Source organism: Parambassis ranga, chromosome 24 (assembly GCF_900634625.1).
Source record: "Parambassis ranga chromosome 24, fParRan2.1, whole genome shotgun sequence".
Taxonomy (NCBI): domain Eukaryota; kingdom Metazoa; phylum Chordata; class Actinopteri; family Ambassidae; genus Parambassis; species Parambassis ranga.
The window spans coordinates 4094104-4164580 of NC_041043.1; the positions used below are offsets into that span (position 1 = coordinate 4094104).

The 70477-nt window shown below is 42.9% G+C and overlaps 5 protein-coding genes and 1 non-coding gene across 8 annotated transcripts; 2 read left to right on the top strand and 4 right to left on the bottom strand.

Annotated features, from left to right (window-relative positions):
- Window positions 1-1633: 1633 nt before the first annotated feature.
- On the bottom strand, window positions 1634-4085 carry sod2 (superoxide dismutase 2, mitochondrial). The gene is made up of 5 exons (XM_028397113.1): window positions 3936-4085; window positions 3001-3200; window positions 2753-2869; window positions 2262-2441; window positions 1634-2144 (listed from the first exon to the last, which is right to left on the bottom strand). Exons 1-5 carry the CDS (start codon window positions 4049-4051, stop codon window positions 1999-2001), a joined length of 759 nt encoding a protein of 252 aa, XP_028252914.1. The 5' UTR covers window positions 4052-4085; the 3' UTR covers window positions 1634-1998.
- Window positions 4086-4673: 588 nt separating this feature from the next.
- Window positions 4674-11032, top strand: wtap (WT1 associated protein). Of its 2 annotated transcripts, XM_028397687.1 has the most exons (8): window positions 4674-4875; window positions 5430-5467; window positions 5590-5645; window positions 5737-5795; window positions 5935-6062; window positions 7121-7299; window positions 9579-9733; window positions 9849-11032. In XM_028397687.1, exons 2-8 carry the CDS (start codon window positions 5438-5440, stop codon window positions 10499-10501), a joined length of 1260 nt encoding a protein of 419 aa, XP_028253488.1. In that variant the 5' UTR covers window positions 4674-4875; window positions 5430-5437; the 3' UTR covers window positions 10502-11032. The 2 variants fall into 2 exon arrangements, 1 of the variants encoding a protein (XP_028253488.1); XR_003669620.1 differs by lacking the exon at window positions 9849-11032 and having other exon boundaries at window positions 4678-4875; window positions 7121-8047; window positions 9579-9712.
- Window positions 11033-11418: 386 nt separating this feature from the next.
- Window positions 11419-15307, top strand: acat2 (acetyl-CoA acetyltransferase 2). The gene is made up of 9 exons (XM_028397450.1): window positions 11419-11559; window positions 12314-12448; window positions 12540-12721; window positions 12805-12922; window positions 13010-13153; window positions 13238-13360; window positions 13472-13626; window positions 13713-13823; window positions 14502-15307. The coding sequence occupies exons 1-9, from the start codon at window positions 11511-11513 to the stop codon at window positions 14670-14672; spliced, it is 1188 nt and encodes a 395-aa protein (XP_028253251.1). The 5' UTR covers window positions 11419-11510; the 3' UTR covers window positions 14673-15307.
- Window positions 15308-15356: 49 nt separating this feature from the next.
- Window positions 15357-19912, bottom strand: tcp1 (t-complex 1). Its single transcript, XM_028397449.1, has 12 exons — window positions 19628-19912; window positions 19082-19167; window positions 18866-18994; window positions 18445-18542; window positions 18218-18328; window positions 17914-18095; window positions 17459-17585; window positions 16968-17143; window positions 16765-16888; window positions 16151-16343; window positions 15894-16057; window positions 15357-15773 (listed from the first exon to the last, which is right to left on the bottom strand). The coding sequence occupies exons 1-12, from the start codon at window positions 19698-19700 to the stop codon at window positions 15560-15562; spliced, it is 1677 nt and encodes a 558-aa protein (XP_028253250.1). The 5' UTR covers window positions 19701-19912; the 3' UTR covers window positions 15357-15559.
- Window positions 19253-19390, bottom strand: LOC114429292 (small nucleolar RNA SNORA29). Its single transcript, XR_003669665.1, has one exon. It is a non-coding gene; the product is annotated as a small nucleolar RNA SNORA29 (small nucleolar RNA).
- Window positions 19913-20665: 753 nt separating the features above from the next.
- On the bottom strand, window positions 20666-53106 carry LOC114428574 (pleckstrin homology domain-containing family G member 1). Of its 2 annotated transcripts, none has more exons than XM_028397119.1 (17): window positions 46614-46623; window positions 38391-38962; window positions 34764-34864; window positions 33988-34057; window positions 30364-30410; window positions 28745-28895; window positions 28312-28443; window positions 27361-27543; window positions 27184-27279; window positions 26756-26842; window positions 26383-26416; window positions 26179-26271; window positions 26029-26090; window positions 25736-25927; window positions 25504-25623; window positions 23594-25415; window positions 20666-23481 (listed from the first exon to the last, which is right to left on the bottom strand). In XM_028397119.1, exons 1-17 carry the CDS (start codon window positions 46621-46623, stop codon window positions 22490-22492), a joined length of 4764 nt encoding a protein of 1587 aa, XP_028252920.1. In that variant the 3' UTR covers window positions 20666-22489. The 2 variants fall into 2 exon arrangements, with proteins under 2 accessions (XP_028252920.1, XP_028252921.1); XM_028397120.1 differs by lacking the exon at window positions 46614-46623 and adding an exon at window positions 52931-53106 and having other exon boundaries at window positions 22490-23481.
- Between the last annotated feature and the right edge of the window lie 17371 nt (window positions 53107-70477).

Sequence of the window (70477 nt, forward strand, 5' to 3'; positions counted from 1 at the left end):
CCAAGGCGCAAAACAAAGCCACACTGGGTGAGGAAACCACACCAGCAGCTGAGCCTGTAGTTAAAGAAAGCTAATCAAAACAGTGCCATTTTCACAGCTGTCCAAAATCTGATCAATATGCACATCTGGGATATCTACTTATGTCCTCATGTCTGCAATAAACAAGATTTTTTGCACAATTATAGAAAAAAAAGCCCTGGATTCAAAAAAAAGGTTTTAAAAGTTAAACTCAGTGACTGAGACATTTGCCCAATATTTTCCTCTCTTCCTTTCCAGAGGTTAAAGAAACTCTAGCCTGAGTAAGTTCCATCATTTTTATGAGTTGTAGATGAGGGAAACACTTTTTGGCACACCCAAACTTTTACAGAGCAAAAGTAGGCCACATTCAGACCAGTCATCATCTTATAAATTGGGAGACTTCTGTTTTTGAAGGATGTCAGTGCCACATACATTACTGTGCTTTGACTAATTTGAAGCCATTCTTGGTTTTTCAGTCTAGAATTGTAATATCGTATACAAGTCCCAAATGGCCTATAGATTTGAGTAAGCAATCATTGTCTGTGTAACAGCAGAGTTGCACTATGCCAATATCTAATAACTCACTGATGTATTTGCACTGAGTTCAAATGACTTGTTCACTTTTATTGATTCATTCAGTAGCTTTAGATAGTCTTAACCACAATGACTGCTGATTACTAAATCTAGTTTCAAGACTACAGTGTGCTTGAACTTACAGCTACAACAACAAAAAACAGCTCACCTCTACATATCACATATCACATATTTCCCCACAGTCATTCCTAATCACTGACAGGGAGACAGGAGACACTTGGAAGATGCATAATGAAGCAGCTGGAAAGCATTTGAATAGATGCTTGATATCATGTTGAAGGTGAGCTCCTTTTGTTGAACACAAAAACTCAAAAAAATCACAATGATCAGTGACCTTTAAAGTCTACTCCAAGATGTGTGGCCATAGAGGTTAACTTCAAATATGTCCAAATGTGAATCACTGCCACATGTTTCCCACATTTAACAGTTAACACACCTGATGTTTCAGTTTCTGAAAAATAAACCACCTGGAGCCAGGGCAGAAAATATTATGCAACGCTGCCCTCTTTTGGTGATACAATAGATAACTAGACAAAGCAGATAAGTACTAAGTCTGAGTCTATATTCCAGTTTGACAGGTTCATGAAGTTCAACTTATCTTGATTACAGTGCTGGACAGACAACACAAGTGTTTGGACACCTTATTAAGTAGATCTGACCTCAACAGGAAGAATGCGGCTTCTCAGCAAGCCCTATTTTCCTACTCACATTTAAAACCTCTGAACTGAAGCCATACTGGCTGAGCTTTAAGCAAAATAATTAGGCAAAACAAATGTTGATAACGTCATTTCTCACTATGTGAGATGAAAGCTGAAAATTGTTGCCAGAAAGCCGTTTAAAGTGGACTAGTTTATCAGGATGCATGCATTCCTCACCAAATATGGCATAAAGAAAAGTAGTAAACAACAAAATGCCTCTGAAAAACTGTTTCATGACTGGTGATAAACACGGTAACCTTGGATATAGACTATTTTTATAGTTTAAAGTCTTTTATATAGAAACTAAATAATGACACATCAACTTTTTACAATTGAAATCCTACAATTTTATTATATTATACATCAAAAACATTGATTCATATCATTGTCCGATTTTAATTTGACTTAATCTGACAAACACACAGCTCACCGAGTATGAACTTTGGTTATGTGACACCACCAGTATTTGGGTGTAAATAGCAAAAGCCAACTTTGATGATAAGGTAACCATTAATTGTGTATTTTGTAAGAAACTCTGGTAGTTGGGAGCAGACCTAAGACAAGCATTTGCAAATAACCTTTATATTTGCTTAAATGTTTGTACATCAGACATAAATAATGTAAGTTATTTGCAACTACTGTTTAATCCAGGTCTTGTTTAATGGGGTTTGTTATGGTGCATTAGGTTTTACTTTTTGGCAGTCTGAAGACGCTCGCTCACGTTCTCCCAGTTGATTACATTCCAGATTGCTTTAACATAGTCGGGCCGCACATTCTTGTACTGAAGATAGTAGGCATGTTCCCATACATCAATACCGAGGAGAGGTATGAGACCTGAGGGTTAGACACAGGAGAAACAATGCTCTGATGGCTGTTTCACAAGTGGCAAATGCTAAGGCACCGAATGGTACACTGTAGAAGGTTTAAGCTCTAAAGCTGTAATTAACTGACCTGTTGTTCCCTGCAGTGGATCCTGGTTAGCACAAGCAGCTATACGAAGTCTTCCATTCTCCTTGTCATAACCCAACCATCCCCAGCCAGAGCCCTGCACTGCTATCGTAGCAGCAGACATCTTCTCCTTCATTTTCTGGAGAGAGCCAAAGTCGCGTTTGATGGCCTCCATTAGCTCTCCTGCGAGATGACAAGAAGTTTGCTTATTGAAGGGATTAACTGTTAATTTGCCAAAGCACCATATGTACATTTAACTTTATTGTACCTTGAAAGTTTCAACTACTAGGGGTCATAAAAACTAAAAACAAACTAGGCCACCAGCAGATTTGTGTCTCATTAGGTCAAACATGGTAGAAACCGGTGCCTGCTACTTACAAAGCATGTTTGTGGCTTACTAATAAGTTTAGTTCAATATCCATGGCTCTCTGACCCAGTATGACCACAGTGTACAACAAAATTTAATAATAGTTATTGTTTTTAATGTGCCTCACCCTGTGGTTCTCCTCCACCATTTGGAGAAAGGTTTGTCCAGAAGATGGTGTGGTTAATATGGCCTCCTCCATTAAACTTTAACGCAGGCTGAAGGGCAACCTGTGTAGTCACATCTCCTAAAACATAAATTTACATACATGCAGCTGGATCAGTGTCCATCACACTGGTATGCAAAGATTACAAAAACATTAAACCCATGTGCCTTCTTTAACAATCTGATGACAACTTCATGCTGGTGAGTTTGTACCCTTTGCCAGCGCCTCCTGATATTTCTCCTCTGTAACGTTCAGGTTGTTGACATATGTTGCGTGATGCTTGCTGTGGTGCAGCTGCATGATCTCTGCACTGATGTGGGGTTCCAGAGCTCCATAGTCATACGTCAGGTCAGGAAGTGTGTGCTTCTGCCTTGATGCAACTACCTGGGCTTGGCTGAGGCTTGCGGCACATCTAGAAAACAAACAAAACATTGTGAACTTCTTACTGCATTTACTGTATCTGCTACAGTCTGTGGTTAACTAATGAAGCTGCTTGGAGGAGCACCGGAACGTCTTTAAGAAAAAAACTCTACAAGTCCAGTTGCCTCGCTCCAACCTTTTGAATGAAAATGACCTGACTGATAATCTTCACTAGAAAAGGGCATTTCCTGAAAATGCAAGTTTGATTGCTGCAGCTGAAGCATTGCTTTGAATGCTGATGTGAAGGATTGCTCTGAATTGCCTAGCAACGGCAATCAAACTAATAAGAAGAAGAAGAAAGAGGGTGAAGAAGAAAGATGGTGAAGAACAATAGTTTGAATGCCTAGCAACGCCAGTCAAACGAATAAGAAGAAGATAGAAGGAAGAGAGTGAAGGACAAGAGTTTGATTGCCTAATTAACGTGGCTAACTGGGACACTGACACCAAGTCTCTAAGCCCAAGTGTCTCCAAATATCACAGCATTTTGTTTACAACTTTACATTGAGGCCCATGAATGGGCTTCCTAACTAAACAAAGTAAACACAATCCTTTATTTTGGTGCGCCACAAGCTAACCTAGCAGAGCTGCTAAACTAAGTTAGCATGTCGGCTAGCTAAAAGCTAGCTCTCAACCAACACCTGTTTCAAGTTCAAGAATAGCTGCTGCCAGGTGGAATCGACTGTCCTGCAAACACTGGCTCAAAACGGTGAGCTGACAGCATTCTTACCTGCGTATTTGGCCCACTCTACACAGCATGTTCATGATTGTGGTCAGTGGGATGACAGAACACAGTAGACACGCTGGTAACTGGCTGCCCTTGAAATGTGCAGGCGACCGTACCATTATCGCCAAAGATAGGGGTGTTCACAATGGTGTGCAAGAATTATATAAACCAAAACTGAAATTAGGGTTATAATAACGCGTGTAATAAATGATTAACTAAAATATACATGTGTCATTATAGTATATATCATTATTATTATTACACTATATAACTATATAATGAGCTATACTAATACGCTATAAAATTAATTTAGCTATAGCAAATGCAAGTATTCTATAAAAGCAAGCAACACACAATTTTGAATAAATAATTATTATATATTATTATATATAATTATAAAGACAAGTAAGGAGTCACGTGAACCTTTTCGCTTCATCAGAGGTAAGCCAGAGATCGTCTATATTAATGCAAATGAATTACTCAAACGAAATGTTGGATTATTTTTTCTTTGGGGGGGGGGGGTAGTTATACGTGTGACAAATAGTCAAATCCTATATAACCAAAATAATTAACAGATTTGACAGATTTATAAAATTAATGTTTCCAAAGCAATCACTATTTACGAGCACCAAGCAGTGTCAAATAGATGTTTTCTCACCATCTTATACATCGTGGCCACATTTTTAGTATCCGGAAATCACTGCGGAGTGAGATATCGAGTTGTCTTACCCATCTCTGGTCTGCAGCAAGGCGAGTGCAGCGCAGCAGCTAGTTCAGAGCCATTCTGATCCGCTGTTCACGAGGAAGAAGATGATGTCGACCACGCTGAAGAGGGATCACTACATATAAATTCACAGCACATTTGAACGTAGTTATCGTTTTTCGTCTCGTACAGACGCGCTCAAGCGCAGAGGTTCCAGAAACACCGAAAAAAACAGGACTGGTAAGTGTTTGATGACCGAAGGCCTGATCCCCGCAGCCGAGAGCCCGCTACTCTCAGGAAAAGGAGCGCAAGGGAGGGAGTCATTTCCTTCACCGCCATTTTGTGATAACAAGGAACCGAAAACAGAGCCAAGAATTGCCTGCTGCGGGACTGGACACAAAAGAAGACTGTTTAGCTTAACGCTGTAGTTGCATAGTTTCAATGTATTTGTCTAACGGGCCCTAAATGTTATCAGCAGCGGAAAGTTAACCTGGGGTAGCTTATTTCCATTCCTCGCTGTCCATCGCTGCTGCCAGCCACACCAGCTAACATTTGGCTCGACAACCGGTACTAATGTTAACTTTGAATTGGTCGACCACGTAGTTGGTCTTTACACAGCGCAGTATGTTAATGCTAATCCACAGGTTTTCTGTGATTTTAGGTAACACTGTCATATTTTGTTGTGTGCGTGCAGCAGGCAGTGTGCGCGTCATAGCTTAAAAGATGATGCAGTCGCTTTAGCACAGGACACAGAAGCTGCAAGTACTGACGAGTCTCTGTCATATTACTTCTAGATATCACAATGACCAACGAGGAGCCTCTGCCTAAGAAGGTGAGCGTCTGTTACATATCGATATTATTGATCATGAGTATGCCCCCCTTCCCCGCCCCCCTGCTTAAATGTAGCCGTGTATTTGTTTATCTGACCAGTTCTTGGTTTTTCTTCTCTCTCAGGTTCGCCTCAGTGAATCTGACATGAAGACCCTGACGAGGGAAGAGTTGTGTACAAGGTACAATACAGCTCCAGTTATTGATCAGTTGAGTGGATGGGAAATTGTATATCTCTAGGTAGAGCTGCTAACACATACATGTTCTTCCTAGATGGAAACAACATGAAGCATATGTCCAGGTCCTGGAGGCAAAATATGCAGAGCTCTGTTGTAAGTAAATCTGTTATGTAAATGTAACCAAATTTGGCCACACTTTTCCTTTGGCACTATCTCTGTATCACGTATTTGCGTGTATATTGGGAAGCTTCTTGTGTTACATTTGTTTTTCTGTCCCTATTTTCCTTTATAGCCAATGATGTACCAGGGCTGAAGGAGTCTGAGGAGAAGCTCAAGCACCAGCAGCAGGAGTCTGCACGCAGGGAGAACATCTTGGTCATGCGACTTGCCACAAAGGAGCAGGAAATGCAAGAGTGCACAGTATGTGTCTTCTTTCTCAAATTAAGTAGTTTAAATACATTTTTTGTTGCTCATGGCGTGTCTTAGAGCAAGTCAATCTATTTTTTTTGTTTGCTGATGCACTTTTATCAGTTATTCCCTGAATGAGTGCTGCAGACTCCTTGCCCTCAGTTTTTGCTAATTGCTAAATTGATTGGCAGGTTATATATGTTATAGTTTTATCAATTGCTATTTATTGTAGTATGAAACTGCAAACATAATTAGCAGCTTTTATATCAAATGTTTTGTGCATGATTAGACATTAGGTAGCTGTGTATCACAGCTGTAATCCTCTGTTTTCCATTGGCAAATTGATTTACTCAATTCCAGCAAGGTTCAAGGCAGGGTTGCCATTCAGGATTACTGTAAAGTAGACTAAAGGTAAATTATGTCAAGCATGGCATCCTTTGCTTGAACTGACTGACAGCTCAGTGGATCAACCAGTGGCTTTATGGCAGCACATGCCATTCTTGGAGCACAGCTGAGGAGAGCTCAGCACCCACTGCTAGGTAGAAGTTGCAAAGGTTTTAAAGTTAAGCTACTGTCTAAACTTTAAACCATAAGGTTCTTTTATTTATGCAGTCTATGATGATAAATGCTGAGCTGTCTAATTTAGATTTTTAAGTAAATGTATTCCAAAGCACTTGCAAGGACACATGAGGTCATAATACCTTTGACTTTGGCAGGTCATGTTTGTTTTGTAGTTGTATACTGTCAATGTAAACGAACACAAATAACAGTTGCAGTCATTTTACAGTTTCTTAAAATTAGAGTGTTTTGTCTCTACATAATCAGTTTTTTTTTAAATAATAAAAATTTAGTGATCTTTGATAAACTCAGTATTTATTTGTCAAAGGTAGTAGCTCAGTGTGACTCAATTTATATATAAAAAAAACACATCTTATGGATTTATGTTCTCCAGAAATAGGTGAGTTTTTTTAGGTTAAATGCTAATGTGACAGCTGGAGGGTGTTATAAGTATTGACTGTAAAGGCTTTCCTCTATATCTGCACCACTAAGACATTTGTTATATCCTACAGACCCAGATCCAGTACCTCAAGCAAGTCCAGCAGCCGAGTGCGGCCCAACTGAGGTCATCCATGGTGGACCCAGCCATCAACTTGTTTTTCCTCAAAATGAAGGCTGAACTGGAACAGACTAAAGACAAACTGGAGCAGGCCCAAAATGAACTGAGTGCCTGGAAATTTACACCTGATAGGTAAAGACAATCAAAATAACTCCCCCTCAAAAAAGTCAAGACTTCCTCACGCCCCCCACCCTCACTCTCACTGCAGGCATGCAGGAACAATGGTGGGGGGAAGGCTGACAAATGCTGTACTCACCACGAGACTCAGACTTTACAGAAAGCCAGTCACTGCAATACAAAACTGTTTTTGTACTCTTGCACTGTGCCAGCTACATATCACATAACCTAAAGAGAAAAGACAGTATGGTCAGGTGACACTTGTGTTTCAGCTCTCTCCCCTCGTAACCCCACACCGTCCGAGGGCCCGAAGGAGTCCGGACTGTTCCTGAAGAGGTGGTCTCACACTTCCCGACATGGATATGCCCTCCCCACCCCCTGAGCTCAAAACAGACAGTTCACATTTTAAATAGGGGGGTTATGGTGGAGGTTGAGTCAGGCAGGGAATGTCCCTAGCCTAAAACCGCTATTGAACATTTTAAAGACAATTCCCATACTTTTCTTTATAAAGACATTTAACTGTGGATTACACCACACAGATACCTGCTAGTCTGCCTGAAAGACGTAAAGACTCTTTGGACAGTCTAGATACAGTGCAGTAACATGAGGACAGTTCTAAGATTTAAAAGTAAGACTTTGCGGGGAAGAGCCACTAGAACTGACTTTAAGACTGTGAGCGGAGCCAAATCTTCGGTCCACAAAGGACTATGGTTGAGGCGTGAGGGTCCGGTCGCCCGTGTCTTTGAACATGGGCCTACACACGGTAGAGTGTATTTACATGTTTTAATTTGTGACATGTTTATTTTTATTGGTATTTAATTTGATCCTTTTCCTGTTTCTCTGAAACAAACACTTACTGCAGTGTGTGGGAACCAAGAAGCATGATTGGCTTTTATTTTATATTCTTGTGTTTAAAAAAAAAAAAAAAAAAAACGAAAAGAAAAACATTTTAATGGCTTAAACTTTCCTTTTGATTTCTCAGATACGTAAACACACTGCTGTAGGTTAGCAGTCATGTTTTCAAGGTGTGAATGCAAATGTCTTTAGTAAAGTAACAAGTCATGTTATGAGTTAATGAGAATGTATTTATTGTACTTCTGTGTATTTTTGTGATTGACCACACAATCTCTCCATCAGACACACCCGTAGCTGACTAGTCTTTCTCATCTGTGTAGCACAGACCTTTAGGCACTGTTTATACATCCAGTTCCTCATGCTGTCTGTTTGTTTCTCTTGTCTCCAGAACAGATTCATATTGTCTCACATTAAAGTGAGACTGACAATCTATCAAGCAGTGTATACTCAAGAAACCTAATCACATTTCTTCTAGCACTAAAGAAATGAATGGTTAATGGTTACTGCTAATGGAGAAGTAAAGCATGTAAAGCATAATTATAGTTATGACAGCAATTAAGAATAACATGTCTTCTTTATCTGTTTTCAGGTCTTATTTAAAAGTGCATGATTGCTGAGCTTAGCTTATTTCAGGCCTATGTCTTCCATAGGAATTTAAAGGCTACACAGATGGCAGTTACATTTTAAATGGTTTCAAATGTGTCCGTGTTTGCACATCTTAATTATTTATTTCACATACTACTAATGTCAAATTAACAGGTGTGCTGGACTGTCGCAGTATTTTTTGTAACCTGTTGGAAGGTTGAGAAAGCAGCGCATTGAGCTATTTGATTTTACTGTTGAAACGTTTGCTTTGTATTTCACCTGGTTCTGCAGCGCACATTTGCTTTTTGCTATTATAGTTAAGGGTTGGTTTGTTATTTGTAGTTTTACTCCAATATCACACTGTTCCATTTTTTTATTCTGCCTGTGCTTCACACCCAGCGATGTAGCAAGAGTAGTTGAAATTTTAAATTTGGTTGTGATGGAATTGCTGACTTTTGGTGAATGAAGTTAGGCACATGAGCTCCAAAGAAATATCAGTCTTGGTAGCCTGTTTCAGCTTCAGTTTTAGCCGCAGTGAGGACCACATATTTACAATACATATTTATTGATTTAATTGATTTGAAGGGGGGAAAAACAGCAATTGTTTTGAATACTAAAAATGCTATTTGTATGGCATGGAACTGTGTTGGTTGGTACGTGGTAATTTGTGAGTTGGAGTCTGTTAGATTAGTACCTTGTGCTGTGATGAGAGTCATGGAGGGAGCAGGTCGAAGACTTTCTGTTGATTCATGTTAATGTGGAAGTGGGTCAGGCAGTGAAATGATTCAACAGCATCTCTTTGTTGCGTTTTTCTCCTGGTTCACTGTGTGATGTGAGAATTGTTTCCCTTACAGCCAAACGGGGAAGAAACTGATGGCCAAGTGTCGAATGCTGATTCAGGAAAATCAGGAGTTGGGTCGGCAGCTTTCCCAGGGACGCATCGCCCAGCTGGAGGCTGAGCTGGCCCTACAGAAGAAGTACAGCGAGGAGCTCAAGACCAGCCAAGATGGTAAGAAAATAAAAAATGTCTAGATCTCTGCCTGGCAAATGCGTTGTATATGTACATCATTGTGATGGATTTTGTTTTTAACTTAGTTTTTTTCCTTCTGAAATGTCGATTCCAGAATTGAATGACTTTATTATCCAGCTAGACGAGGAGGTGGAGGGGATGCAGAGCACCATCCTTGTCCTCCAACAGCAGTTAAAAGACACACGTCAGCAGCTCTCTCAGGGGGCTTTGGCTGGAGCAGGACCCAGTAGGACTTCACCCTCTGCCTCAGGCTCATCAGCAGAACCATCCGCTCAGCCCGAGCAGGCCAGTGCGTCCTCTGAACCAATGGGCAAAGACTACGGGAGAGTCTCCAATGGTCCAAGCAATGGCAACTCATCCCAGAGGAGTGAGACCACTACACCCAGCCTGTACCGGGAGGTTAGCAGCACTGAGGAAGACTTTCCCATGTCCCCCATGGTTTCAAGCCCAGGTGAAGCTGAGACCAAACTCTCCAACCACTCTGAGGAGGCACCAGGGGGTCAGAGTGCTGCTGGCAGAGTAGGAGGTCCTGGGGGTTTCGCGAGCCAGCTAAGTGCAGGGTATGAGAGTGTGGACTCCCCAACAGGCAGCGAGACATCATTGACTCAACACTCGAATGATACAGACTCGACCACGGACCCCCACGAGGACAAGGCTGCCCTGGTGACCAAGGGCACCAGGACTGCAGGGTCACGGCACACTCAGAATGGGCTAGACTCTGGCGCGAGTGACAGCGCTGTTTTGTAATGTACTTTGACATGTCCTGTCTTTTTTCTTTTCTACAGTAAACAAACAAGGTAACAAATGCATTGTCTGTAACACAGCACTGCTGTCCAAGATATTTTGTTTTCACTCCCCCCTGCCTATCGTGTGTCACATTTGTGTTGCTAAACGGGGATGTAACAGAAATGGGTTAATGTTAGACTTAAATTGCGTGGATGTATGATTTAAACAAAAAAACTGTTTCATTATGATGTTTATTTGAGCACGTGTATGCTGTTCTTGTTTGCGCTCTTGGCACTAAAATTGGGCATCTGGTGTTGTAACTCATTGTCAAAAGTCAGTAAAATTACAGAATTACAGTAGCTTTGCAATATTCAAAAAGGTTGTTCAGATGTTGGCCTGTTTTTTTTAATAATGCAATTTTAATTTTTCATTGACAAATTCTGTTCCAGATTCTGTTCACTTGTGAGTAGATCATATTCGATGTTCATATTATTCTGACTTCAGTCCTTTTCATGTACTGACCAAATACCAATAAAGATTTTTAATACTATATAGTGAAACCCATCATTATTAGACATCATTTAATTAGCTGAGGAGCCTTACTGTCAGTTTACTTGATAATAGTCTGCTGTGGTTGGAGAAAACATGAAAAATAAATGTAAACTACTGTCCAACAATTGATTGACATGAAATAACATCACTTATAAGTAGAGGGTTGGATTTTATCATAATGTGTATCAAAGTGTGTGATTTCCAGTCAAAGTGGTAAGTAAGTGTAAATTGATAAAACATTAAAAATAATAATATTCCAAATTGGGTAATTTCAAGTTAATTCAATTAATTCAGTTCTGTGCAGTGGTTTTGTGAGTGTAAAGTTATACTCCCAAACAGGAGGTGGCGCTATGATTTCCACCATTCACACTTGCATATACAGCCAACAGCGCAGTGTCAACAGAGCACAGAGGCAGGGTGGACAGACAGGAACAGAAATCAGAAGCAAGGACTTCTCTCTAGACATTCATCTATCAAAATGAACAACGAACCTGTTGTAATCGTTTCTGCTGCACGGACACCTATTGGTAATGTCAAATAGCTCTTAACTAGCATACACATTCATTTAAAGTTAGTTGCTGAGATGCTTACTAGCGTGTTGCCTACAAATTAGCTGTGCTAAAAACAAGTTGTCTTAGCAGTTGTTCCGTGTTTCAATCGAAGTATTTATAGTCGTGCATTTATGTTTCATGGCGTGTTTGTCGTTTTTAATTTAGCAAAGTGGTTTGATATCCTTAAATTAAACATGCGGAGCCTTGCAGAGCTGATTGGTTCGCTCCTGTGTCCGGAGTCTTCTTCAAACGCTGATTGGCTGACTCGTCATAGTGCCACACAGCACGAGCCTCCTACCATTGGCTACCTACCCTGTGTGTCTAGGACATCATTACTCTAATGTCATTTGGTAGCAGGACCCTTATTGTATCATTAAAGAGACAAAAAGGAACTTCCTTTCAATTTACATTCCCATTTCGCACTGACATTTAGTGTCTGTAATTATTGCTTCAACAAAGTTTTATTTAACTTTGATTCAGTTGCACCAGTTTTGCATTATCTTGTCCTAGAATTTATAAATAATATATTTATAAAAATATACAAATAAATAAAACACCAACACTGACTGACAAACATCATGCCAGGAACATAAAACCAATATGCTGAAATGTTTTATTTCTAAAATCTGTGTCGAGGCAAAATGTGTGTGTAGACACGTGTTGACATGCATGCATGGTGCAATAGTGGAAAGTCCACTAATCATACTATAATTTCCTATTTTTTACAAAGGGTCCCTGAATGGTGTTCTGTCAACTGTGCCTCTGCATGACCTGTGCTCAGTAGTGATCAAGGACGTTCTGAAGCGAGCTGGAGTGAACCCAGAAGAGGTATCAGAGGTTATCATGGGACATGTACTAACAGCAGGTAAACAGATCTGGAAATCACCAAGGAAAAAAGTAGTGAATGATGGGCAAAAGCAGTTTTCATTGCATTGTTTTTTTTTTCGGTCATTTAGGCTGTGGACAGAACCCAGCACGTCAGGCCAGTGTTGGGGCTGGCATCCCCTACCCCATCCCAGCCTGGAGCTGCCAGATGGTGTGTGGCTCTGGGCTGAAGGCGGTCTGTCTGGGAGCTCAGTCCATCCAGGTGGGAGATTCCACAGTGGTGGTAGCAGGAGGCATGGAGAGCATGAGCAGGGTGGGTAGTGAAATGAGAAGGATATTTAATAAGCAAAGTATCAGAGAATTTAGGGTTTAATCATTGATTCTTTGTCTGCTTAGGCTCCTCACACACTGCAAATCAGAGCAGGGGTGAAAATGGGCGATGCCTCTCTGCAGGACTCTATGGTGACTGACGGACTGACAGACGCCTTCCACGGCTACCACATGGGAATCACAGGTGTGGGTTTATGTGATATACTGGCTAAGCAGCAGGTTGCACTGTTTATTTATATAGTTTTTATGAGTCTGTATCTCTTTTTATCAGCTGAGAATGTGGCAAAGCAGTGGGGCATTAGTCGAGAGGAGCAGGACCGATTTGCTGTGCAGTCTCAGAACAAAACGGAGGCAGCGCAGAAAGCAGGATATTTCAATCAGGAGATTGTTCCCATTGTGGTGCCATCCAGAAAAGGTAAGAAGTTTTCCATCATTTATTCAATTCTTCTATTCATTAGCCTCTCTGCAACTGGTGCCAAAATATTTGTCTTGCCTTCAGGTCCAGTGGAGGTAAAGGTGGACGAGTTTCCTCGAAACGGCAGCAACATGGACAGCATGTCCAAACTCAAACCCTGCTTCATCAAGGACAGCAGTGGCACCGTCACTGCTGGAAATGCTTCAGGTGTCACAGTTGTTTTTGAACCCAGAAATGTACTGAAATGGTGATTTAGCTCAGGACAGATGTCTGAAGCGGAATGTAGGGATATATAAATCTGTTCTTATATTTTTGCAGGTATTAATGATGGAGCAGCAGCTACTCTTCTAATGCGTGAGTCAGAGGCTGTGAAGCGTGGCATTAAACCTATGGCCAGGATTGTATCGTGGGCTCAAGCTGGCCTTGACCCTTCTATCATGGGAACTGGGCCAATACCAGCCATCAGGAAAGCGGTGAGAAGTCAGCAGTAATAAAATGGAACAATGTCTTAATGTCTGTATTTTATGTATGTTTTTTTCTTTTATTTGCTCTCTTTCAGATTGAGAAAGCCAGCTGGCAGCTGGACCAAGTCGACTTATTTGAGATTAACGAAGCATTCGCAGCGCAGTCTGTAGCTGTGGTCAAAGAGCTTGGCCTGAATGAAGCCAAGGTAATTCCTTAACTTAATATTTTTAAATCCCATTAATAAATTAGGCAAAAAATAAAAGATGCTGAGAAGTGTGTTTTAAGCAAGCGGCAACCTTCGGGGCTCAAAGTTGAAGCCCATGCGGAAGTGTCAAAACTTGTAATTCACGCCGCAACTGCTGGGGGCTGGCTCCAAAAGCGAGTAATTTCCCATAGACTCCCATGTTAAAATGGCCGACTTCACAGCAGAAAAAAACATGTTTACATCCTGGTACAAAAAAAACACTCTGGTCTCAGATGATAGGTTCTCTTCTAGTGTCAATTGTAGGGGGGGTGAATTTTTTTACAACTCACTCGTTTCAATGGTATTCTGACTTAAAATTACGCATAATTATGGGCGTTGCCACTTGAGTGACAGACAGTTGACGTATCACAACGTGAGTTTCCTGCTTCCACGATCGCCCGCCCCCCTTTTTGTCCATATTTGGAGTTTTGGCGTTTTGGAGTTTTGGCGGACGTGACACTGCCAACCTGGTGGCGGTCATCAACGTCCTGGAACCTCCCACCGAGCCTCAGAACGGCTCTTGAGAAAAACGGGTGACGTCACGGAAGCTCTGTCCATAGTTTTTACTGTCAATGGTTTTAAGTCTGTCTCATTGCTGGTTCAGGCTTCTCAAAGGTTCTTGTGCTCCTGTCTCCTCAGGTCAATGTGAGTGGCGGTGCCATTTCTCTGGGCCATCCCATTGGTATGTCTGGCTGCAGGATTTTGGTGACCCTGCTGCACGCACTCCAGAGGACCGGGGGACATAAGGGAGTGGCATCCCTCTGTATTGGAGGAGGGATGGGTATAGCCATGTGTGTGGAAAGGGTGTGATATGAATACCTAAAGCTTCTCAACACATTGTACGTGATTTTTTTTTTAATAAGGGATAATGAAACGTATTGTTTACACCGTAGGGTTACAAATTAAGTTTACTTGGCTTCTATATGATGCAAAATGAGTACACGTAATCCTATTCAGTACTATCCTGCCACTCTCACTGTGAACCTTCCTCAGGTGTTAGCTTGTGACTACTAGATCTTAAATGTCTTATCAGTACAAGTAGTATGCTAACATATAACTGCTAATTTAAAGTCCTTTAAAAGCAGTCGATTCCTGAAAAAGTGCAGCAAACTACAGTATTTGCAAGGCTTTCAGTACCCAGCATGAATACGCTTTGGAAGTCATGGTAGCATCTTTTGGTAGAGCTTAAAAACATAATGTCATTCATTGATAAATGTACCAAACATTTAAAAAGCTTACACTACATTCCAGTATCCTCCACATGTGGAATAAATGGACCCTTTCCTCCAAACCATACAAACAGCAGGCCTTGAAACGCAGCTAAGTGCCATAAGGTTGGGTATGCTGGGCTTTGTTAACCTAGTGCTTCCTGTATATGGGCATGTTTGCAAACTTTTTTCTGTCATCTAACTGTTGGACATGTCAATAAAGAATTATGGACCATAGAGTCATTTAAAACTGACAAAGGGCTATACAATAACCACAACTCTCCACTTTGAATTAGCAAATCAACAGTCATTTACAACCATTGGAGCTTTATTAGTTGTGTCCAAAAAAACAATCACTTACAGTTCCTCTGAGAGGGAGTGGGAGAACAGTAAACAGGCAAAGTGCACAGCCTACACTAAAGCGACAGCCATGAAGAGCTCCACATGTATAAATACGCTGAACCTATCTGGACCAATCACAGCTTTTTTTTAACCTTGCAAAGATCCAGACTTCACGGCGTCCTCGTATGAAGACCCACCCTCCTTCTGCTCTGGGAACAGTTTGATGAGGTCATCAATACGAAGAATGGTGATGGCAGCCTCAGTGGCAAATTTGAGGCTCTTTGTCTTAACCATGGTGGGCTCATAGACACCAGCCTGGCGGTTGTCTCTGGGTTTTCCGTTCACCAAATCCAGACCAATCCTAAAAACAATCAAAAGTTTAGACAACGTACCTGAAACTGTGCAAATGAAGCATCAGTCTTAATGTACTGCTCCAGCTTAAAGATCCAGAACATAACTGCATGTCCAAGGCAAGACTCACCACTTGAGATTCTTGCGTTCAGGGTTAACTTGAGCCTCATTGTGGAAAGCCCGAAGCTTGGCCACCAGGTCAGTGGAGTCCTGTGCTGCGTTCACAGACAGAGTCTTGGGGATGACAAGGAGCGACCGAGCAAACTCAGCAATGGCAAGCTGCTCTCTGGAGCCCTAAAGACATAAAACAAGTGATAAAATTTCAGTTTGGACTTTGTACATTTAAAAAAAGATACCCTAATAACATTTTTTTGCATGCAAACTCACCATGCTTGTAGCATAGTTCTCGAGGTAAATGGACAGAGCTGCCTCCACAGCACCACCTCCAGGCACTACAGACTTGGACTCCAGCACCCTCTTTACCACACAGAGTGCATCATGCAGCGAACGCTCCATCTCATCACACATGAAGTCATTAGCTCCACGCAGAATGATGGAAGATGATGTGCGTGCTTTGGTACTGCAAGGATCAGAAATGTACAAGAATACAAATCACTCCAAGACACTGACACCAGTTATATTGTTTCCCTCGATACAATCAATCTAAGCAAAATTTGTCATGAAAGACAACTGCAGACACTTATGTCTAAGTGGACAACATATGTCTAGGATTGATCGACTTTAAAATGTAGATGCGACATCAAGCCATACACATTTTTCTAGCAACATTAAAGCTACAAATCCACAACATGACAACCATCACTTTCCATTCTAATTTCCAGAAACATAGATACCGACTGCTGAGGCCAATATGTTTCAAAGCAAACACAGATGCTGCAGTGCCACAGAACGGTCACATTTACTTCATCATATGCACCCACCCAATCTGACTCAGCAGCATTTTACATCTTCTACAACACTTAAATAGTTGCAGCTCTTACTTTTTGACCAAGATGAGCTCGTCGTCACAGACACGCTCCTGCACAACCTCCTCAGCTTGGCCAAGCATAGTGGCTTCAAATGATTCCTCTCCTTCCAGATTGGTCAGGGAAGGGCAGACGGTGGCTACAACAGGACAAAGACAAGGTCAAATACAAACACTTTTGTAGATGAAGAAAACATTAAAACACGCCGATACACCTACCTCCTGTTGCCTTGGCAATGCGTTTGAGATCCCTCTTGAGGACCCTTCTAACTGCCATGGCTCCTGCGTCAACAAAGTACTTCAGACACATGTCATCAATGCCACCAGTGGTCAGTACAACATTGGCACCCGCTGACAAAATCTTCTGGATCCTCTCCTTGGTTATATCAGATTCCCTGGAGCCAAACAAAATATAAATGTATGTCTCTACAAAGGCCCACAACACATCACCACATCCCAGATTCAGCAGACAAAACCATCACAAAGCTAATCAAACACACATTTTGCAGTGTGACTACAAAGGCATGTCCAGTCCACAGTAGTGGTCCTGCAGCTCACAGAGACGCTGCAGCCTTGACTTGGGGCTGTTTGTTTTCTCCCACGCGTATCACTGTGTAGCTAATGATTGAGCACCACAGCAAATTTAAATGGGATTGTTCATAATGTGAATCTAAAGTAAGCAAAACTGAGAGAAACCGTCCACAACAAACCTTTGTCTTATTTGGTCAAGCTTCTCTGGATCATTGATAATAACTTGTACTCCCATCTTCATTTTGGTCTTCTGCAGGCTGAAGTCCAGGCAAGCAATCTTGGCATTAGCAACACGCTTCACCATGCCTTTGGACAAACACATTATACAGTCAACTTTGGAAATTACCACGGGGCAATAAAAATCCCCACACCATTTTGTACAACAGTTACAACATGACTCTACTGTCTGGCCAAAAGAAGTGCCACAGTGTACAAAACTGCTGCAACAGCATATCCTTCAAGGCCAGTTTGCTGTCTCCCACGCGTATCACTACATATACCACAGCACAAGACATAGCAGCAAATTTAAATGGGAGGTGATCATCAGCAATTACATACATTACATACAATGCTCTGCACAGCTAAGTTGTACATCTGGGCGATTTGTGAATTTTTAGCTTTGTGACAAACTTACCTTGCGAACCGACTGTGCAGTTCAGGGCATATCCATTGACCAAGAAACTCTCTTTCTGGCTGCGGCCGTGGGCTTTCAGTATGTTAACAGAGTTGATGGGATACTTGGCCACTCCCTTGCTGTCCACAAACTTCACAGCCATGGCAGCATCCACCACCATGTTAGCGAAGAAGTCTGCATCACTGAAGAGTTTGAGTTAAAGCAAATATTTTAAAAATAAAATATTGTATACACATAAAATGTAAACAGCATCGATCACAAATTGTAACTACTTCTTGTCAACTCATATACACATCAAGGATACACTCCAATGATTTTAGAAGACATGGATGTCTTGGCTGCATTGATCAGGCACTCTCTGCCTAGGTCATCTGTTCCGATGGTGAGATTCTCATTAATGTATCGCACTGCTTCTCTATGGGATAAAGACAAAACACGTGCAACGATCAGGGAAATGGAGCAGATTCAGAGTAACAATTGTCCACTACTGAATGATACGTAAATAGCTGTTCTGTGGTTACATTGCCTTACTTGCAAGCCAGACGATATCCACTGATGACTGATGTAGGGTGAATCTTCTGCTTCACCAGCTCATCTGCGCTCTTCAGTAACTCGGCAGCAAGAATGACCTGAGACAAAGGAACAGAAACTACAACATAAGACAGAAGCATGCCACAAGTTCCATTAAAACCAACAAGACAAGTTAAAGCAGTAGATTAGAGGATGTACCATCATTTCATTAGGAGTGGCAGAAATGAAGCTGCTCAACCCCTTCAGATACTGAAGGACATTTATTTATCCTGTTAGCATAGCCATACACCTGTAGTAAGAGGCAGATGCACAGTACTAAAACAGGACATTGCACATCACTTTCAGAATCTCTGTATTAAGGCTAACTTCATTCTGTCTGCAGGCTGACTAAGAGTTACTGGTAGGGGTTGACCCTACTCACCACAGACGTTGTTCCATCCCCGACCTCCTTGTCCTGCAGGTCAGCCAGTTCACACAGGACTTTAGCAGCTGGGTGCTCCACTTCCAGCAGCTTAAGGATGGTTGCTCCATCGTTGGTGATGGTCACGTCCTATCAAAACGGTCATGATACAACACCTGTGAGCAACTGAAACATTTATAGGTACAGATGCATGAAAATGTTAAATTTGATGCACACCCCAATATCGTCAACCAACATCTTGTCGAGTCCAACGGGTCCGAGGGAGCTCTTGACGATGTTAGCAATGGATGATGCGGCCATAACTGCAGACATAAATGAGACGCTGTAATAATCAAGGACAAAATAACATGCACTCACAAGTCTATTCTAACTTATAACACTTCAGTTATTCACATATTCTGTCATCTTATTTAGTGTGGCGCACAGTCAGCTGACCACACCTTCAGACCGTGACAGTGTTTTTATATCCCATCAGCATAGCCGTCTATTCATTGAAATGCGAATGGACGGGACTGACATGGGATTGCAGACTGTATGACGTGCATCTAGTGTTAGAGAACGCACTGATAAAATGTGAAACTTTATTGACTTCATTTATTTATAAAAAGGCTAGAGACCGTACATAAAGCTAGCTAGCATTAGCACGTGTCGCACGTGTGGTGCAAGCAGTGACTTGATCCTCTTTCCTGTCGTTCGCTGGAAACACAAAGATAAAACACGAAGTTTAGCCAAAACATTAAGTAAAGCAGCACGAAAACTCACCATTTTGAGTGCGAACCGATTCGCCAGATGTTCTGTGGCCGAGCACGTTTAACGGACCTTCTAATAGCGACATTTTGGACCACCACACAACCAAGAAGAAAGGAAACGGCGCGGTGCACTCTGGGTAAACCGGTGTTAACCAGAAGGTTCGAGAAGACGTAATGTTCAAAGGTTACGGCTTTGACAGTGTAACCTCAATTTATGATGCAGTGGAGCTCAACTTTAAATGCCGATTACACTTCATGACTATCAATTACGTTTCAAGGAGGAAACTATGGTTTTCTAACAGGCTTTCATATAAACAGCATTTCCCAGCATGCACCACAACCGCTCCCAAACTGCCACTGTATTCTTCTTCGTGGCTTTGAGAGTGTATAATGGCTGTTAGTGCGCCCCCAGCTGTAATTCATAATGTATGACGGAAAAACTGTGAAAGTAACGAGAATATACACTGTACGAATACTTTTCAGCTTGTTTCCTTCATTTTTGTAATTTTGTTGTCTATTGACATAGTCAGTGTTTTTTTTCATATCTTTGAAGATAAAGTGGTAGCTCTATAGATTAATTAAAGATTATTAGAGATTAATCTCAATTTCTGACATACAATTATGAACCCTCCCATACCATATACAAGACATTAAAGATTGACTTTGTCAGTTGGTTTAGATTACACAAAACAATAAATGGTCTCAGCTTCCGAAAATGAGGATTTGGTGTTTTTTCTGTCTCAGATGACAGTAAATTTGAAAATTATAAGCTTGCTTTTGCTCTCTGTGATTATTATTCATATTTTCCAGTATACAGTATATACCATACTATATAGGAAACAATGAAATTAGATACTTGCATGGGATTTGCTGTATGGGATTTTTACATGTATTAGGGTGTAATATAAGCAGTAAATCTTACTTAAAATAAAGGATCTGGATTCCACCCTGATTTTTATAAGAAAGCTACTGTGGTATGCTGATTAATGCTCATTAAGTGTCACTTATTGGTGGTGACATTTTTTGAATGGTAACCACAACAACACGGTGATGAGTTTAATCTGAATTTATTATCTCCAATACATTGTTTTGTTGAGCAATGACAACTAGGCAGTTTAAAAAAAATACAGTACACTTAACTTAAACATCAAAGCTTTATAAAGCATACCTAGGGCATACAAGAATAACTTTCCTAAAATGTACATCTTTACAAAGTGTTTACAAATAAAAAAGAGAGACAGACAGACAGAAAAGTGCAAAAAAAAGGAGTCAATGAAGACCAAAAATCCCCACCAGTGAAACAGAGGACAAAAATATAAACATAAAAACATACTTCATATTCCTAATGTGGGTTTGGTTAACATCTCCTGATATGAACAGTAGGTCGTGATGTTGTGCTGTTTTCACATGATTGTGTGGCTTGTTATTGAAACGTTTAAGCAGTGCGTGATAGAAAAACTACCATTCTCTGATAATATTCACAGTATTCCAATTTTTGTTTGAGGACCTAAATGATAATAAAACCATCTTTTAATAAATATACTTTCATTTATAACCGGGCTGTTGTAGTAATAGTGACAAGGGGCAGTAACTTAGGGATGCTTTTAAATAAATATTAACTTAATTGCCTCAAGGGGAAAGAAAATGATTGTGTTGTATGAACCGTGATGAAGAATGTGATATCAGTAGTGTGAGAGTTGGGAGCCTCCCATGATGTAAACAATGCAAACAAACAGACTATCCATTAAAAAATAAAATAAAATACAACAAATGTACACCAAATAATACAGTACTGTAGTCTTTAAGCTAACTTGCCTTAATTCCCTCCTTTGTGGTCCCTCTTAAAATGAAAATAAAAACATGTTGAAATGTTTGCTGTACATGACGGATGCCCCCAGACTATTACAAAAAACCTCTGATTCACAGATTCAAAATAAATATCCTACAGTTTCTTATAGATTATCTAAAATATCAGCATCTTCTTTAGATTTTTTTAAAGCACAATACCCTACTGGTGACATTGACTGTAGGTAGAGTCACTTACAATAACTTCAAACAGACTTATAAGTCTAGTTACCTATTGGATCTTGTAATAGAGTTTTCTTTACAGTTGCATCCTTTTTATTGCATTTATTGCTAAATTAAAAAGCTCCTAATAGAGATAAACTAGCCTGAGTAGCACATCCGCAACTTTGACCTGTTATCTGTAAGGCTGCTTGTTCAGAACTGTTTAATAGTGTATAAGCACAATTTAAAAGCACTAACCAAGAGTGTGGTTCACCTCTCCAGGTTAAGATTAACTAGAGTTGATAATGCAGTTAAAATAACCTTAAGAACAAAGTTAAAAGAGCAAGTTTGTTATTGAAGAGGTACAGTCACGTTTGTTCTTTGACGTAAAAAGCTGAGCACACAAAGGATCCTATTTCAGTCAGTAACAGATATTCTGAGCGTATTCTGTGTTTATTGGCACAAGCCCCCTTGAATCATGAGGCTCACACATGAAGCAGTGAAGGAGTTGCTTTGAGTATTACAATCTGTTCAGTCACACTGAATGCCAGCTGAGAACTTTGCTTCGATGGCATCTTGCAGACTTTCCCAGCAGCTCTGTGGAAGTGCTAAGGCAGCTCACATGCAGGCTCTGATGTGGCATTAATAGTAACCTATTATGTCTTACCTTGAAGCCCTGTAACAGCAAGTATTCACATGTCATTAGAAATATGGCTGCAACCAAACACCAAACTGCTTCTGCTCTACAGTATGTTGAGAGATGTGTTATATTTAAGAAGTAATAACAAAGCAGTAGTGTCCCCTTTGTTGCTATATGGTGATATGGTGGTCCATATATATAGATATGTATATGTGGCTTCTAGTTGCCTCAGGCAAAGCTGCTGGAGCTCAGACACTGAAACTTCTCCCTCAGAGACTGGACGATGGTGGATTGGCTCTGCTGCGGCTCACTCCACAGGTATTTTGTCAGCTGCTCACGATCCAGAGACCTCATCGGGTCACAGGAGCGGACTGGGGTACACGGCAGACTCTGAGACTGGACAAGACCCCGATTCTGACCGGAGAAGACTGCAGAGCTGCCGTTTCTCTGTGCCAACCTGTCCTGCTCGTGTTCACATTCATCTTCAGAGCGAATCTCCACGTAGTCATCGTCATCTTCCCCATTGTCCTTAAAGTTAGCCAGGTAGTTCTGGGTGGCAGTAAGTATGTTCAGTGCAGAGGCCCTATTCAGGACCACTACCTGTTGGCCATCGTGTAAAGTGAGGTCTGACTGTCCCTGGGTTGACCGCTCTGGTAAGCTACTCTGCCGACCAACCCGCCCCAGACTGGGGCCGTGAAGTTTTTCTGTAGACTGAACCACGGAGGGTCCATTACATCTGAGTCCAGACTGCTCATGCGGCTGGCTGGCCAGACAGCTGACTGACTGACAGTGACTGGATGGGGAAGACTTTGAGGGCAAAGATGGAGCGTTAAAGGAAGGATGTCTCTTAATTGAACTGTACACATGCTCCTCTTTCTCGCTCGGTGCCGACATGCACGAGCTCCATCTTTGTGTGGGCGGAGGCGTTGGAGAGGGAGGGATGGTTTTGAGTGAAGGGATGGAACAGGCAGAGGTAAGCCTGCGCTGAGGGGTGGAAGACGGTCGAGCATTTGCTGCCTCACTGGACGAGGAGATGTAACTGGCCAGCTCTCCGTTGCTGTAGGTGGAGTGGAGCCAGTCCTCCTCCAGGGAGGTCTCAGGCATAGACGGAGAGGACGGCAGCCCTGGATGGGAGTGGTGTGGGGTAGCAGAGCTCTGACCAGGAGGATCCCTAAACATGACTTGGTCATATAGGTGGGAGTACTCAGCTATCCTTGCACCTAAAAAGGAAACACAGAGGATACAATACTTAATCCCAGTTTTTTGTGCAAAAACATTAGGGTTAGGGTCAGATTGTTAGAAAACATTTCAGAGATAAATGTTTTGTTTTACCTATGGCTGCACCCCCTTGTTTCTTTTCCTCTAAGATGGCGGCAAGGTCTTTCTGTTTCTTCTCTGCTCTGGCCCGACTACAAGTGTCCCCAGGGTCCATGCTTCTCATGCGCAGCAGCTGGTTGGCTTTCTTGATTTTCTGACTGTACTGCCGTGCCATCAGGAATACACGGCTCTTGGTTTTGTCCATAAGTTCCAGAGGAAAGTCCACAGATTCACCCAGCAGGAGAGAGGAGGATGCCAGTGGCGAGTCCAAGCCTGCCAGCTCCCCTGGATACAAACTGTGTAAGTCCTTGAGGGTGTTTTCTCTAAGAGGGGGGGTTTTGGGGGGAAGCTCCACCAGATCGTCGTCCTCAAGCCGGAAGCTGCCGCTGCTGAGACGAGCAAGTCGGTTTCGAATGCTCTTAACTGTGCCTGGGGGAGGCTCAGGGGTGACTGGGAGGGGGCGTGAGGTGGGAGCAGGGCTGTGGGTTTCTTCCTCAGTCATGTCTTCACTTTGAAGGTCAGGAAGGTTGATAACTGGGATCGTGAATGATGGTGTAGAGGTGATGGGTGGGGGTTTAGGCTGATGTGCTGGGGGACTCTTAGTTGGAGGGCTGACTGCTTGAGGACTGATTACAGGAGGGCTCTTTGTGGGGCTGCTGTTTTTGACAGGTGAGGCCTTCTTAGGTGACTCGTTGGCGCTCACAGGGAACGCAGCAGGAAGCCGATCAGCTTTCTTCTCATTGTTTTTGATGTAGTTTTCTAAGTCATTCCATATCTCATCAACCTGCTCAGACATCTTATCTCCTTTCTGTGAGCGTTGGGAAAAAGTCTCAGAAGCAGAAGAGGATGAAAAATCTGGTTCAGACAAGCACGGGACAAGATTAGAGGCCTCTGGTCTTTCATCCTCTCCGAAGTGCAGGCTCTCCTCAGAAACAAACCCTCCAAGACTGTCAGTCAGGTCCTGCTCAGAAGCCAGTAGACTGTCCCTCTCTTGTTTCATTTTATTACCTTCATTCATTCCCTTCAGCTCAGCTGATGGTGGCTCTCTGAAGCAGATAGTGTCATAGATATTTTCCTCCTCTATCTTAAGTTCACACGTCCCAAATGGCTTCACCTCCTGTGTGGAGGATCGGTTACTCTCTGACGAACCGTCTGGTTCAATCACAAACTCTGAAGCCTTAGGTACTTTTGCTGCCTGTGCATCTGTAGAAGGCTCTTTCAGTGACTGACTTTCTTCAGGGTCCCTTCTGATCAGACCCATGCTCTTCAGGTCCTCGTAGCTGATGTTGTCATATACATTTTCAATATCATCAATTGTCAGCTGCTCAGCTGAGGAGGATCCAGATAGGTCATTGCTGGAGGATTCAGTGTGGATAACTTCCAGGTTGCTATGACCACTCTGGTCCTCTTCAGGGGCCTCGGTGGCCTTTTCCCCTGCACTGCTCGCCCTCCGGAGGACCCTGCTGCCATTGGGTGGAGGGTCAATCTGCACTGTGGGCACCTGTTCAACATGCCAGCTGCAGGGCCGTGCTGTCCTGGGTGATGAGGTAGCCTCTGACCTCTCTGAGGGGACCTCTGGTTCTGGTCCACCGGGCTCAGTGGGAACAAACATCTGGTAGATGTCCTCGTCTTCGTCTTCAGGCTGCATGGTCCTTTGGCGGGTGGGGAACATGGCCCTGCGAGCCCGGTGGTCTGCCCAAATGTTTCTCACAGAGTGGTCACTTTCTGTGACGATCACGGAGGGAATGGGTGGGTCAGGAGGTTCCTCTGTCACATGAGGTGTCCTGAGGAGTGGCGGGTGGTGACTTCCTTCCCTTACCAGTGACTCTCGGGCTTTCTGGGTGAGAGAACAGCACAAACAAGTTTGTGTACATGCTGCTATGATGTCTGTATCACTGAAATGGTGAGATGAACTTTCACAGTACCTGTAAGTCAGAGTGGCTCATGTTGAAGGTTTTCCACTGTTCAATGCTGTCGACAGACGCCTGAGGGTTCAGCCTCTTCCTGCTGCTTTTGCCAGGGACTCGCAGCCTCTTTCCACCTCCCTGAATGAAGATTTTCCAGCATGAAAATTATGTTTGATGGATTAACCAATAGTTTACATATCACTGTATGATTCTAGGGCCGCAGAATTGCTTTAACCAGCAATAAACCTACCAGACCACTTTCATCCTCATCATCAGCATCCTGCTGATGTGGCTCCTCTCCGTCCTCTCGGTCACTGTGGTCATAGTGGTCCCCGGGATCTAGGGACTCCTGTGATTGGTTGATGAGGCTACGACTGCGACCAATAGTGCCCAGAGCCAGCTGGGACACCGGAGAAAGCAGAGTGGCTCCTAGACTTGTCCGCTGGAGAAGAAGAGAAGATTTTAGTTCAGTTAAATAAAATGAGTGTTTGTGAATCAGTGTAGGTGTTTAAACCATCCCTCCACATTAAGGTTATGACTCACCTTTTCTCCATCAGTGTTGGCAGCATTCTGCTTAGCATTTTTTAATAATTTGGACAGGGGTTCTGGGAAGATGGAAACATGTATTTGTCATCTTGTTTTTGTGTTTAGTCTTGCACATTAAGCTAAACACATCAAATGTGCATTTCTCACCTTTTCTACGCCCTCTGCGAGGAGTGGGGCCTTCCTTGGTTTGAGGGGAATCCTTCTTGTCACCATCGGTGCTGTAATGGAACCCCGGATGATCTAGAAAATAACAAATATATAATAAATAAACTGTAATATATATGGTTATAATCAAGTGTAATTTTTCAGTAATAATTTACTTTGTAGAATAAACTGTAAATTAGAACTTACGCATAGCATCCATCTCCAAAATGGCTTGTTTGGCCTAGAATAAAAAAAAAATTGGGTTAGTTCATCGAAAACTATGTGTTGTGACAGTAGGTGGCGCCACATCACAATCATGACTTAAAATTTAACACTTCACAAGCAGTTTCTTCTATTTATTTCTTTAACAAACTAATGATTGTATGATAATAAAATGAACTAAACCAGTACTTTGCTAAATTAATTTGCTAGTCTGTGTTATTTAAAGCTTTACTTTACAGTATTTTAACTAAATCTGAGTTTCCAACCAGAGAAATATGGAGAAAACAGAGAAAGGAAGCACATCCTACAGTCTGTGTTTACACCATTAGTGAGAGGACTGTAGACATGTTGCTCTTACCTTGGCAGGAATTTTGGCAGGATGGTTTTCAAGTATGAGCCTCTTGAGGTGTAAGATCCACATGCGCTTGTCTTGCTGTGATTTGGCCTGAGGGCAGAACAGAACATCACAGAGAAGATAACATCATACATGCACTTTAAGGGCAGCGGGAGGGTTGGGGATAAGTCCTTCAAATATTTGGAAGATGGCTTTTCTTACATCACACACATTAGCTTTTCTTTTTTAGTGCTTGTCCACAATGGCCGTCATTACCCTTTAAACACTCAACATGTCTGAGCACCTCTGTGAGGCTTTACAAAACAATCAGACACCTGCAAGCAACACTTTCTGATGACACTCTTGCTGCTGGCAGCTATATTTTCAAGCATGTAATTACATTCAAAAGACGCTTGTTACAGTGTGTGCTGTTTAATGCAGTGTTGCGTTACCTGGACTGTGTGCTGTAGTTTGGGGTTCTTGTAATGAAACACACTGAAACTTAGAGGTTCTTTAGGAATAACTTCCACCAGCATCAGATTACAGCACTGCAAGAGAAGGGCAGGAAGTAGTGTTAAAAATGCTGGTAACATTTACGTTTGTTTGAGACTTTAAAGAGCATGACGGACCAGGATGTGAGCCTTGTACGTGTAGGTTTCTTCTCGTTTCTTGGTAATCAGCAGGAGCTTGTCAAACAGGAAGAGAGTTCTTTCGTTTTTAGCTCGTTGCAGACGAAAAGTTCCTTCAAGAACCAGCTCTCCGTAGCCGATCAGGTCTGGACCTTTCCAATTAGTCAGGAGGCTCTGGATCTCCTGCAGCAAGCACAGATCGTACAGAGTGAGGGGAGATCGTTTTTACAGAGAGGACAATGTATGTAACTGCAATTAAAATAGATTATTCAACATGCATCACATCAAATCTTATGCAAAGATAAAATGCGATGAGTCTGACTGTGCATTTATGAATCACTTTGTGTCTTAGTGATAAATACAAATACAGATCCACGTCCCAGAATACTCGCTTCATGTGTGAGCAGCAAGAGCAACACTACTCCTCAGCGCAGTTCACAAAAGTTGTTTTGTTTTGCGTGTTGTGTTGCATTGAATAGAAGAGAAACACATAAAAGATCATAAAAATAAAAAAGTTGAGGGAAAATTAAAAGGCACACTGGTAAGTACAAAAACAAGGTAATGAAGAAGAAATGAAGCCAAAACTTGAAGAAAGTCCAGAGTCTTGATGTAAAGTTTCCACACATTCCTGCATTCATCTGACCATCCCGTCTCCCAGCAGATAAAAGAAGCACGCTCCTCTTTTATGTGTCCTTCTTATGCAAGGCCATCATTAGCCCCAGTGGAAAATGCAGGGACTTGCGTAAGATGTGGGGAGGATCAGGGCCTTGGCTGATTCAAACCTAGAGTTCACATAACTGTTCCAGCAGAACAATAAAAGTATTGGCACCTCAAAAGGCTTGAAGCTTCTGTGTTTGTTTCAGCAAATGAGAGAGAGAGAGACAAAGCAGGATGGATACGTCCTCACATGCTCAACGGAAAGGTTTTGAGAAACAGAAAGTTTTTTCGTACCTGCAATCTGACTGCATGCTCATGTTTCCTTTTCATGTCGTTGATGTGCCAGGCCACTCTCTGCATGGTGTCTATGGCTTCCTGCACAACCTCGTATGTCTCCGTGTCCTTTTCCATGTGGTTGGCTATTTCCTGCATGAGCGATGCATACTGGGAATTAGCATTTACACACGCAACATGTGCACCCTTAGGTACGATACAATGCATACACATACACAGGGACATGCATACTGAGTGCCATATGTCCAAACATTTGGCTTCTCCTATGGTAGCTGGGTCAAACTGACAAAAAAACATTAGTGTGCACCTACAAGTGTGTGCACGCTGCATTAACTTTTCTGTAAGCAAAGAGTGACGGTTTGCATGTCAGTGTGTGTTTTTGTGAGACAGACGACAGACAGACGGACGACAGAAAGATGGACGACAGACGTACATGAAGAAGTAGGTGGTACTTGAGGATCCTCTGCACTGGCTTGAGCAGGTAGGAGCCCAGGGGCAAGGAGTGCCTCAGAGATTCCTGGCGCTCGCGGAAGAACTTGGCCAACGCCTTGTTCCTCATGCATTCTGTGAGCACAGCCACGGACCTGTGGAGACGAAACACAGCAAATAAGATGTCAGAGATGTGTACCAGTAAACCATAATTTGGCAGCAATGACGAGTGAGAGCTGGCAGAAAGAAACACAAGATTGTGTGCAATAATACTCTAACCTTACATCCATTACTGTAAGGTTGCACAGATTTTTGTAAAACTTAAAAAACATTTCAAGAAAATTGAAATACTTCTGATTCTGATTCAGAACTAATATAAATTAATGTGTAAGAACCCAATTTACTGCAGAGTGGAGCCTGTTTGCTGTGTGACCTACTGAAGAAGAAAGAGCTTTTTCTCCAACAAATGTGTGTGTGTGTGTGTGTCTGTATGTGTGTGTAAGTGTGCACAGCAGAAAGAGACAGGGAAAGACACTTGTGGACTTGTGTCTTTCTTCTGCATCTTATGTGTGTCTGTGTGTGTGTAAGTGTGCACAGTGGAAAGAGACAGGGAAAGACACTTGTGGACTTGTGTCTTTCTTCTGTGTCTTCTGTGTGTGTGCGCACGCACGTGCATGTCTGCATGTCTAAATTCCAGTGCAGCTCCACACAGGCCTCACATTGTTCTAGAGGAAACCCGACCTTAGAGCTCAGTATGATGCATCTACAGACTGTGTGTGTGTATGTGTGTGTGCTCATTTGTGTGTGCATCTATGTCTAAGTGTCTCCCTCTGTGTGTGTCGTGTGTGACCTTGACAGAGGTCACCAGCTGTGGTGTGGATGTGGGCGAAGGTCTACGTCAAACAGCTGACAACAGCCGCTCCTCACACACACACACGCACACACATGCATGCACTCACACCCACCCACACCACACCCACAGTCTTAATTACACACACAATCAGCATTCAATTAGTCGTTATTAGTTGGTAAATACAGTCCTCCCCCACATGCCTTTTTTTTCTCAGGGACTATGGAAGAAAAATGGGGGCCAGAGGAGAAGGTGTGTCAGGCAGGTGCAGGATATCACATCATGAAGAATGGCCTCACGTTTCAGCTGATTTGATCGCACACACACATTATACACACTGACACAAATACACGCCACACAGGTGTCCGAGCGCTCACACAAAGCAGGATAAAACATTAAGAGCGTTCAGTATGCTAAGGTGACAACTTTAATACCCTGTCTGTCAGTGTGTAAGCTGTAACTCTGTCAAGACGCCACGAATAAAAGAATAGAAGAAAGAAATGAAGGGAGGAGGGGGAGAGGGAGGGACGCAGAGAAGCCCTGAGGCACAACTGACAGTAGACACATTGACTCCTGCTGAGCAGGCTTCTATAGAGCATTCAAGGGGGAAAAAAAGATAATGAATTGAACGACATACACAATGAAGCTATGTGAGAAGCTGGGAAGTGTGGAGGTGAGATCAGGATGGGATAACAACTGTACAGTGGGCTGTGGAACTGAATAAGTGCTGGTTCAGACATAAACACACACACACACAGACTGGGGATTCTTACCGTGGATAGTTGGTGCAGTACTGGGTATAAATGTGGAATTCTTCACTCTGTAAAAACAATAAGAGCAAATTAGTGCGTGTAAACAGAAATTATGATGTCCGTATGTTTGCCAGTGTGTGTGTGTACATGCAGTTGGCACATCAAGGGACTTTCTAACTTAGTCTTACCAAATGTAACAAGATCTGAAGCAGTGCCAGTTTAATAGTTGTAATGTCTTTATTAGTGTTATGCCTAGAAGGTCATCTAAGGTCGTGAGGGGAACTGATGTTAAGATTTCACTGCAATCAAAGAGGCAGACAGACCAACCAACCAACAGAGTGTTCAGAGGAGCCTATAATTTAACAAACCTTAGCATGCAGTAGCAAACTCTGAACTTGCATTACAGGATAGTACCATCCAAGGCTAGCTGGTTAGCATGTGAACATCACCGGTTAACATGCAGATAATATTTTGAATGCTGTCGTTTTAAATCAGGTGCCTTGTAGTAAATAATACTCTATCTGCAGTGGATCGTGCCAACTTTGATGGCTGCCTGATATGTTTATGTTTACACACTGGAACCCACAGACAAGGCCTCCACTCTCTTCTGTTCACTGCTCCTAATTGGACCTCATCCCTGTAGCTTATCATTAGCTGTGCCCTGGCCTTTAATTCTCTTTTTATCCCAACAACCCTGAGTGCCCAGATTAAATATCCACTCCTACCTCATCACCGCCCCTTTAACTGAGCCGTTTCCCACCTTGCATACCTCTCTGCACATCAAACACATCAGAGACGGCATGACTTATCAAAGCTGGAATGAAACTCTCATGCAGGCATTTTCTATCAGTTTATAGTGCACACTTTCTTCTATCTGTGGTCCTTTCTCCATGCAAACTTTCCTCTTAACAAGCCTTCAAATAGGCCTCAAGTTGAACCTCTTGCTGTTGCATAACGTGATGGTCTAAATGAACTCCGTTTGTGTCCATAAACAGTCACAGGGGGGTCGCAGGGTGTACACAGTTTTCAGGAAGTGACACCATAAATACACAGGAGCTCTGGTTCATCACGTACCCAACACACACATACATCCAGAGCGATGTGGACATTCACACACATTTACCAACATGTGATACAAGCTGGATTAAGTCCAATCAGCCCAAAGCAAACAATTCAACCTGCCTCAAAACAAAAAACAAAAATATACTGAACATTACAGGAACACACACACACAGATGCAGAGACTCAGACAGACTCTCATGATTTGTTAGCCTGAGGTGCTCCGTGGGAACCCTCCTAAATTGAAGAGCAGAGCTCTCCTCCTCGTCTCCAGCAGTCTGCTGCCGCAGACCAGGCCTAAACACAACCAGATGTGCCACCATCGATTTCTGATGGCACACACTGACAACACACTCCTCACACACAGTCTTAATATCTCTGTGCACTATGAACACAAGACCACAAAGCTCATGAAGACCTCTATGGAACACAAATTTTGCAGAGCACACACACACGTAATGACTGCGTGCACACTCTTTGAACTAAAGCAGGAAACCAGCAGACCTTAATATAACTCACATTTATAATATACTTCTCTTTAAGGAATATATACAAGCCATGTTAAATCGTATAATCATCGAATCTGAGCATCATGATAAAAATCCCAAAATATCCTTCTCTGGAGTATCAAGATACAAATTATACGGAAGGATTTGTTTGAGCTCTGGTCACTGATCACTACAGAGGAAAAAGAAACTGGATCAGTGCCTCGCTGATCACTGTAATGACATAGTAATATTGCAGCAAGTTTTGTCAAGACCGGACTGGTCACAGTGCGTCATCAGACAACACCGAGCCTTCTAGTAAATCAATAGGAGCAGGAAAAAAAAGGACTAATTTTGCTCAGTCAGCAAGTAGCGGCCCATAAAATGCTTTAAAGGCTTACTCAACACATAACACAGAAAGGCTTTAATCATACAGGAGAACATGAAGATAGAGCGCCAATTATCTGAGAGGCAGATTTACAGCTAGAGCTGTCTCTTCTTTACACACTGCACAGGGTCGTCATTCCTGGCTACTGACTAGAGAAGCATTAGCAGCATGTGTGTGCGTGTGTGTGTGTGTTATATTTCACGTAAGGGAAGTTTTGTGGTTTTCTGACTCTTACTGCAGCAACCATGACTAACCTTCTGCAATTCAAAGAAATGTAACCACTCTTACCAGAAGCCACCCTGTGAAATGCACACACACCTACACATATACAAACACACACACACATGCAAAAGCAGCTCTTATTGTGGTGTCTAAATGTAAAGGAAGCCCGATGGCCACTGGCGACTAAATATTTCCAGGTGCTGCTCTGACTCCTCCTGACCCCTCCGAGCTGACGCTGTAACAAGTACTCTCTAATTCAAGCTTAAAGCAGGCTGTATGCAGGCAGCACATACATGCTACAGACACGAGATTCAGACACACAAATATTAGGAGAATGTTATCAGTCAACTAAACTGTGAACATATGGCCATAATAGAATGTGAAAGTTATATGATGATATATATACATATGTAACAATGACAGGTTTGTTATAAGAAGCATTTAAACATATAACCATGAGTTGTGCTGATAAATCTAAAGCTTGACAAATGTATGTATGATGCAAGCTGTGACATCAGAGAGAAGTTATCAGAAGGCTAAATCTCCAGGCAGGATTGGTGAGGGCGGAGCCTCGCTCTCAGCTGGCTCCAACCCATTTAGACTCCCAGCCAAACCACACAGTAAAAACCATACGGACGCTCTGCCGCTGTTTTTATGATCACTGTTGCAGAAAATCAGCAGGCCTGATTATCTGACACCGAAATATCATCACCCAACCAACACTTTAACAATGTGCCTGACAGTTTACTGTTTTTTTTGTAACATTAATCAGTCGCTCACAGGATGTTGTCATGCTGGCTTGTTTATGGATCTCCGTTAATTATGCAAAGTGGTGATGTGGGCTGCCATAAAACCACCTTGTCTCAACAACAGCTGCTGTATTTAGGGAGTCTATGAAGCTGACTGCGCCTTTTTTTTTTTTTTTACATGGTCAGGCAGTTGCTCTGTGGGATTGGGTGTAATTGCACAAGGGCAGAGGGGGAATGTAAAGTGTTTGAGAGGAAGAAGAGGAATGCAGCATGTTATCATGGGACATAATCATGCAATCACTTTGTGGGGCATGGATGGATGAAGAGGAGGAGGAGGAGGAGGAGGAGGATAAAAGCTACAACACAAGGGCCGGTTGAAGTTGCTGAGTCTAGTATTTCTTGATGGAGCACTATTATTATGCCCCTCCAGTAAACAGGTGATTACATATTTGGACTGTGCTTAAAATTCCAGCTGAGTTGCTCTCTGTTTAGCTGTTACAGCACACATTTCCACCTCAAATATAATGCAACTAACATCTATAAACTTTCTAAGATGCAGCGTCATCTTTGTAATCTGTTTTAGTGTAAGATTTCTGCCTTCTTTCTAATATAGGAGAAGAAAAGAGCACTCCGCTCATGGTGCTCAAAGCCTACGCTTGATGAGCAGTGTGAACAAGTTTCTCAAATGATTACACTGCAGCTGAAGATAAAAAGTGAAGTGAGGGAGGGGATCCATCTTTACCTTGGATACAAAGCACTCTGCGATGGCTACAGGGTCTGCGTTGCACTTCTCGAGATGATGAAGAAGATCCCTGAAACAAACCCAAAGTTTACAGATGTTATAAAAATGTGAGTACCTCATTTCTATGGTTTCCCAACACACACAAGTGACTCTCCAGTAATTTATTGTCCTAAACAATTAAAATGAACCCCAGGAGTAAGAGTTACCCTGGGTACAAAAATTAGGTCGTAGGTCATTTGATGCTAAACAAATAAGAAACTTCCATGAATTCAATCAGCCAGCTCCTGTGTGTGTAACTATGTAAATGCACACTGTGGAAAATAAAAAAGAAACAGTCACTGCTGAAGTTATTGTTTCATGGCTGAAGCATGAGGTCACTGCGACCGCTTTAAACTGCTTTTATGCTTCCTTTTTACTGGCCAGCTTGTCTGTGTGCGGCAGCTGAGAAATGAATAGGTGGGAGAGAATGTTTGTGTCTCCAGACCACCATGGCTGAATGCTGAACTAGCCATCATGTTTGAACTCTCTCACACACACAAATATGCAGACGATGGCTGATTATATACTCACACACACACACACCTGACTGCTGCAACAACGCCCTTCTCAGAACTCAACAGGTGGTTATTGTTTGTGAAGACGAGTCTGTCTGTGTATTTCTAAATATAAAGGTTTGGTAGGAAGAGCTGATGTCAATCATCTCAGTCAAAGTCAAGTTTGAAGTAGCTCCTCCCCTTATATATCTATATATAATAGTCCAAATTACATCTCTGTACCTGTTAAAGTGGTAGATGTCCTGGATGTTGCCAAACAGTGAGTTTCTATCCTCTGAGCTCAGGGCCAGCCGAGACTGATTGCTGATACACTCCAAGTAGTCCTGCAGAGAGAAAGGGAGGGAGGTCAGGTGATGGAACTTGTAGCTAAAGAGTTATAGATACACTGTAAAACCCCATTAGATCTGCTTGTCACCATTGTGGCCAGACAGCAGAGAATCACATATTCAGTCTCTGTCAGTAATCTTTATGCTGACAATATGTTATTTTCGCTATGAAAGGGTTCAATAGAGGACACCCTGACTGCTGGCTGACATGAGCAGCATTTCTAATATCACTGGATCTATTGCAGATCTGGAGTTCAGAAACCCCTCCAGCACCACCATACTTCCAGGGGTAGGAATTCCAATCGGATGCTACTACCACCCAAACTACCTCCTTGTTTCTGCAGATATCCAAGCTTCCTCATCCTATCTCTAATGCTGGGCCCAGCCACATGGAGGAAACTCATTTTGGATGCTTATGTCTGCAATTCCTTTGCTTTGGCTTGTAAACTTTGCCTTCCAGCTCAGCTCACAATAGTTCAGTCTAGAGGCAGATTAAATTCACTTGTTATTCAGCTGCTTTAATTTCAATTAAATGGTGGTCTGATTTACACTGTGCCTCTTATCAGTGCTTCCATCTCTGCCGTTAGTGATGAGAGCTGATAAGACTGTCACTGAACACCAACCAGAGGCAGACCAGAAGAACATTCATGTGTTGTTCTGTGTGGGCTGTTTTTTGATTTGTTATGCTGCAATTGAGACATTTGGATTTTTTATCATAATGCATAATATAATGAGCACTAATGGAAACAGTCTGTCTCTCAGCTGCTTTCCACAGACTGTCTCCTGCTTGTCTGTCTCACTTGCAGGCGAGTTAAGCTCTGATAGTATCTGTTCCTGCAGGCTACTAATCCTGAAAAACAGTTAAACAGGAAGAACACAATGCACGTACAAACACAAACACTATTTTTTTCTGGGAGGAGAACGCAGCGTGCTGATGATTTTTAAAGACATTACAACACTGACAAGCTGCACAAACACACCCACTGATCATTTCAATGCACAATGCTTTTGTGTTTTTAAGGCACCAAAGCAAAGGGAGGGGTTCGTTTGGCTGATTTTCCAGTCTGCTGCTTCAGTTTCAGTTTTATTGTTGTATTTATCCATTATTATTACCAATGCTGTTATAATAGCTGAGCCCGAGTGGCCATCCAGTAAACTGTGTTTGAACAGGTGAAGGGAGGGAAACAGAGAGACAAAACGACCTGGAAGGCTTCAGAGGCCAACATTTGGGCAGAAAGAAATGGAAATTCAGCTTACGGGCAGGTGGCAGGTTACATCAGGGGTCACATCAGGAGGTCATGTTTATATTTTGTTGCCTATTGGCGGTAAGGTGATGCTTTATTAGTCGCAGGGTCAAAGAGCTGACCTGGCCTGACCCGTTCACTCCTCACATTCAGCCAAAGCCTCACTGAGCTCAACAATAAACACACACACACCTGAAGGTTCACTCCCTGCTAGGCATCAGACATAACATGTACAAACTTGATAGTATCCTGCGTTAACCATTAACCTGCTCAAGCACACACTCCTTTCCTACACACCAAACATTAGTCAGTTGGAAGTTATTACTCCAGACTTCAGTCCAAACAACCAAGTTTTTCTGCCAGATTCTTTCCAAACTGCCGGTCATGCTCTCCACATCTGTGAGTGGAAAGATGAGAAGGAAAAGATCAGAGCTTTGTCTTTGATGCTGTTTGTGGATGATGGATGGGGCTCATTACACACACTGATCAAGCCAAAAGAAGGGTGGTCGTGCAGAACCAATAAATACCAAACAACGCTCACACAAACACACAAACAGACACTGAGAGCTCTCTTTTATCTGCAATACTATGACTGCAGCTGATGTGAGCAATAGTGTCAAATATCAAGGCATGATGAAGTATTTTACAAGCAGTGTAAACATAGAAATATGTGATCTAGAATGAAGGAACAACTTTATCAACAGACATACAGCAGATAGAAAAAAAAAACCTGCGATGTGAGAAAACATCACAACACTGCTGCTGACAGATGAAACACAGGTGAGCCCTGGGGAGTCTTGGTAAATATTTGTGTTAAGGCCGTCACACCCTCTTCCTCTGCAGGAAGCAGCACGGGAAAAGGGATTATTGAAACAGAGGCTGCAGGACAGCTCACACAGGACAGTGCTGATAATAGATGCTGCGCCGTCCACCAGCAGTTCACTATACACAAACTGTCATGTTAAAAGCCCTATTCATACAAATACAATCAGTGCAATCCATCCTTGATGCACTCACTGGAACTGTCATTAAAGGGGTGAGGAAAGGCTAAATGCATATGTCTGTTCCAAAGTGCTGGTGAAGAATTAGCTCTCTTGCCGTGTAAGTGCGGTTAGTCTGGGGCTGGGTGGTCTGATTCAACGACGGCAATAGGTGGTCGGCAGTGCAGGGGTTATTAAGTGCAGCTCCTAGGCTCTGTTCAGTGTTTTTCTAACCTACTTAGGACATTGTTATCTCTGAGCTAAATCCCTCCTCTGACTTTCCTCTCTCTGTGCCATTTCCTCACCTCTGCGTCCTGATGGAAGAAGGCACAGAAGGAGCAGTGGGAGGACATCGATCAGCTGTGACAAGGCAAAACCACATGACTAAAACTTTTCTCTTTCTACTCATCTCATCTCTTGGGAATACAAACTTCCTGCTGCCATTTTCTTACTGAAGTTATTGACCCCACATAACGAACACACACGCACACACGCTGGGCAGAGAGGGGGGAGGAAGCCCTGCTAAGGAGGAAGATGTGGGAAAAGATGAGCACAGCTCAAATTTCCATGCTATCTTTTTGTCCTCTAATTCAAACTGCACGTGTCCCACACTGTTTAACACAATTACTTTTAAGTTTCACAGATAACAAGAAAAAGAACTGAATAGAGGGACAAAGAGGGAGAAAAAAAAGAGCAGCCTTCTATACAATCCACTACACCCATTCCTAAACAAAGCCATCGACTAGAGGCAATGTGTACAGTGGCAGTTCAAAGCCAGCCTCACAAAATGACTGCACATGCAGATGCAGAATGTGTGTGTGTGCCTGTGCATGCAGCACAAAGGCACTGGTGTCGTGTAACTTAACCAACCCGGCCTGCAAGCACAGGTGACCTTATTGTATTGAAGAGGTGTGTGTCACGTGTGTGAGGAAAAACCACCTAAAGGACATGTCTTATCTGGTGATATGAAGCTCTGGATGCTTCCTGAAAAGAGCGAGGTCAGGCAGACACATTTAGTAATGTCCTGGGTATATGTGTTTCAATACATGTATTGAAACACTAAAGGGTTATTCATTATGCTATCCCAAGAACTTAGGATACTTTTACTTTGATTACTTTTTGTAATCCATATTATTTATCTTTTGAACATTGTTAATTTCACACACATGTCTTCTGTGAAATCTGAGAAGCAAATTTCTCCCCTGCATTTGACGTTCTGCCAGATGTGCTAATAAACCTTTGAGGTCCCTCTGCTCCTAATTTTCTTCATATGTTGCCTTCAGGATTTTTTTCCCTCACCTCTACAATGCTGCACAGGTCCTGCACATAGGTTCTCTCTGTGTCCAGTATCTCCTGCACCACCCGGTCCACGTACGTCCTGGGTCCCTGCACCTGACTCGTCCTCTCTTCTCCCTCTGGGCTCAGCTTCAGTCCCGAATGCTCCACCGCAGTCTGCCCACTGACCTGTCTTCCTTGCCCCCTCCCTGTGTCCATCCCTCCATCATTCCTGTTGTCTTCCTCCGCGCATCCCAGCTGCCTGGCAGGGACCAGCTCCAACCGAATCGCCCCAGAGTCACGGTCAGAGGTCACTGGGTTACAATGAGGGGCGGCGACGAGAGTGGAGCGGCTGCCCAGCGAGCAGTGGCTGTCCCGGGAGGAGGTGGACGAAGAGGTGGAGCTGTAGCTGATGGGCCTTTCGGTACTGTCAGGAGAGGAGTCCATGCTGAGGGCAGAGCAGTAACGCGAGGATGTATGGCGGAAGGCCGGGTTGCGGAGGCAGCGGGTTGGGATGTCAGCGGAGCTCAGGACTGAGCCAGAGTCCGGGACTTCAGGAAGAGGAGGCAGAGCATCAGGCAGGTAGCTGTAATCGTCTAGAGAGGGGAGAAGGGGTAAAGAATAGAGATTCTCATTAATCTCAGTCAGCAGCATTCAAATTACAACAGTCAGAGCAACAGTGGCATAAAACCTCACACACACACAGGCTTCATCATTTATTACAGTGAACCATTTGGCTTGGAGGGCATGGCGGGCTCCATGGAGTCTAGTAAAAATGAAAATGTTCATGGCTCAGAGTTGGCTGCAGTGTATTGTCAGTGGTCAGAATTGTGGGTGAAATGGTGGAATGCTTGTAGAAAATGGCTTGTGGCATTGGGCTGGTTTGCAGTTTACTTTGGAGGCACAGAGAGGACAGAGACCCATCCAAAGCTGTAGATTGTGAGCTTTTGTTACATAAACCACTGTGGTCCATTTTGCTGTTTAATAATATAGTTTAAGACAAAACCTGCTTGTTTGTGTTTAATCTTTTGTCTCAGCTAATATGTAGCAACGCGTCTTCACTACAGCATTGTTGTTGGTTGATTGCAACCCAAACAAAGACTGCCTGTTGAAGTTTTCTTGTCATATAAATCATGCTGCCTTAGCATAATTGCTGAAAACAAATGGTTCAGATAATTAGCAACTCGTCACGTCAACACAATTGTTGTGGTAGTTCTAAATAAGGCTGCATGTACGATACACAGCAAGTCTGCTACTTGTTTTTCTTAAACTTCACGAGCAAGGACTTCTTTTACTATTTATCTTCATTTATACTCGAACCAAACCAAATTGTTGCCATGAATCAGAAAAAAAGAGTAAAAAATAGTAGAAATAAACAGTGGAAAAACGTTAAGCACAAAGCTGTTGCAGTTTATTGTGAAGAAGTCCACTCTGCCAAAGTTAACACTTTCACAATAAAACTAAACCTAACCAAGCAGTGACTGAATGCAGCACTGTCACTTCTCAGTAGCTGAATCACATTTTAGCTGTGGCAGAACTTCTTACCATGGCAACAAGAACCAAAAACATCATTGTTATCTAAATCTAACAAAGTAGTTTTTAGGCTGAAACCTAAGCAAATGATGACTAACACCACCTCCTCCAAGACCAGCTGAAGATGTCTGACAGCTTTGTACTAGCTCTAGCTGTAGCACATGGTGAAAAAGCGAGCATAGGACAGCATAGCTACACATTCTGATGTGAGACTGTGTTGTGTCTGATTAAATGATGCCATATAGTCACACAGGACCGTTAACATTCAGATTAAATTCACACATCAGCCCGGCGCAGACGCTGTGCGTTCCTCTTTTAAAACCAGTGCTAAAAAGACTCCCTGTATGTAACTTCTAACACTTACAATACCACCTTCATGTTCTTACAGTGTCTATCTGTTTAGCAGCCCAATTCCTAGCATTCCTGCTGGCCGCAGTCTAACTGACCAAACACCTTATGAGGGCCACCACGTAAGAAAACACACAAGACAGAAAGACTTACACTCTACTAATGCGATAGATGAAGAAGTGTGTGTTTGTGGACATTTTTGAGAGATTGATAACACACTGAGACCATTCCAGACTGTTATGAATGAAAAGCTTATTTCCATGGACTGTGTGTGTGTGTACCTACAGGAGTGTATTTGGCTCTCAGCCAATGCCAAGCTAGCACACAACCTTGTGTAAGTGGAGAGATGTGTTAGGATATGATTATTAGCTCAAGGTCCAGCTAAGGTAAAACCACACATGCAGAGTATCAGACAGAAGCATTCCCTCACCGTCTTCCTCACAGACACAGTGATGAAGCATGGTGAATACAACCCGAGTACCTCATACCAGCTCGGTGGGAGTCTGACACCAGTCTTCATCATCAAAGCTGAGAGCACCAGTGAACCGGCAGTTCCCATGTTATGGCAACACTGATATCGCAGTGCCCCATAGGACAGCGTGGCTCTGTCACTGCCAGCAGCCTCAACCCTTCTCACTTCAAAGCATTAGAGATCACAGGTTCAGGTTCAAAAACATGAAACGTGAAACTGAGAACAAGCTCAAAGAATCCAGGTACATACCCACTCTCTCACCTTTCAAATAGGCACCTTGGAGGTCTTTTGGCTACTCTGAAAGCACTTTAGCAGCCGTCACACTAGTTAGACTGGTCTGTGATGAGAAGATCACAGGTTAGATTCTGGCAAGTACACCTGCATCGATACCCAGTGAGAAAACTGAGACTGCATGTTGCTTCTTTGGGTTTGTTTAGCCAACTGGAGAGCAAGAACGGGCGAAAAACCTCTTGCAGAAACAACCAGAAGCATTAGGCTAACTTGAATGTGTGACTTCCTTGTCCAAGATTCAGCCAGCAGTCCTGGAGCTGCAGTTTTGGACAGCCATTTGTCTAGGAGGCACAATCTGGGACTTGTCAAAATTGCTTGTAATCTACTATATCCCACCCACTGACAGGTGCCATGACAACCTTTCAGCGGCCATATTTACAGGTGATCTGTGTATATTGCAAGCTACTGTACTCAATTAAAAGCCCTTATAGCGTATGTGGTAAGAGTATAGGTCAACAGCCCACAACATGTAGCAGTATCCCTGCCAGTCACATGTCAATATCACCATGTGCCCTTACCGATAACAGAATGCTGCAACTGACCAATCCGAATCTACCTAACACTTGCTTATATACAGTAAATCAGCCAATGGTGCACAACTGGCTGACAGAGCAAAATAACCCTAAAGCTCCATTGATAATAAAATGAGTAATAATTGCACCTTGAAGTCTTTACTATAAGAGTGTGTTACACAAACAGCAACAGAGAGACACGCCTGAAACACTTCATGACAGCTTTCTGTAGTTTTAATTCTGCTCTGCTCCCATGCCAAGAAAAGCAGGAAGGAACTGGAGCGTCCCAAAACTGACGTGAATTGAAGCTGATTTTTTTTTTCCTCAGACAAGGTTGGAACCGATTCACTTTGTATGTGTGTGTGTGTGTGTGTGTGTGTGTGTGTGTGCGTTCGAATGTTTGCACTTCCAAACCTGACCCACTTATTAATTAAAGTTCAGAAAGGAGAAGACTCTGCAATGCACAGACAGCCTTGGCTTTTTGATGCGCAACACACTGCTTACTGATCTTTAATATATAATTCTTTATCGCAGCAGGTAATGTATCATATCTCTTTGCATATTCCACACAAAGATATAATTATAATGGTCCTCACATGTGCAAACTGACCCACACGAACATACCAGAAGAGTAAATACAGAAAAGCTTTGTGGTGAAACCCAAACATCACAGAGAGATTGCCCCATCTTGTGTTTGCCCAGCCCCTCCTACCCACCTCCTAGCTTCATGTTTGGGGCACACCCTGCCCGTCTCCTGGGTGAACCGGCTCTTTTCTCTGTCACACACACACACACACACACACGCACACACACTCCTCTTTAATACACAAACAGAGAGCAGAGATGTCCAGGCTTTAGTTACCTCCTGTCCAGATTATATTCAACTTGATCCTTGTAAATGATCTCTAATTATGGTCCTAAGCATGCAGGTTGGGACTGTTTCTCCTGTGTGTGTGTGTGTATGTTTAATGCCTGTGCATGTGAGGATTAGGATGGTGTGCAAGGGCTGTTTCTCCAGCCAGAGGAGAGAGAGAGAGAGAGAGTGAATCAGTGAGTGTCTCAGCAACCTGGCTTCAATCTCTGGCTTTCATTTAACTTGAAAAAGACAAAGAGCTGGGGCGCTTCACTATTCAGCAAAGTTTAATATGTCCAGCATCGGGAAAGCAAACAGACTGAAAACCGAGCAGACAGTAAACACACAAAGAACAAAAACACTGGAAAAATACTGTGAGTCACATGTTGTGTTTCACAGTAAACCTCTGCTTCAATTTTAGAATAAGAATACTTTGTGTGTGCATGCGTGTGTTTTGATTGTTGGATCACATGATCAATATTATAAGATCAGGCCTACTGAGTGAAAATTGTTGTCATGTGTCATGTGACCAAAACCATGTTAGCATGAGGATGGATTCCTCTGCCTACTTATCCTGGGAGCATATTTTATGCTTTTATTCTATTGGTTACAAGTTCTACTAAATAAATAGTATGCATGCATTCTCTTCACTCACTGTTTCCTTCATAACACTAAAGGTCCATCCATCCATTTTTTACTATACTACAGGGTCAGGTGGAGCTGTAGCCTATCCCAGCTGTTGATGGGCGAGAGGCGCCGTACACCTTGGACAGGTCGTCAGTCTATCACAGGGTCCACTCAAAAAAATGACAAGTGAAGTCACTCCAACCAGCCTCACTATCAGTTCAGCCAGGTCTAATGACTCATGCTACACTTAACCGGTCCACTTGACTCGCACACTTTATGGTCACCTGAAGTGCTCTTTGCTGTGGAGTGGTCAGCAAACAGCTGTGAGCACCCTCATCTCTTCACAGCCACGATGAGCCTCACAAGTAGCTCAAGCAGCCCTGTAAGTGCTTTGTAATGGGCATGTGAGGATCCCTATGTAAACAGGAGTTTAAGATATTTCAAAGTATTATGTCATGTGCAGATGTTGGCTACAAAACAATTAGCAGTGTTTATTTTAAGCTGAGTGGTATCCCTAAACACTGGGTTTGAACAGAAGTAATAAACGGACAATGCGGTGGTTCCAGAAGCAAAGCCAACAAGTGACTTCCAGGGAGTATCCCTCAGCAATAAAATCCATATATATATATCAACAAGGGGATTTCATACAGAAATTGACCTTGGAGAATACCCTTATGGTTTGGCTAACTCTGGGCTGTGCAAGAGAGGGAGCACCTACAGGACATAATAACTAAGTAACTGTCCTTTCTGTATTCTTTCCATCGGCTTTTCTTCTTTTTCACACTCATTAATGTCAATTCACTGCAACAACATTCTTATCACCATCTTCCAGTCTACCTTCCTGTCATTCTTCTCCTCCCTTCTTCCATTATGCATTCATTCTCAGAAAGTGTTTGGCAGGTCATAAAGTATCAGCACCAAGCTCACTATGAGCTCTGCAGGACATTCCTATGCCTCTCTAAGCATATACTTTACTATGTAAAAATACACACTGACCAGCCTGCACACTGTATGGCTGCAGACCACCGGGGCTCGTACTTTTATTTGAAGCACATGTGTTCAGATTTCAGCAACATCAATTAACGAATCAGATTTCATCTGTGTTAACCAAACATTCCTGATTGAACCATTAATAATGATGTGTTAGCTCTGGCCTGGCTAGCAAGACAAGGAAAGGAGCCAAATGGACCATGGTATCATTTAGATACTTCACACACTGTATCCTCCACCATGCCTGCCTCATCTGTCCAGGTGTGGCACTGTCGGAGTGCAGCTGTGCTGTTGCCATGTTGTATCTAATAGAAATATTACAAAAGCTTCACAATTAGACATTCTTTTTGAGCACACAAGTTGTTTGTCTGTGCGTGTTTTTGTTTATCCTTTGTACCAGATGGTAACCTACTTCAATGCCATGCAGCTTGTTGCAGTCACACAACAGCACTGATAATCTAAGTGTTGTGATCTGAGTGAGAATGCATTGTTTTTCTGCAAATACAGAACAGAAGTGAAAACACTTAAGAGGCCCACTTGCTCCTTTGTGTTCGCTTTGGCATCGTCTTTGCGAACACATTAGAGAGCGAAGGGACATGTGCGACTGTGTGAGACTGAGAAATGTGGAGGAGAGATCCCAGAGGAATGAAAGTAGGATGAAAAGATGAGAAGAAAGGCCAGAGGTCGAACACCACCCACTCCCTTGCTTTTTCTCTCTTTTCCATTTCCCACTCGCTTTGTCTCATTTTGAATTCTGCCTTTTGTAGCACTTTAACCCCTCACATTTCTCAAAGCAATCCACCTGCTCCTTTTACCTTAATATGTTTTTTTTTTCTATCTCGCTTTCTCTGCAGAGACACTTGCTGCCACTTCTCCTTAAGGTCAGTCTGTTTCTGATAGAGATACAGCCTTGATTTCAACTGACACTAAGGGCCTTAAAGTGTCGGTCTGAATTTCACAGTGAAGTCAAACAAACGTGGCAAGAAGGAGCGGATAAAGAGAGGGGGCAGAGGTGGGAGAGCGCACAGACGTTATAATGCAGATGTTTTCAGAGGAAGGAGATAAAAAGTAAGCAAACAGCTAAACACATGTCACGGCTGGTGAAGACCGGAGTTTGAAGTTAATGTGTGATTTAACACACTCCTGAGCTTTCACAGCCTCACAAAACATGCTCAAAGTAAACACACACGCATGCAGCTGGTAGGCTAATTACTCACAAATGGCTTCTTTCACATAATAAAGTAAAAGTAAAATCCACATCATGCACACAGATTAACAGCTGGCTGTGGTTATGAGACTGAATCCAAGTTTGTTATTGACAGTGTGAAGAATGTGCAGCACACTTTTAGCTGACAGCCAAAGAGGTGTGTAGCTGTGGGAAAAGCATCCGACCGCAAGCTGTCCCCTATTTTCGGACATACACGCAGTCTTGCACCCGCCCGTGGGACACCCATGCGACCCGTTTGCTGCACACACCCTCGCCCTCCCTCTGAGTGTGACACGCTAACCTCATTCTCTGACCTGACTACATTTCATCCAACCACAGAACTCTTGGTATCCACCCTTACACACATTAGAGGCACATTATGAAGATTAGAAAAACTATTGATTTGTTGATATTGCTCCAAAGGGATGTGCCCGCATGCACCCAAAGTGGGAGCTGCAGTTCTGTGCATGTGAGTCTCAGGATGGGGGGGCAGATATCCTCCCAGAGGACTAAACCAGCAGGGTGGGAGGAGGAGGTGGACGGAGGGGTCCATTGTCTCCCACACCTCTGAACCAAAGGGTTTGCTCGAAACAGTAATTATTCCCCCCTCTTCTCTTCTCTTCTTGCTGCCATCCCCATTTGTAGCTACCCCACAACTGCTGCCCTCAAGGCTCTAATTTGGGTCACAGGCTGCAGAATGGCATCTCAACAGTCAGGCAAACCTTCGCTCAGGGGAAACTGACACAAGTGTTGGCTTAACTCAAGAGATCAAAACAAGAATCTCTATTTTAGTTTCAGGAGGAAATGTGTTTTCCAACAACAGACAAACACCTAAAGTTAACTAGTTTTCAGCACCAGTGATTATATTATCTGGATTATATCTGTAGCCAGCCAACAAAGTAAAAGGTTTAACTGCCAGAACTGTAAAACAACAGCAGAGGCAGTGTGCACCATCATCTCAGCACCACCATGAATTTAACCCACAACGTCTGCGAGAAAGCAAACGCACCCTATTCAGCAGCAGGGGTGAGAAAACAAGCAGAAGGTGCTGTTCATACAACAGCGGTGCCGAGAGACGGACGCTGCAAAGGCACTTCACACACCGCTGTCAGCTGAGGAAAAAATATCACACACACTACACAAAAGACCGGACAAGACCAACAGCATTATTAACAATGTGTTTCTATCGGATGTGTGTCACTTCAGAACTTTTTGTGTTGAGTGTGTCCTGCACACACAAACCTTTTTTTACACAAATATACTTTAACCTCTTTGAAGAGAGGTGTAGACATGCAGCACCTCTGACAGCAATATCCAGTCCCACCACATCACAGAATCTCTGCACCTCTGGGAAAACCTGTGTCTGTAATTTGTACATGCTGGGAATATATTAACTTGAACAGCTCCTGCTTACCTGTAGGCATTGTGGCTTGGCAGCTCCCCCTCAGCAGAAATGTAAGCAAAAGACTTTTTAAAAAGTGAGCAGGTTTAAAAGAAAACAGGATTTCCAGAGATGGTCACATATCCAATGTATTCCAAACAGCATTCCCAACAAAGCCTTCAAAAAATCCTCTTAGATTTCCCAAATTTTCCCAGTCATTGTGGATCCTTAGAGCTATGGGCTCCTCCAAAACACACACTCTGAGGCTGTGTTTTCTCCTGCTCACTCTCTTTTCTTTCTCTCACATCTGAGGATCTCCTCAGCCTGCCTCTCTCTCTGAATGCCTCTCTCCCTCCCCAACACATCCAGTATGTGCATGTGTGTGTGTCTGTGTTCATGTGTGTGTCTGCATGTGAGTGTGTGTGTCAGAGTGAATGGCCTCTGCTCTCTGCTGCTCCCTCCCTGCTGGGTATTCCCCTCCCCCTGACTCCTCCTCCCTCTCCCTCCCACAGCAAATTACAAGGAGCCGGGAGTTCCACATGAAGTGCCTCCTCTCCTCTTTCTTTCCCCTCTTTTATCTTTTTTTTATACCCTGCTTTATTTCTCACTCTTCTACTCCAGAATCAAACTTTTAACTTGGTCTGTAACTTTTTGTAGGCCAGGCGACACCTTTTTTGTGTGTGTCTCCTGCATGCTCAGCAGGCAGCTGAACTGCTGCTGTTAGCACACAGCTCCAGAGATCACACACATACACGCACTTTACAAGATAGAGAGGGGGTTACTGCTGATCAATAGGCCGCGAGCCGGCTCACACAAAGGCTCCTCGTCCACTGTGAGACACTGAACTGCTCATTGTGTCCCAGATTAGAGAAAGGCTGGACTCAATGAGGTAGGGAATATGGACAAGGATGTCATTTTTAAGAATTAAGAGAAACAAGTATTAGCAACATTTGCTGAACAATGATCAATTTTAAATAAAAAAATTAGTTGATTAAAATCATCAGTTTTCTAGGACCTTTAAAAAAAACTTTGAGTTGGGATAACATGAAGAGTTTTTTAATACTTCATCACTTCATCTTCTATTCTTCAAACCATTACCCCAAACTCTACTTCAAATTTCTCCTCCGGAGGGGGGGGGGGTCCCCGGCCACTTGCTCGTCCAGCTGGTAGATAGTCCTGGGTCAGCCCCCAGTGTCCCTGCCCAGCTGGCTGTGCCTGATAAACCTCTTGAGGGGGCACATTTAAATCAATTTAATGTATAAACTCAAATTTATAAATGTGTGCATCCAAGCTTCACATTCACTCAAAATCACGTGATGTAGCACCTTTCAACAGATTGTGCTTCATGGGATGACTCGATTGGATCAGGATTTGAAGGTTTTATTTATTAAAATGTTTTAAAAGCATGTGGACGTGTGTGGTATTTAGAAGCTGGGGTGGGTCCTATAGATAATAATTGAAGTATTGCCTGACATCATCAGAATATGAAACCAATAAAGTTGCAACAGCCTGAGTAAGGAAGTGGGTGGGGAATGATGGCGGATCATGCAGCATTGGTGACTGTGACTTGGCTGAGGTTGTAGCCCCCTGACACCACAAGTTGTTTTGTTTTCACCTGCTGTTAAGTTTTGTTTTTCTGAAGCTGTTTTTCTCACTGCCCACCTTTGTGTCATCTTTGCTGCCAAAAACAAAACAACTTCCAGCTTCAGACCTTTCAGATTGATCACCAGACACAACATTGTTGTCAACATACCCAGACTGCTGTGCCAGACCATGTATAACTTCACAGTATAACTCTGTGTCCCGTCAGAAAGACACATGTGAGACAATGGACCCTCAGTCTCACACACTGAAACCAATGTGTACAACTATTTGTCGTCCCTCTTTAAAGACAATGACTGGTCCCAGCAGCATGGGGTCCCCCCTTCCTTCACATCAATACAAAAACAGAGACCCCCTGGACTGCACGCATACGGAGCAGACCCCAAGAAACACAACCCCTCTTTCTAATGGTCTGCCGGTGCGCTGACCCATGAAGACCCTACACCTCCACTGTGAATCCTAACTGTTCACCTGCCACTCCCCCCCTCTCACACACACACAGCATTATAATGAGCACCTCCAGCTTGGCAAACACACAGAGGGAGCATCTGAAATCCTCGGTTCACCCAAGCACAACCTGTTGATGACAGAAACCTACAGCAACAGTCCGTCTTATCTGATGACCCCTGAACGCTCCTACAGCCACCACAGTGCTCCACTACCTGCAGGATGTCAACCACAGAAATACAACTATTGATGGAGAGTCAATGTATGAGACGCATGGAGCTTTAAAAGGTGGATCAAAGGAGAGATGGTGTGGCTAAGTAGCAGTAGTAGTATCTGGCCATCAGCATAAAAACAAATATATTTGCTTTAAAGAAGAATCTGACTATTAGGGATATATCTTCTGTCAAGCAGTCTTTTTATTCACGTGTTTACTGATGTTTACTGGAAGCAGCTGTCTTTAAAGTTTATGTTGAAACCACACAGTGTAAATTCTTCTTCTAAAGGTGCTGGAAGGACAAATCCTGACTGAATGCCTTCATTCCACAAGGAATGCATTTGCAGGCTGAGGTAGAAGGACATGAGTAACACAGCTCTTTTTACGTGCACACATAGTTTAAGTGTTTACATAATTTTGTAATTTCTTTTGAAGTAAATATAGTCTGTGGTGTTCCTGTCTCCATGTCTCCATGCAGGAATGATGATTAGAACCAAACACACGTCCTGTTCACCATCAGGCTGCTGCCTCTTGCCCAACATGAAGACGATCAACAGCCACCATTTTGAAAGTGATGATGTCATAATTTTTTCTCCCTATGTCCATGCCCTTATTAATGAAAAGACTTACTGGAGCTAATATCAGGAGACCAACCTTAGAATTATACATGTAAATGAACATTCAACACTGCTGAAATGTTCTAATGATTATCTGAGTTGGTTATCCGCCCTCACTCGGCTCTGCTCCAGTGTCACTTCCCTTCCCTATGTCATCCTTCTCTGCTCAGTGATTTCCCAACAGGCCTTTCCCCTTCTCAAGGCTATCAACAAGCTAATAACAAGGCAGTAAAAGTTCAAGACCCAACACAGAGACAAACACTCTCCCAAACTCCCTTCATGCATCCGCAGTCAGAATTGATGGTTTGTAAGGTTGCCAAGATGATCGGGGGCCAGTGTGCTGGTCACTATGACGACAGCAAGGCATTCATCTCCAAGTGGGAAAGACAGTGAGTGAGAGAGAGACCAAGAGACGAAGGGAGGGGAAGAAGGAAGAAAATGCTTATTGTCAATAAACCACTCCATTCCTCATAACACTTGGGCAGTGCAAACAGTGGCGGAGGGCACAGGGTTCATACACACTCTTTTCAGCTTTTACGGGCACACACACATACACACAATCATTTGCTTTTCAACAGCATTGTAAACTGAAGACTTAAAGACCTCTTGAAAATGTTTTAATTTGTGTTTGATCAGAAATAAAAACTGTCCCCAGCCACTTTAGCACGTCCTGGAAGGAGGACGACCGCAGGCGGAGAGAGGTGGAGAACTAATTTGATGGTTGTTATTGCAGCGGGTAGCGTGTGTGTGTGTCATGTCCCATCTTCAGCTCAGACAGCCTGACAGCTTCATTTTCTCAGCTGTCCGCAGTTTAAAGTGAAGTCTGTGTGTTTCTGTGGTAACACAGAAGAGTAAACTTAGAATATACAGGAAAAATAGACTGGGAGAGTGGGAGAGACTGTGACTAATGACTGGAGTTTGTGGGTGGAGGGGTCATTCATATACAGTTTCCCCCTCCCTCTGTGCCCCTGTCTGTCTTTGTCATTGCTTAGATGGATCATCGGCACACACACACTTCTTTCTCCTCACACAGATTCTTTAAGTGTCACCAGCGCTTAAAGCTTTTTGTTCTTGCCGCCTGAGCACTTCATTAACCCTTTCATAGCCAACCAAACGGTTTGGCTATGAGGTTTATAGCATATAGTGATATGTGATAGCATTTCCAGCCTTTTTGGTTATGAAACATTGCTGGGAAATGAATGACAACAGTTCCACATGTGTCTGAAAAAACGCCCTCTTGTAAAGTTGGCAGAAGGAGGCTCCTACTTAACCTGACACTTGAACCTGGTTCTTTAACATCTTAGAAGCAGTGTGAAAAGGGCCAGAGCATACAAAAATACTTGACAGATGTTTGAATAAAGCATCTTTTCTATCAGGCTAGGTCCAACCAATCAGATTACTTTTTTTGCTGTCATTAACCCCCACTTTTGGCAGGATACCATCATCACTCTCTTGTTTGATTATTAATAAACATGTGGTCAGAGTTGAGTATAGTCATGGTTTAAATATGTTGACTCATGGTAGGAAATGAAAGAAACAAGCAGCAACGTCATTGTTATCTCCATATATTGACATTACCTGACATGCACGTCTGCTGCTAGAAGGTTTTGCCACAAATAAAGTTCTCTAGATTCCATATATAAGTCTATTTGTTTTTTATTTAATCAATGCAGAGCCTGTGCAATGGCAGCTAGCCTCAGCTGGACAGAATTTAGCTTTGTTTACACGTATTAACAAGGCGTTAAGAACTGAAGCCAAGCAATACATTCACCTGCCAGTGAGTGACATTCAAGGTGTTACCATCTATATATCAGACTGTGCTGTTTGATGTTAGTGATGTATAGTGCAGCACATGCAGCAACAAGGCCTGCCTGTCATGTTTGTCCTCAGAGTCCATAAATTATAAGCAGATCTCTGACCAACAAGAACCGACGAGCAGCATCTTACATTAGCAGTAAATAATTCATAACACCAACAGAGTACACTCTGAAATCCTATTTAATACTTTTATTGAGTTTTCCACATTTATGAGTCTGTTTCCTGAATGGTATTCCCTCAGGCCGCAGCAGTCCGTTAGCAGTGCCAGGACATGTCCAGGAATTTCTGCCTCTTGTCGGCCAGAATTCTAAGTTAGAGCCTACACAAGAGCAGGAATCCCTTCAAAAAGTTTGGCCAGAGAACCTGAAGGCATGCAGAACACCAGGAAAACCAGGAGCCTCTTCGCCATTCCAGCAGACTAAACAACAACAGCGACAGAAATAACTACAGCTGCTACGTCAACAACAACACCGTCAGCAGCGACAGCCGCAGCTAATGATAGAGCCTGGTGGCACCAGGGCCGTACCCAGGAAAAGCATTTATGATAGGAGATAAAGTCAACTATGCAATGAGTTGGTATTCACATGAAGAGAGGCAGATGGGGGAGAGAGCAGCTTACAGGAATTATAGCATTTGATATTTTCTTTTACATTCTGTGTTTTGTAGCGCTGAAAAATAAGTGTAGTGTGAGAGGCTAATAGTGTGTGAGTGTGAGTGCGTGAGCATGTGTGGCGGATATATGGAGGAAGCTGTGTTTGGCCTTAGATTAAAATGCAGGACGGGGGTCCTGCTTCAGGAAAGGAGAGCAGACAGAGGGACTTTTCTCCCATTAGGGAAACACATGACATCCAAAACACACAATATAAACAGTACAATGTATTTCCTAAATACATGTATGTGTTATACTAGAAGATAAAAATGTGCTATAAAGTCCAAACACAGTGAATACAGATCTTCTTTAAACATGTTCTCATCAGTCTACTATTAATTTCAACAAATTGGATCTTATCAGGTCATATTAATGAGAACAAGATCGCCTTTTTTAGAGAGACCTTAAACCCAAAATATACCCAGTCTGAGCAGTAACCAGTTAAGCATTGAAGTGACTGCAAATATGTGTCCCTCAGAAGCAGGGTGCTCCAGTTAGGGCTCCTCAAATGAGGACACACCACAAAGGAGAACACACACATGTGGGCACACACACACACACACACACAATCTGTATTAAAACCTCACAACAAACTTACGCCTATGTTAAAACCAAGCTCTAAATATCAGACGAAAAAAATGTTTAAACTGCCCTAAGTGTGCTGTAAAATCAGATGTAAGTGCTATTTACATGTTGCTCATCTTCTCAGATACACAAAGTGCTGCCACATATCTGGCGGATAGAAACTACAGCAAGCTGCCATGCTGTCTAATTAGACAAGTGGGCAAAGGTGCCATTAGAGTCATGCTAAATTGAACCTGTGGGCTGAATAATTGCTGGTCGGAGTGGGTTTGGTGGAAACAACCTCTGTAATTATGATTAAATAAAGACCTGGCATTTTAAGAAGGAAAACAGAGTAATGTCTGCTCTGTGAGAGCAGACACACTGACGTAAAAGCCCCATTTACAATCATTTCTAAGCAGTTCAACAACCTGTCACTCACCTTACAGAGACCATTCCCACGATTTAGCCTTTCTTCAGCTGCTGGTATCCCAGTATCCTTTCACAGGTTAGATCCATGGCAAAAAAAGTTTCACATTGTTTCTAAACGCTGCCTGATTCTGAGGGGTAGGTACAGGCTGGTGTCAAGGCGGCCCGGTCCACACCTCTACAGTATGAGGTCAGTTCAGAGAGAAAGAGAGACACTGAGAGAGCAAGGTGGGGGGAGGTGGGGAGGACAGATGGAAGCAACGGAACTGACAGCCCACTGGGAGGGGAGGGGGAGAGTCAGGGAGAGAAGAGCTCGCACATCCAAGCAGCCCACTTCCTGACCAATTACTGCTGCAAGACTAGTCCCCATCTCTCTCCCTCTCTCTCTCTTTCTCTCTCTCTCTTTGGGCCATTGCTCGCTACTCTCTCACTTTGCGGTGTGGAATCGCCACAAGAACTGGAGAGCCGCCAGCGCTGCAGGCAAGTGTCAGAAATTACTGGAGCTGTCTCCAAAACTGTGACAACACGAGGAGAGACTGAACAGAAGAGGAGCAACAGTGATCAATGTGACATAACAGTGGAAGGAGTGTGGGTGGGTGAGACGGAGAGACATGCAGGGGAGGACAGAAAAAGAGGGCAGAACAAGGCTGAGCCCCAAAAAACACACCAAGACATGGGTCACACATACACCTACTGCTTTTTTCTTCTTCTTCTCTTCACTTTCAGTATCAGGGCTTCTGGGATGCGGCAGGTCAAGGGTCGGGGTAAAAGGTCAGCTACTCAAAAACAGCTAAGGAGAAGAGACTTTACTGCGAACCAGTCTGTATGAGCAAATAACTGGGCAAGTAGTCAGTGTGTGTGTGTGTGTGTGTGGGTGTGTGTGTGAGTAATTTGGTCATTGTTCTGCATCCTAACAGAGCAGGATGGAGGAAAGTCCCCACTCTCAGAGCCAGTGGCTGCTGTTCCTGCCTCTCTGGTAGCAAGGCTTCCTGGGATTGATAAAGCAGCTCCTAACCCTGTCAGCACACACACTTTCTCACTTCCACTGAGGTTTTTCCAGGAAAAACAAAACCGCACGTGGTGCTGTAGCAATCACAAATACTGGCCAACATTGACCTTTGACAAGCAATCAACTAAAACACATTTAATGACCTAAATCTTCCTAAAAACACACACAACCTCCGTGAAGCGTGACGTTACCTCTGTTGTTAGTGACCTACTGTAGCAGTGACCAGTGACCACACAAACAGGGCTGATATGGGTCAGTGACTGGCTGCTATTGTGCTGCTATCGCCCTGCTGAGACTTCGTAACTGAACACCACACCTTGCACTTTAAAACATACAGACACAATGACAGACGATCGCACAGTGTCTGAGGAAAAACACGCTGATAGCCCGCTGCCAACTGCTCGCTCTTATCAGGCTTTTATTCTGCTTGGACGGCTAAATGGAGTCCACTACAAGTATCAGGTAGCTTTTTTAAACAGAGAAAAGTAGACAAAACAAACTAAAAACAATAGACTTAATCTTTTTGGGTTTGTTAATATTTTTATTTAAATCCTGCGATTGCACCAGACATTGACAATCTGAGGTCCAAGGTTTGTTTCAGCAACAGATCTGCTATGTTTTTATCAATAAGTCCAATAATAAGAAGCAATAAATGTTTCTGTGCCCCATGAGTTCCCAAGCTAAGCTAACCATGCGTGTTCACATGTTTTGGTTCGATTCAATGTGTGGAGGGAGTGGACCAAGATCCACCAAACATATGATTGTATCGCCGACATCACCTGAACATGGGACCGATACAGCTGTAAAAGCGCGAGTAAGGGGTTAGGTGGGGGACAGTGGACAAGTATGCAACATGATGGACTTACTCTGGAGTCTGAGGTTTGAGTCCCCGGACGCTGCAACCTGTTTTTTTCTCACTCACCATAATAACCATGTAGAGATGTGGCCAAAGATATACACTCAAATGTTCAAGGACTGAAATAAAGGAGGACTAAATTATTTTCGACTTTGTTCCAAACCAAGACAACCAAACAGTATATGTAAACACACCTTAGAAAACAAGATTACAGCTGCTCCTATCCTCAGTTTGACTAATGACGCACAACAGAGATTAGCATAAAATGCCAACAGGCTCACTCCCAACTGTGTAAATTTGACAAGAGATTTATGTAGAAGTTTCTTTTATTTATTGTTTTTTGAGGAAACTTGGTTTTCTAAATACGAACAGTCAGCTTTCCAACAATACAGACTATTTAAATACACTATATATTTTATAAATTATTTGTGTCTGATCAGCCCAAAAAGAATGCACTGATGTCATGAGCTGTGTGATTATTAAAAGGAATCCAGTCATATCCCCTTGCATGTGTCCACAAAAGGACTGACACTTGCATGGAAAAAAGTCAATATATTTCTATATGTGGTAACACAAAGAGATCGCTCATGATCAAGCAGGAACACTGACGCTGAATAAAAGTAAAAACGAACAGAAGCCAGTGTTCACTGTAACAACAGGAAGGAGAGCCGCCTCCTTTCCCGCCTGTCTTGACTTTCTTGTTTACAAATGAAGTAATCAAACAGGATGTGACATCAGCACGCAGGTGAATCACGCTCATGTGATGGCTTTGTCACTCCAGCGTCACCAAAAATCGGACGTTTATCTGCTTCATCCAGGGACTTCCTGTGGGGCGTCTAATTGACAAGACAGGAAATGTTAATGAGGACAGCAACCACAGTGTTCTTGTTGGTTCGGCCTGTTCGTTCGCTGAAAAGTTCTACAAACAAGATTACCAGATTGCACTGCATAATTCAGGCAGTGGACCTACCAACACAGTGAATCTCTTTAGGGAAAAAGGGAAGGTAAGTAACTTATGTAAGTGAGTCATCCCCACTTCACAAAAACATGAAAACTTAAATTAAAAGTTCTTGGTGTGGGTTTAAAACATGTAACTGATACTATAGGACCCCTGCTATAAATATGAATGGGCCATCATAGTGAGTGCATGTGTTTGGCATTAAGATTAAAAGCTTTATATTACAGAAGAGGCCACAAGTCAACCGCTGGGCTGCTCACATCAGAGGTAGGAGCCAAAACACATTATTGCTCAGACCAAGATAAAGCAGAGGGGAGTAAAACCGTCTGCAGTCGATGGGGAAGTGCTGATGTGAGTGCAGGCGCCATGCTCTGTGCAAGGCTGTGTGCGCATGCACGCCTGCATGTGGGTTTGAGCAGGATAAAGAGCCAGGAGTGCGTGTTGGCAGCTTCCCTTTGACCTGCGGAGGCTTTATTTCCCCTCATATTCATATTGAGCTAATGCTCTGCCTTTCCCATGCCAGTGAAAACCCTGGAAGCCGAGCCCTCTCCGGCCCTCTTCTCTCTTAGGGAACCTAAGATGTCACTGCACACAAAAGGAGCCATGAAAGCCGTCCAACTCAAGCAGGGGCTATTATTTACAGTACCAAAAGAAAATCGCTCCTCTCCTGAACAGTAACTCCCCCCTCCGAGCGTCAGCCGTCTGTCTCCTTGTTATGCCTCCCCTGTTTTGCCCTTTTTCCAGTCCTTTCCTTTAATGTTCTCTTTTCTCTGCCTTCACTTTCCTTCACTCATGTCTCCCTCTCTCTAAACCCTTCTGCCCCCTACCATATTAAAGTAAATTGTGGGTTTTGTAACGAGTAAGCCTAAAATTAGGCATAAGCTCCAAACCGAGGCTCTGCTGATCTTCATTGAGCCATTCAAAACAGGCAGAAAAATAGCATGCTGATCATATAAGTCTTTCTAAGAGGAGAAATTCCACTTTGTGAACTTGGCTAAAAAACTAAAAGCTTTTTCAGAGCAGCCTCTGCTTTCAGCCACTTAAAGCTAAAACTGAAGACATTAAACTGCCATCTGGAGATTAGGAAAATTACACACTTTAAAGGTTGCTACAATGCAGGTGTTGCATTAACTTTTACAAATAAGTCCTGACTGTACACAGGTGAAAAGATTAGAGTGATATTTATTCCATGTATTTGCATAATAGCTTCATAATAGTCGCTTAGCAACATCAGACCTGCTGTAGCTTGCTCAGTGGAAGCTACACAAGTCCAGCCGATGGTGTGACTGACAGGAAGGAATATGAGGTCAAGTGTTGCTGTGATAGCAGCTCAACACTGAGGATGGAAACGCGTCACATAGTACAACCAAATAATGTTTTTAAAAAGGCTGTGGAAGCAGGAAAAAAACGTAACCCTAACCCTAACCTTCATGTTTACAGTAAGTACAGATGTTAGTGACAGGTCTTAACTAGACCCAGATGTGACTGAGAGGGAAGATGAGCCCCATAAACACTGAAGCGCCCACAGACATCCTAACGCAGCACATTCTATACCCTGAAGAAACTGCAGGCTCCTACTTATAATGCTGGAAATGCTGTAAACACTGAGGGAATGTTTCAGCTGTGTTAACTGGGCCAGACATAGTGAACTTGATTATTCAGGATGTCTGCATTTAGACAGACTGACTGAAAGGACAGCAACAAGAAAGTCCTCAGATCCTCAGCATGTAAAGCTCAGGTCAGTGAAAGTTTGTGACTGGTTCTGATAGAATGTGCAATTTCAGCAGTATTTACAAACTGTTTTCATGCTGCCTGGTGTTAAAGCATTGAAGGTGCTATCATGAGGTCAGAATCAGCAGCTGAAACTGAGACGTTTGTGCTGCCTCAGAAGCTAAAAGTCATTTGCATCAAAAAGACAGTTTAAGGACATCACACAGCAACAAAGACCATGATTGTAAATCTGCTCTGAGTTAATCCCATAGATTTCTTTCCATTTAGCCTGACAGTAACTTCACCTGTGATTATCTCACACCCTCTTTCTGTTGTTATCAGGCTTTGGGTTCACCGCAGTGTTCACCACCTATATCCTGTTACAGTGAAGTGTGCGGCTAATATAGGCCATCAGTGACTTCAATGACAACACCCAGCTGCCCGAGCCCAGGCCCAGACCCTCGTTCTGAGACACACACACACACACACACGTCCCAATGGAGCTGTAACAGAACTTAGGATCTAGGACAGAAGAGAGAGAGAGAGAGAGAGAGAGAGAGAAAATGGATTTCAACTGAAAGGCAGAACTAATGTTTACAGTCATTTAAGCAAGACTGATCTTATCAGCATTGTTTTACTGAGCAAACATTGATTCATTGTACAAAATCAAAACACTATTATGAGCATATTATGCACTGGTCAATAACGGAATGTTCCAGTTTTTTAAATAACTTTTAAATAACTTTTTAAATAACTAATTTAAGTAGCAACTTCCTTATAGTAGTGGCACAAGGGTCAAAAACAACACATGAATAAATTCAAGCCCTGAATAAATGTTCGATAAATATGGTTATGTTTACATATGCAGTCTGTGTGTCCTGCTCTTGTTACTGGTAATGTGACATTTTTCTCATGAGCGTGTGTTGTCCAATACATTTATGACTCAATGTTCAAAGCCAGAAGCTGCTTATTTGAGGAGTGGCCTCTCTCGAGTGACAGCTGAGTGCCGTCACAGGCTGCTATCAGCCTCACTGGGCGTCACCTGCTTCAGCTACACTCACACTCCACCTCATCAGCTGGATGGCAACACACACACACTGAGCTTCACATACAGTGTTTTCATTGTACACAACTGCAACAACAATCCTCCAAAAAAAACACAAAAAAAACAACTGAGCATGAAAACAAATGTATGAACATGTGTGAGAGGTGAGTTCAACCACAGTCTGGTGCAGGTCTATCTGTGGCCTGGATACAAGGAGAGAGCCAAGGAGAGAGAGATGGATGGAAGAGGGAGGAGGCTTATTTTTAGCACCGGTCCCCTTGTGCACTCATCACAGGGATGTGATTTACAGACGGTTTCGAACTGAGCTGCACAGCTCATTAAGAGCTGCCTGCAGGTGCTTATGAAGGACTGAGAAGTTTTCACAGCCCGCTGAGAGGGATGCAGATGGAACATACAAGAGTGCTAATCACAACAAAAGAGAGGTTCTTTGGAAAACAGACAGGAACAAAATCATAAATATTGGTGTTCTGGGAATTTAGCACTGTTTGATGGTTTTGCAGATGCCACCTGTGGATGGCTGAATACAGTGTAACTTCCTAAAGTACAATTCATTCACATCAAACAGGATCCCACACACACACACACACTTGTGAACTCCACTCATGCAGACGTAAGAGGCTATTTATACAGCACTTCCTTTTATTTACCCTGCTCATTGTTCAGACCACATCTGCTGAGGGCCAAGGGCACAATGGCCAGTCCATATATGTAGCTGACCACACACACACACACTGCAGTAGAAAAAGGAAGGCCAGTGTGCAGACATTAGGCTGCATTCAGAAATACCCTCAGCGTTTGATGCCACCTGTTACACAGACTGACATTCCTGCAGTCACACAGTCAAACAGCAGCAGCTCACGCCCGCACATCCTACCGTGCATCAACTCACACACGCCTGCACAGTCACACCATGTGAGACCTAGTGGCACAGTTGGACATTTGGCTAAGTGCTGGAGATGACAGCTCATTACAGCCTGTCTGCTTCGTGTCAGCTTTAATACAACAGGAAGTCAGTCAGGAGCTTTAAAAGCCCACTGGACAGCTCATCACCTTCATCTGGCCCAGAGGCTGTTGGCCAGTAACAGCTGCTGAAGAATCAAGCAGCACAAGCGCGCTGTCACATTGAGACTGTAAAGATCACTCGGCTCCTGATATAAACTCTGATTCCTGTATTCTAAGAAATCTCTTTATTTCCTATGAGGAGCTGCTCAAAATGGCCTCTACATGGGAAAAACAACTCCGATCATTATCTTCCAAATTCTCCAGCAGCAAGCCACAGGGGTACTGTGGTGGGACAGAGTAGGGGTACAGGAAACCAATACAGTTTCCCTTCCAAACCACTAACCCACCATCCCACCACAGACATCTGTAAATCATATCCAGGTACCCAGTATTAGTCCAGTATACAGAAAAAGCCTGCAAACTTCAAGTTTCATTACTTAAACCGAAGACTAATTCGATTTTACAGACAGGATTCTTAAAAATAAACCAATAAAAACTCATGTGTTTTATTTAAAATCATTAACAACACAAATGTAGCATCAGGCGTGACATCTTTCCTCAATAAACACACATGCACATAAATACACCCTGGGGCTCTTCCTATCTCTCTAAGGACTATACACACACACACACACACACACACACACACACACACTGATTGGTGGTTACAGGATAAACAGACATCTCTGTTTTCATGAGGGTGCTCTACTTTTTGGCTGGCACTGCTGAAATAGAAGCTGATACTTTTTTTTTTTTCGCTCCCTCTACATATTTTCTCCTGTGTGCAGGAAACGGTCGTTTGTCAACACCGCAAATTAATGTTGTTTGTTTCCTGTCCTTGACTGGGGGATTTTTTTGGGAGCATTTGGAACCAGCATTACAGATCCTGGACTCCATACTGACATGTGATACATGTTTTTCTATGCCAAGCAAGCCATACAAATACAGGACAGAGTCTTTATTTACAAAAAAAATGTAAAATACACCGAGTCAGCTGTAATGGCTGAAATTTAATGCAGGAGCAAACTCAGTCAGAGAATTAAAGAGGTATAAAAAACAGACTTGAAATTGCAATTGACTTGAAAACAAAAGTGTAAATGCCTCCATATCCGTAATCTCAGAGCAGAAAAAACATGTTTTAAATTCAAACTCATATCTTAAACAGGTGGTAAAGCCAAAACAAACAGCTTAAAAAAACATCATGAAACTCATTACAGAGGTAATGTCCAAACTGCCTCCACTAATCCTGCTTATCTGGCCATCCACGCCACGTTACGCCCCGATGTTAAGGGGGAGTCGGACCCCTGCTTCGCACCAGACGGGGGTTTCCCCTGCCAAACGCTGCACAACAATAAAACAAAGCCATCACACAGGGGCCAGAGTGAGGGGGGGCATGGTAGGGTGGAGGCAGGGCCGAAAGTGAGAGGAACAGCTGCTGAGTGGGAGAGCTGGATGAAGGGGGAGCACGGGAGAAAAAGAAAGCAGGAAGAAGAAGCAGGGGGAGCTTCTCTCTTTTCTCTGTCAGTGAAATAAATTACTTTTATGTTTGCAGCCTGCTCAGACTATGCCATCGTTAGGGTGAGGAGCCCCCCCTCCTCTCCCTTAGCTTCGGTTTACGGGCCCCCCCATTGGTCTCTACACAACTTGACATGTACACAAAGACGCAGCTTATAGCTACACTGTTCTCTGCTGAATATGGAATCAGTGTGGAACGTTGTCATGTTAACTAGACAGTGTTAAGAAAAGTCACAGTGTCTAAATTTCTCTTAACTGTTGTCTCTGAGGAATTCTCCATATTACAACCAGCGTGTCACTCACTGCTGAACTCACTGAGTGCTGACAGATCTACCAAACACGAGGAAGGAGATGACAACTAGGGGCTTCTGTTAAGTCAAGACCTGGAGGCTGACCAGGTGTGTGTGAGATGAGGTTATATGGGCCAGGCATTAACCTTTACCCCCATCTTATATCAAGGTTTAATATCAGGAGATTATTAATAAAGGTACCCTATGGGATTTGTAGCAACTAGTGGTGCTTTGGAGGCATGTGAAGTTTGAAAAAGTTGGCTGAAGATGAGGGTCTGCGCTCTACAGGAGCTGCAGGAATAAAGAAAATGGAGGGATGGATGATTTGTCGATTATTTTCAACACACCTCTCCATCCTTCTGATATGACATTTTATCAGACACAGCAAAGGAGGAGCTGGAACTCCAGCAAACATCTTAGAAAAACTGCATGGAACATCTGTAAGACTGTTGTCTACTCAGTATAATACATAATGTATGTATGTATGTACAAAATGAAATCTTATTTGCTCTTATATATCAATAAATGGCAATATATTCTGGTTATAATATATGACTGCTCATTACACAGTACTACTAAGTTTTACAATGCTACTGACAGCCTGTTGTTGGTTACCTGACTGTTTCTAAGAAACAAACCAGCGAGAAACAAGTATGTGAGCTGTTGGTGGAAACTTTTAGAAGTACTTCACACACCTCTCTTGACATGGACAGTTGGTTTGACCCATGGGTCAGACGACTGATGTTTGAGCTGGTACAGCCCTTGGCGATGTCCAAATACAGCTGCTCACTCCACTCAGCCAATTAGCCAAACAAGAAGATGCACATCTGCAAAAGCTAAAAAGTCACAACTTCCTCAGCACTATTTTTGTTAGAGTTTAACAGATTGCCCTCTTTGTGTCTTTCACTGGGCAGCGCCTTTCACATGTACATTAAAATGAATGGATGCCAGGAATAGAGCAGGGTATTTGGGGGCGAGCACTGCAGACATAACAAAATCAGGGAGGAAAGAAGCCAGCCACATAGAAGGGACCTTGGGGAGTACACTGGTGAGGAGGGAGGGAGCCACTGAGGCCAACAATGGCACACATTCACATTCTGCTTCAGCCTACAAGTTTCTGGTGGCCTCATTATTTAGCAACCATCAAAACACAAAAATCTGGTATTTAAATTGTTAAAAAGTTAAAGCAAAAAGCAAAGGTATTAAAGGTAGAGTAGGAGATTTCATTCTGATGCACTTTTTGTTAAATGAGTGTAACTTCTCTTTACAATCTGATAGCAACCGATCTCTTCCTGCTCTGCGCGCACCAGAGAGGTACGTGCATGATGGCCGAAGTCACAGACTGGTTGGGAGGCGTGGCTACGGGGTGAGCTCCGGGACAAAGTTGAGTTTTCAAAATCTCCTACCCTACCTTTAAGTTATTGGATTCATATAAGACAATAGCACAGATGGATGACTGGACAACCAGAATATACCTGTAGCAGCCCCTGGTTGTTAGGATAGTCTTCAAAGACCTTAAATCATAAAAACAAACCCAGCATACTGTGTGTCACAGTTTGTATTGCAGCCAACACAGGTATTGGGTTGTTTTTTAGTTTTAAACTGTCGAAACAGAACGACCCGCTCTTTTCTCTTGCATGGTTTTATCTTCAGTCATCAGACATTTAATCTTTTTAATTTATACTCGATGACATCTCAGTTTTGAGACAAAACATTGACTCCCCTGCTCCCTGCACAGAGAAATTAGGGGAATTCAAAAACAGAATTTAAAAGCACAGAAGGAGCATAAACAACATTGATTGTACCAGTGAGATAGTGAGGCACTGAGCCAGGCATTATCTGTTACTGAGTTACATCAGGCCTGCACATAAATCAAAGGAGGTCACTCTTTGTAACCTCTACCAGCATGTTCACACCACATACTGCTGAGTGGACATTTAAATAAAGCTACAGGAATTTATTTTTTTCATTATAATGTTCATCTCTGCATAGTTTCCCACTTCACAGTTCACCAAACTGATAAACTTAGCAAGGAATCTGCCCGACTGGCATAAAAATGTCAGTGGTTGTCCTGGGACGTTCTTTGGGTATGGTGTGCTGGTGACCCCTGACCCATTTGTGTATTTCTCCCTCCTCATCGTCTGTGCCTACCCTGGTAGACAACATCCAACCGATCATTACAGGGCGGTTTGCTGATGAACATGATAAAATGAGAGGAAAGGGCCTCTTGAGGGCCTCTTCTCAACGTGGAGCTTGGGAACTTGGCCGTCCAACAGCTTTGGCACAGAAATGACTTTATTTGGACAAACATGATCATAAATGCTGGTGCTGGAGGTAGCCACCATGGTGTCTGGCTTGTTTTTTGGAAGAGAGTGTAGAGCTGGAGAGGACAGAAACAGCATATGCATGTCCGTACAAGAAAACGTAAGCGAGAGGAGTTAGAAGACCATAAAGTCATTAAAAAAAAATCTTTACTTCATGTCAAAACAACATTATAAATGACAAAGTAAACAATGTCATATAGGGTGTTGGCTAAACTTTGTTTGCTCATTAATGTTATCTCTGGCAAATTATTATGCACTACATAAACTCAAATTGTAAAATTTATATTTTTTTGCTGTATGTATTTAATGTGATCAGTGTTGGCTTGTTGAATGGCGTCATTGTAAATTCCTTTATGGATGAATAAATTGAACTTTGGACTACACACTGCGTAATAGTAGGTACACATTTAACTACACACACAAAGGACAAAGTGCCACAAAACTGCTTGATAAGCGTGTATGTTTACATGGGCTTATTATACTGAATTACCTCTCCATTACTACCAGTCACTGAGTGCACACCAGGTCACAGACGCACACAGCAAATACACACAAAGCTCCGCATTCAGCCCTTGATAATGTTTACAGACCCTCAGTGGGCAGTGATAGCGTCTACAGCCACTGTACAATAAGTGAGTGTGTTAACAGCGCTCCATTCCCATATATAGACACTACTATTAGGATTCTTCTCATACTATCTGGAATTAGCCTGCTGCACCGAGAGCACAAGTATTTCAGGCTCACCCTGCTACTGACCTCCGACCTTTTAGCCTTGAGTTTACACGGCTGCAACCTGCAGGGAGCAGAGGGCTGGGACAGGCAATTGCATATGTGCTGGGTCTTAAGTCAAAAGTTCATTGTTTGAATCCACTGAACTGCAGACAAATTTTAATTGCATCCATATAGATGTTTCAGAACAATTCAGCAGTAGTAGGTGGACATGTAACATCAGCAGCACACAGGAAAACCCACACAGACACACAAACTTTCACACTCTGACGCTGTGTAAAACCAGGTTAACAATTCATAAGACAAACATTACAGTATTTTCTTTTTATTTGTACCTTTACCAAATGTTCAAGTCAGTGGGCCAAACTTTCCCTCTCCCCAGCACAAGCCTTTTAATTAGGCGAAACATGTTTTTACTGCAGATCTCTAAAGGACTTTAAGTAGTGGTTAGTAGTATAGAAAAAGCCCGAGCAGACACAAACACTTAAATCACAGCCTATAGGTATGTCTCCAGGAATGTGCTGCACACATACACACACTCATCTAAGCTATCAGACACACACAATGGGATGTGACATACAGTCCACATACACAGCTCTGCCCCCACACGCTTCATTTAACATGTTTGGGTGTGACAGTTTTATATGTGCTCCTTTAACAGCTCAGGTCAGCTCTGACTTTAGCAATCCAAGTGTCTCATTTTCTCTGATTCAAACCAGACGCACACATCCTCACACACAGAGCAGCTCTGACCTAAAAAACTGAGATGAACTGGAACTTACCAGATCATAATGTGCAATAATAATTCAGTGCTGTTATTTAATCAAGCATTCATTCACCTTGTATTCATTTTTTATTTATCTGTTTTTTGCTATTCTTTTCTTATGTGTGCTTCTACTGCTGTAACATTGTGCATTTCTGATGTGGGGGACAAATAAAGGATTATCTTATCTTATCCAATCTTATGTTTAGCTGAGCATAGCATGGATCAAATGCCTGTCAATGAAGTCATGCTTGGAAACTGAAAGTAGAGGTACCTGAGAAGTCTTTCTCTGAACCTTAACCAATCAGATCACCTCTTGCTGTAGTCACTTCAAATCACATTCTTACCTGATTGGTTCCGTGGCGTCAACTGGTCCAAACAATGGCCACAAGTACACAGCCTAAAGACTGGCAAGATGACCTGTTGCCTCATCTGGTGAGAAGAATCAGCTAAGAAGCTCATTAGCATTAGCTTGCTGCTATTGTTTGTCCACTTAGTAGAGCTACTCATGTTTATCTGAATAAAGTTTATCACTTTATTCCATTTAATATCTACTCAGGGTCATCAGATCTTCAGCCACACAAAATGAACAAAGCATCTGAGGCAACCAAAAGCAAGTAAGTAGTGTAAATAAACAACTGTACAACCATCAAAGCCATAATGACGTATTAATGCATGGTACCGGATGAAAACAAGCAAGAAGCCAAAAACCCAAACAATAATGAGGACTGCAGGAAATACACTGCAGGAAATGCACTATTATCATTAGCAAGGAAACAGAGAAGGCAAGCTGGGAGTACTTTAATGGCTTCCAAAATTAAAGGAACAACCCAATTTTAACTGGAATGAGCATCCACACTGCTCTGCTACAGTCCGGCTTTAGCTTAGAATCAATAAATAAAGTTTAATGTCTCTGTCAGCGCTAGTACATGGTCACCACAGAATGCTTGGCCGGTTTTATTTAGTGCGCAAGTCTGTACACTGCACAGATCAGGTCAAGGTTCTGTATGTGGGTTATCTGTATTTAGACCTAAGGTAAGGAGGTTGGGTCAGTTTTATATCTGGATCAAGCAGTGACAGAGGACAGTCTCATTTTTCACCTTCTTTCACTCTCAAGTGTACAGTGAACTACATTTTCCTGCAGGTGTTGCATGTGACCACCTGGTTATTTTGACACTGTCAGCAAACACTACAATAATACTGTAAGTTCTACACTATGAATAGAAAGGACTGTAGCTAAACAGACAATCCAGCAGCTATTAAAATCTGGAAAAAAGTCATTTGGTTTTGTAAAGGAAGTTCCTTTTGCGGCCCGTCTCTCAGTAACACATCAGTCCAAAAATATCACCGTTCAGCACAAAACAGGTCTCTGCACGTCTGACGAGACACATGAGCAACCACAAGCATACAGTATGTGCACACACACACACACACTTGACTGTAACAGGAAACACATGGTGATATCCATCAACCTTTTGTGCACTGACATACACGCACACACACACATGCAGTGATACTGAAAAATAAAACAGGAAGCATGGTGACACTTTTAAACATTCTGACATGCACAGGGATGATCGGAGAGCCTGCGTAAATAAACTAACATGCATGTTGACGGGAGCAGTATGATGCTAAAGCACAGGTGACCTTGTCTGCACACTGACACTTCTATCTGCACCAGACTGCCACACTGCTTTGCATGTGAAAGGGCATAGTTTGCATGTCAGCCCAGGCCCAGCAGCATTGTTTGCATCTCCACTCACGACAGGTACTGAGAAAATTACAGGTGTTATATTTTCTGAAACCTGCAGCTGGACATGTTAATGTTTCTTGCACATTCTTCACCAAAGGTCAAAAGCATGAAAGTCTTTTTTTTGAGGAGGACTTCTGTGAAGAAGTTAAATTTACAGGCTGGATGGGATGCTTGTTAGCACAGCTCACTTCCTTTTTCCTGCACAGCAAGCCAGAGAGGTCACTCAGGTGATAATGGAAGCTGGAAGCTTCACATGGCAACAAGAGCATTTCTGCTCGCCTGTGGTGGAAACACGCGTGACACTGCCTATGAACCTGCAGTAGATCAAACCCGTTCTCATTTAACAATTATGACATCATGTCATAATCACAAGTGTAGGTAAGTCTTTCTCTTTCCCTTCCACATCCTCCTTTGCCATTCTTACCCATCCTCCTTTGCAGCAACTTCTTCACGCCTCAGATCCTACTTGTGACCTCCCAGCAGGGGAGGCTGCAAGCAGCAGGTGAAAGATTGTGACCCCCCACTGGAGAGACTCTCTGCCCTCCTCCTCAGCTCCAGCATCCAACAGAGATTATAAAAACAGAGCAGTGTCACATCTCTCAGCACTATCAGTTCAGCAGCGAACAAAGGGCGGCCCTAAGTAGAAAATGGAGATTCAGCAAATCTCATAATCAGACTTCCGTGATGTTGCTCTTGCAAGTCAGGCTGCCATGAAACAGAGGAGCTGATATGGAAACAATGGATAAAGTAAAGAGCTTCCTGTTGATTTCTGAAAATAAATATAACCATTTATTATTTTCTTATCAACTTCTGTTGTTGTATCAGTCTGCAACAAAAGTAGTGAATGTAGCTCTCATCAGAAATACTTCAGACATGTGCCAAGCCTCCTATGGAAACACAGTTGGGCGTCTTCCGCCTGTAGTCGTTTGAACTCCACATGCTATCTGGAACTCCGTCAGGCAGGACAGAGATAAAAGTGTTGGATTACAGTGGACATCAGGAAGCAAGTATATTATCATTACACACACACATCACTGTGTTCCATACAAACTCTAACCATAAAGCACCATATTGTTGTACACACACAGACACACACACTACCTGGACGTCTATATATATATAGGTTGGGAGGTTGGGTTGTGGAGGATTGATTTAAGATCTTCAAGAGAGAGAAATGTGATACAGCGTGGGACCAAAGACATCCTGTGGAGCCATCTGTCTGAAAGTTCTCCAGTAAAAACATCAATCAGACGACTCAGAGATAAAGCTGCTTGACAGGTGCAGCTCATCGTAAAACTCGACCGTCCGTCACAGCTTTGGTTTTGTTTTCACATGGTAGAGACGAAAAAAAAGCAACAGGTAGCAGGTCAAGTTTTCCCTTCCAGTTTACCTAATCAGTGCATCACATCACCAGTAGGGTTCATCCTCTGGTGATCCGTTTCAGCCTTCTTGACATTTTAATAATGCCACAGGCTATGCAGTGAAATCCCAGGGCAACAATGTCATCAGATCAGAAGACCAAGCGGAAGACCATAAATCACACACAGACCAAAGTCCTGTCGGTTTAAAGTTACATGGCGACACATCGAAGGGCAAAAGGTTGCAGGGTCAGCACATCTTGCATTTCATTCTCACGAGATTTAGAATAGAATCACACCGGCCATCTCTTTCTGTCTGTGAGTCAACACACACCTCCGTCTACTATTCACATTTTTTAACACATAAACAGCCAGATCACACCCGGTGGTAGCTGAATTAGCTTCCTATGAGAATCAATATGGCATATAGCTCATCACCATAGCAACTAAGCAGTTTTGATTACTAAACCTGACAAAACAAAAGGAATCATCAAACAAATCATTGGTCCTCACAGATGAACAGCAGTGAGTCTAATCTCACTTTGGCATCCTATAAATGTATGTATCTATTCACACTATGCTACAAACAGGAACGGTTCTTAAAGACTAATAGAGTATAGAGGGTCACTTACCTCAGTCTTTATCAGGCGCAGTGTGGGCTGCTTTATCTAACAGTTATTTCTAATCAAGGATGCATCGATGTCTCCTCATCCATAAAGTGTTCCACTTATTTCCACTCTTTCCACAATAATAACTGGCTGTATCATCTCCACAGTCAATAATCAGATAAGTGTGAGATCCAAAATGGCAAACTATCCCGCTAATTCATTATGTAACAGAAGTGATGGCAAAAGGGCCCTGTCAATCACACATGCAAAACTTAAATGTGTTTGTTGAGCATTAATCATCACTGAAGAAGACTGAAGTGACTCAGTGTGAAAGTCACCTGTAACCGTGCAGCCCTGAATTCCTCCATCTGCTGCTGCTGTTTCATAACAGCCTGAAGTCTGTCCCAGTGTTTAACAGGCCGAGTTCTGTCAATGCTGACATGCTGCAGCGTCCAAAAGAGCAACATCAATCTTTTTCCGCTGGAGGCTTCTTTTGTAAGATGATGTTCCACTTATGTAAGATTCATTTTCAGAGGGTCAGTGTCAGAGTTAATCATATACATCCCACAACGCCACAGGGAGCAGAACTTCATGTCCTCCCTCTGTCCGTCACATCACCAGCTCATCATAAAGGCAGGATGTCACTAGCCTGTGGTCCTTGCTCTCATGCCGCCAGCTCCACCATCAATCTCTCTGTTATCTTCCATCAGCATCCATCTGTCACCGTAAATCTCAGCCATCTAGGGTGCACCGTACCTGTACCTGCACCTGTGCAAGGCAAGGCAAGCTTTATTTATATAGCACCATTCATACACAAGGCAATTCAGAGTGCTTTACATAAGATGAAATCACAGAGTAAAAACATTACACATACAACACATAAATTAAGAAGGAAATTAAAATCATAAAAAGAATGAAATCATAAAAAACATCAAATAAAATGAGAAGAGTGCAGTTAGGACAGCAGTCAAGAATTTAGGAGAATGCTGTTCAGGAAGGCTGTGAGGGGCAAAATAACGGAATCCTGCTTCAATCTGTGGTGTGGTCACTCTTTGGTCCTGACCCTGGGTACACACAGTCGGCCTGTCCCTGATGATCTCAGGCGTATGGATGGTATATGGATGTATTTTGGTCCAAGACCATTCAGTGCTTTGTAAACCAAGAGTTTTGAAATGTCAATGAAGCCAGTGCAATGATTTGAGGACCGGTGTGATGTGGTCCATTTTCCTGGTATTACTCACGTTACATTTTGGACCAGTTGCAGCTGCCTGACTGATTTTTGGCCTGTGAGGACGCTGTTACAATAATCTAGCCTACTGAAAATGAATGCATGAATAAGTTTTTCTGTGTATTGTTTGCACAGCACACACCTGTTTCTGCCAGAATAGCATGACTCTGCTCTTTATTATTTGATTAGATTTTCAGTTTGTTCTCGCAGGCAGCTGTTGGCTTACGGTACATTGGTCTCTGTAACCTTTGTGGAATCTGATGTTCACTAAAGGTCACTGCAGAATTTTTTCAGTGGCAGCTGAATTTATTTTTCTACATGACTAATGGCTGCTGATAGATATAGACTTTATTAATCCCAAACTTGGTATTGAACTAAATAAAGTTAGTTT

Excerpts from the sequence above, each read along its gene's own strand:
- acat2 (XM_028397450.1), top strand. The coding sequence starts at position 11,511 with ATGAACAACGAACCTGTTGTAATCGTTTCTGCTGCACGGACACCTATT. Across the intron at positions 11,560-12,313 it reads TGCTGCACGGACACCTATTG|GGTCCCTGAATGGTGTTCTG; the intron begins GTAATGTCAAAT and ends TTTTTTACAAAG. Across the intron at positions 13,154-13,237 it reads TGTGGTGCCATCCAGAAAAG|GTCCAGTGGAGGTAAAGGTG; the intron begins GTAAGAAGTTTT and ends TCTTGCCTTCAG.
- tcp1 (XM_028397449.1), bottom strand. The coding sequence starts at position 19,700 with ATGTCGCTATTAGAAGGTCCGTTAAACGTGCTCGGCCACAGAACATCT. Across the intron at positions 18,995-19,081 it reads TGTTGGTTGACGATATTGGG|GACGTGACCATCACCAACGA; the intron begins GTGTGCATCAAA and ends CCGTTTTGATAG. Across the intron at positions 16,058-16,150 it reads AGAACTATGCTACAAGCATG|GGCTCCAGAGAGCAGCTTGC; the intron begins GTGAGTTTGCAT and ends TTATGTCTTTAG.
- LOC114428574 (XM_028397119.1), bottom strand. Across the intron at positions 30,411-33,987 it reads CAGAGTGCTTTGTATCCAAG|AGTGAAGAATTCCACATTTA; the intron begins GTAAAGATGGAT and ends TTGTTTTTACAG. Across the intron at positions 23,482-23,593 it reads ACAAGGGGGTGCAGCCATAG|GTGCAAGGATAGCTGAGTAC; the intron begins GTAAAACAAAAC and ends TTTCCTTTTTAG.
- sod2 (XM_028397113.1), bottom strand. The coding sequence starts at position 4,051 with ATGGTACGGTCGCCTGCACATTTCAAGGGCAGCCAGTTACCAGCGTGT. Across the intron at positions 2,442-2,752 it reads TGGTGGAGGAGAACCACAGG|GAGAGCTAATGGAGGCCATC; the intron begins GTGAGGCACATT and ends GTCATCTCGCAG. Across the intron at positions 2,145-2,261 it reads TCCACTGCAGGGAACAACAG|GTCTCATACCTCTCCTCGGT; the intron begins GTCAGTTAATTA and ends TCTAACCCTCAG.
- wtap (XM_028397687.1), top strand. The coding sequence starts at position 5,438 with ATGACCAACGAGGAGCCTCTGCCTAAGAAG. Across the intron at positions 5,646-5,736 it reads AGGGAAGAGTTGTGTACAAG|ATGGAAACAACATGAAGCAT; the intron begins GTACAATACAGC and ends TGTTCTTCCTAG. Across the intron at positions 5,796-5,934 it reads AAAATATGCAGAGCTCTGTT|CCAATGATGTACCAGGGCTG; the intron begins GTAAGTAAATCT and ends TTTCCTTTATAG.